Raw genomic sequence first — 67,793 nt, forward strand, 5'->3', positions numbered from 1 at the left:
GCAATATCGGCAAGGTTAGGTTCAAATTCGGATTTATTGGATTCATCCAGCAGCAAGGTAATTAAGAGACACTTAGGGGAAGATTTATTAAGGGTCAAATTGAAACTATGGATTTTTTTTAATGGTCAAAACTGTCATTCATTCAAGTTTTTTTTAAAAAAAATTCTAATTTGATTTGAGATTTATACTTTGACCCTTTAAGAATTTGAATTGGACTATTCGCCACCTAAAACTTGCTGAATTACTGTGCAATTCAATGGGAGAAGTCCAGGGATCAATTTGGCGATGTTTGTAGCCTTCTTGACATTAGAGGTTTGTCATAAATGTGATTGCCAGGGTTCTTCTAAACAGTTTATTGTCCAATACACATGGACATGTGGAGACTAGTGATGGACTCATTTATTCTCCAGGCGTGAATTCACAGCGAATTTGCACATTTCGCTGCCGGCGAATAAATTAGAGAATTTGACGAAAATTCACTGGCGACGAAAAATTGCCGGTGACAAAATCTATGTTTTGCAAATTTTTCCGCAAGTTGCGGAAAAGTGAAACAAATTCGCCCATCACAAGTGAAGACCCCAAAATGAAAACCATGCAAATTAATTTGTCTTTTTTTTAATGACCAATTATATTAAAACAGCACACAATTATTTCAAAAGATTTATTGTTAGCAGCTTTATAAACATGTACCTCTCTGATAAAGTCTAGAAACAATCGATCCCGCTTACTACACTTGCTCTAAATAAATTTAACAATAAAAATATCCTTTAAAAAATAGTGACAACATATACATATTCACAAAAAACATACCTTGCATAAAAAAACATTACAAACACACAGCCCAATTCAAAATATTTAGTTTTTCATCAAGAAGAGGTTGAAAGATAAGATGTAAACGCAAAAGAAATTTTCCTAGCTAGCATACTGGGAAAAATCCAGAGGTTAAAAGTTGTCCAGTACAGGCAACCCTACAGAACAGCAGCAGCAATATTTGTTCTTGTATTCCCATCCCATGATTCTGCAATGCTGTTGTCACTTGATCAAACTGAGGCAGTGTTATGGAAACCAACATATAGCCACACATGGAGAGCAAACTTTGTACAAATGATTTTGCCATACAAAGAGGTTTCCTTTATACTGATCTCAGGAGCAGTAGCAGTGATTACACATGGCTCCTTCATTTTCATAGTCCTATTCAGAACTGGCCTTGCTTTTTAAAAGTTAATAATATAATAAAGCGATCTATAGGATCAGGCCAAAGGAGTGCATTGTATAGGGGGAAAATCTTGCAAGAAGGCTACAAAGATAGATTGTACTGTGTGTTCCAGCCACGCATTCATCGTTATTTAAGGCTATTCAGAAATTTGCCATGTTCCTCTCCTCTTGGCAAAAGTGTTTCTCCTCCTAATTTTGGGCCAGTTTTTTCCTATAAAAAGAAAACAGAAAACATGAATTTACCTATTATGCTCTGCATTACTTTGGTATTTGTACCAGAGTACAGGTGATAAAGAAATTCATGTATAAAAAGGTAAAATCCCAAACACACTTATTTACCTGTAGCTGCACAATGTTACCAGGTATAATGTGCACATCCAAGGTTCAAGCTAAACACAAAGTCCATTTAATATCGCTCCTGTGTAATATGAACACTGCCAAATGGTATTTGGAAATATGATTGACAGTCTTGATTCGACTACTCATACAAATATGCCTATGGCATGTGTTTCTTTAATGGTATGCCATCTTGGTTTTCGACTGCAATTGCAGTGGCTTAACCGAAACATATTAAAAACATGACTTGAAAACCATTAAGCCATAAGAGACATGGACTGACATGCTAAGGGTTGTGTTGTGAATGGAACCAAGATAATTAGAATCATTTTTGCAAGCAAAGATGAATGCCAGTAGACAGTTTGCTGATCAGGAACAAACTCGTTAATGGTTAAAATTGGGTAAACGTGGGGAGGTATTCTGCAGATCATACATTACATTTACACCCATATAAAAAAAGCAACAAAGAAACAAAGCAAGGTTCAAGTCATCTGCCTGTGTACAGACACTTACCTTAAGCATACCAACTCTTTCCCACTTAAAGAGGCCACAAGTGCTGTAGAATAGAAAAAAAATATATAAATGAATAGGCTAGAAGAACATAGCATAGACCAGAGATTACTTCATGTGTAGAATCATTTGTTTTGGAATTATGGATTTTTTTATGGAGGCTCATTTACATTTGGTGAAATATTTCCCATCCAAAAATTTGGACATTTTAACTGTTAAAACTAAATTTTATGAAGTGTGACAACCTATGGTAATAGCGAAGGCCCAAGCTTATGTGTCAAATTGCACCTTTCCTGAAATTGTACCCTTTATCTGCAGCCTGACCCCCTTCCACAATACTATGTACATAGTACAGGGGGCAAATTGTGAATCAAATCCAAAATAATTAACCAGAATGGTGCCAATGCCAACCTGTATTAATGCAGGATCCTGCTCTCAAGACAAATGCAGGGTACAAGGTGTAAAGTTTCTTCTTTCTTCAACAACCTCCTTCAAGGCTACAGTTTCTTATACACATGACATCTAGTAGCTTTTCTAACTTTTAACCAAACATTTGTCAGCTAATTTATAAATTTGAAGAATTGATACATGTTTACGGATATTCTCACAGCAGGATAAAGGGGTCAGTCATCATTAGCTCATCCTCCCAACTACTGCATGAAAGATGCCTCTATATTCTGGTAGAATAAAGTCAGGAATGCTACACGAGTATTATACCTGCAATGCTTCTTGGGCAGTCTATCCAAGGATATAGTTCTGTTACCACAGGGACATTTAAAGAACCTTTTCACACCATTGTGCCAATGGAAATCGTGGTTCTCACTAACACAGGTCTCTTTAGGTTTGAAGTGAGTGTACTTGCACTGTGCAGAAAAGAAAAACAAAATCAGAGTTTTGTACATATTGAAAAAGTATATAGTGGTAGAGTATTTCATAAACTGATTTGTATCGCTAGAGTAAGTTCTTCTCTTTGTAAAAATATCTTGTAAACTTGCAGTTTTGCAAATAATATCCCTCGGAGCTAAATGTCAAAAAGTTAGTTGTAAAATCAACCCTATATGAAGGCTCTAAACCTATGGTTGGGATGCAGAACTGGTTCTCCAATGCAGTTTTGGGGTGGGGCTCCGTGATCCCCTTTAGCGCAGACACACACGGGAGATTAGTCACCCGGCGACACGTCTCCTCTTCTTCGTGGGGTCCAAAATATATTCCAGCAGCAATCCGGTTCAGTGAAAAAATAAATTATTTGTGCAACGGAAGCCGTCTTCCCACTGGCTAGAATGAAAATCGCCAGCGGGTTAGCACTCAGATTGAATATTCCGAAGTCACCCGAAGCTGCTTCACAAGGAAACTTCTGAAAACTAAGTACTCAGAGTGCCACCCCACCCGCAATTTTCATTCTAGCCGGCCGGAAGGCAGTTTGGGGAGATTAGTAGTCGCTAAGAAGAGGAGATTTGTTGCCGGGCGACTAATCTCCCCAAATCTGCCTGTGTGTCTCTGCCCTTAAAAGGGTGAAGCTTCATCTTAATAGACAATAGTAATTAAGACATAAATGGTTCTAAGAAATGTTTTGGGTCATGTAGCCAATTTTGCAACTTAATTTGGGTCCTTGAGAAAAATGTTAAACACTAAAATGAAGTTACATCAGTGTCTGCATTATTTAATAAGGGGCAAGAAGCCTGGGAAATAAGTAAACAAGTCAGAAAAGCTGAAACAGAGTTCATCAACACAGAGGAAAAAAAATAAATAAAGTGGTTTGATGGGCAAAGTCATTGGGCTCCGCAAGCCATAAAGCAGGAAAACCCTTCCCTGTGTGCAATGACCTCACCCTGGAAATACATTGCAAACAACCATGCTACAGGGTACAAACTAAAAAGATAGTGACTAAATATTTACACACGCCTTAGTGACATAAGTAAAAGGCTCCAATATGGGGGGGTTTGTGGATGCACACCTAAGGCCAATTTCAAAAAGTATAATTTCAAAAAGTATAAAGCCCTGTCTAAGTAATTCAAGTAAATATGCCAGTGCATTTAATTTTGAAACAGGGTTTTTTTGTTACAAAGTTATGATCATAATATTGATAAGCCACCATACCACGTCAAGGTAAAACCCCACATGGTGGTCCCTAACTTATTTATCTTTAGTCATAGTAAACAAGGTACATTACCTCTCTGTAGTAACAATTCTTTGTATAAACATCTCCTGTGCCTTGGTTTCAACTCTGTGCTAGATCCTCCCCCGCCAACTTGCTGAGCGGCTTTTAAGAGGGAGAGACTGCCTTAACCAACGCCCATTTTAGAAAAGTAGAAATCAGGTGTTGTAATTAAAATCAAGGTAGAGTGATATGTGCAGTTGCACAATAGTGTGTATACATGTGTAAGTGAAAAGTGAAAGTATGTATGGTAGTGGTAAGGGAAAGTGTATGTGTATTTGGGAGTATATGTGTAAGAAAGCATAGAATAAAAGAATGTAAAGAAGAAATAAATGAGAGACATAATAAGTGTATGTGTACATAGAGTAGTGTCTAATGGGACGTTGGTTTTTTCACGGCTAGACCCTCCCATGCCGCCAGCACTTATGGCTTTTAAGAGAGAGCGATTGCACAAACCAAGGCACAACAAGTGAGGGGGACCACCAAAAGTATAAAGGGGGGGTATGAGGGTGCAATAACCACATGAGGGTCTAGCCGTAATAAAACCAACGTCCCATTAGACACTACTCTATGTACACATACACTTATTATGTCTCTCATTTATTTCTTCTTTACATTCTTTTATTCTATGCTTTCTTACACATATACTCCCAAATACACATACACTTTCCCTTACCACTACCATACATACTTTCACTTTTCACTTACACATGTATACACACTATTGTGCAACTGCACATATCACTCTACCTTGATTTTAATTACAACACCTGATTTCTACTTTTCTAAAATGGGCGTTGGTTAAGGCAGTCTCTCCCTCTTAAAAGCCGCTCAGCAAGTTGGCGGGGGAGGATCTAGCACAGAGTTGAAACCAAGGCACAGGAGATGTTTATACAAAGAATTGCTACTACAGAGAGGTAATGTACCTTGTTTACTATGACTAAAGATAAATAAGTTAGGGACCACCATGTGGGGTTTTACCTTGACGTGGTATGGTGGCTTATCAATATTATGATCATAACCTTGTAACAAAAAAACCCTGTTTCAAAATTAAATGCACTGGCATATTTACTTGAATTACTTAGACAGGGCTTTATACTTTTTGAAATTATACTTTTTGAAATTGGCCTTAGGTGTGCATCCACAAACCCCCCCATATAAGTAAAAGGCTGTTATAGGTAACACATGGCTTCATGATTTGTGTATTCTGGTAAGAATTGGATTCCTATTACACTGCACTTACCGTTTTACATGTAACTACACGACACGATTGCTCCCTGATGCTTTGCATTTTCTCTTCTAGTTGCTCTTTTTTAACAAGGGGATCAAAATAACGTTCTTGGATCTCTACTTCAGCCTGAGAAATAGATTTGAAATGTGATTGCAATAAAAATAGCTAGTTTATCTTAGTTCTATCTATGATTATTTCAGCTACCTTGCTACATTAAAGGGTCAGGATCTCACACAAATAAGGTTAAAAAAAAAAGTTTACTTACAAACTTTTTTATTTAAATAATTACACACGATATAGAGATATAGTGCAACCTTAAAGGAAAAGTCCAGTATAAAAATATAAACCGGGTAAATAAGAGGTTGTGCAAAATAAAAAAATATTTCTAATATAATTAGTATATTTTTGGCTAACTATATTAGAAACATTTTTTTTATTTTGCACAGCCTATTTACCAAGTTTTTCCTTTACAATTGGAAGCATTTGCAGGTTTTGCCTTCTTTGTTTAGGAAAGGGTTAAATACAATTCTAAAAAAACATTGTGTTATTGGCCCTTTAAGCATGTAAAACAGATTTTGACACTATGTAAATTAAGGAAATTGAGTGTTAATGTTGCACCATGCAATTACTGTACCCTTTTTCCCCTAACAAGTTTGAAGGACAATAGCACTCAAACGTTTTTTTAGAGAGGGCAAAATCGCTGTGGTGTACAATGTCAAGTAAGAATCGTCTGCCAAGCATTTAACCTGCTATGTTCTTGGCACTCCTTGCTATCAGTAAATGTGCCTTCCTACAGGAGTAAACCACCACAATCTCTCAGATGCCTTTGTGTCAATTTCATCACTTAAGAATGCTTACCCGTATATACTCGAGTATAAGACGAGTTTTTCAGCATCCAAAATGTGCTGAAAAAGTCTACCTCGGCTTATACTCGAGTCAGTGGGCAGTAGCTGAGATTGCAGTCACTTTTAATCATTCCTATACCAACAGTTCGTATATAATAATATCACACAGCGCCCTCTGTTGGTTATATGAAAGAATAACAGTGACGGCAATATCACACAGCGCCCTCTGTTGGTTACATGAAGGATTAACAGTGATGGCAATATCACACAGCGCCCTCTGTTGGTTATACGAAAGATTAACAGTAATGGCAATATCAAACAGCACCCTCTGCACATGGTAGTGGGACACTAGAACAATGCAAACAGTAATCCGTTTGGCAATTCTCTGTCACCATCAACTTTGCAAAGAAGTCCGGTTGATCGCTGGGGGGTTCACTTTGGCGGAATATGCGCTGCTGGGAGACAGGGCTGTAGTTGTGTCTAGGCTTATACTCGAGTCAATAAGTTTTCCCAGTTTTCGTAGGTAAAATTAGGTACCTCGGCTTATACTCGGGTCGGCTTATACGCTCGTCTAGTATATACGGTATGCTTTTAAGGTTTAGAAGCATTTTACTTTCCCACAGAGTGAGTCAACTCATTAGCATTGGTGGGATAAATAAAACTATGTTAAGCCCTACCTCTCTCAGAATTCAGCCTTTCATATTGGTCTAAGCAAGTTTAATGTAGGATGCAGACAAGACAAATTTCATCATCATACTAAACACTACTATATACCTCCTTGAGGATACCAGTGTGTTTGGATTTGGCATTCAAAATCTTCTGAAACTCTTCTGACTCTAGATAGGCCAACTGATCTCTGTGCTTTTTAATGGCGGGCTCATTCTCATCAGGAGCTACACAGGGAAAAAAAGGGAACATTTTAACCGTATAATTTCATTTACTTTTTTGTGGCAATCACTACAAGTTAGAGTTTGCCCTTTATTTTTTCCTTAACACAAAAAACAAAACAGGATGGTACTCTTTACTTTAGGCATTCAAACATACTCTCCCTCTATATTTGCAGTAGTACACTCACATAAAGGAACATTCTAGGTTCACAAAGAATTCCGTACGTTACTGCAGAAACATAGACGAGAATGTTGCAATAAGGTTACAGCTGTATGACAGTAGAATTGGAGGAGATGCTGGCTAGCCCATAATTTTGTGAAGTGGGGACCCAGGCACCAGAATTTACACCTCTGAAGGACTATTTCACACATTTAACCAATATTAAAAAATTTTGACAAAAGACTTACATTTGGGGGATGTTGATGCATGTGACGCCACTCTCTGAGCAACCAGCTCTTCTGATGAACTACCTCGCTTGCGTTTAATGCTGTTTGGATCTGTTTTGGCAAGGGTTTGTCCTTTGGCTTGTAGCTTCTGAATAGCCAATAGCTAGAAAAAACAAAAATAAGTGTTGCAATGCAGAACACATCATACTTTTAACAGCTATCAAATGTCAGCATAGTTATATCTGAATATTACAGGTATGGAGAATGCAAGGGATGCTGGGATTTCACTTAATTTTGAATGCCATAACTAAAATCTACTGAAACACACACAAAATATTATGATAGTGCAGTCAAGGGCAATACATTATTAGTACAAGGGAATACTAAAGAGGAGAGAACTTAAAAAAAAAACCAAAACACCAGAACTTCAAATACCTGTTGTTTTACCCAGAAGTCCAAAGCAAAAAATACAAGTAACATTTTGTATCAGTTTTGTTCACGCATATACCAGTGAGAAAAGGGCAATGGCACAAAAAAAACATCATTTGTTGACTTTTTTTGGAAACGTGACAGACAAAAGCTAAAAATTGCCTCTGATAAAAAGCAGTTTACAGTGGATTGGCTGTGGACACATGCATGTAACAATCGCGTAGTTTATGCACTAGAAGTGCACTTGAACTTATGATCTGTCACTGCCATTGACTTTCTAATTGCTTTTAATAAACAGGCTACGAAGGGTATTTTGACAGAGGTGCTTCACCTCGAGATTAGAGAACTGGTCGAAAATCCTGTGTAGACTACAGCTGAAATTTTCTAAATATGCAAATAAGATAAATCAAGCTAATATTTAAAAAACTTGAGATTTCATAAAGTTTGACAGGTATGAGAAATAACTAGCACAGTTATACTTTTTACTTGATCAAAACAAATACATTGTGTTAGTTGGTGTAGAATGTGGAAAAATATTTTCCTTCTGAAAAGATCTTTAGCTCCCAGTCCAAAGATTGGATGACACAGAGGTGATCCACTGGGCGATGATTGCATTAAAGGTCACCAACAAGATATACATCTGGAAGAGCCCTGTCCATAGATCAGTTGGGTTCACCATTATTTTGGCCCCATAAATAACCTGCAAACTTGGTCCGAAGTGATCAGGTCTACAGGCAATACAGTCCACTGTATGGCCAGCTTAAAAGGAGAAAAAAAACCCTTATTAAAGAAAAATCCTATCCCCCACCCCACCTAACACACTCTCCACCCTCCTCCCCCCCAGCCAAGCAGCTACCCCTGGGAAAATGCCCCTAACTTTTTACTTACCCCTCGGTGCAGATTCAGTGATCGGAATTAACGGCAGCCATCTTCCGTATCTTCTTCCGGCGCTTTGGCAATTTTTGTCCATTTAGGACACCAGTCTCATTCTCAGATTACCGAAGACCCAGAAGATGGCTGCCCTGAACTCCGATACATAAATCTGCACAGAGGGGCAAGTAAAAAGTTAGGGGCATTTGCCCGGGGTAGCAGCTAGGCTCGGGGAGAGGGTCTGTGTGTGGTGGGGGTAGGGATTTTTTAATAAGGGGTTTGTTTCTCCTTTAAAGGACATGTAAAGCCTACATTTTCCTATAATATATATAAGTTAGGCATATCTTCCCCACCCAAGCCACATCATTTGTACTGCATATACCCCCTCCATTTGGCAGCGCCATTACATTTTCTTAAAACAAATAGCTTTCAGCCAGCAGCCATTTTCCCTTTAGACACATCATCAGTAACAGACATCTGCAAACAGGAGACGTATGCCTTAAAGTTCATGCAATGCAGATTTACACAGGCACAACATACTTTGATAAAAGATTGTGCTGGGGTTGAGCACTGTAATGGTTAAGCTGAGCTCAGGAGAGGTGGTTAAGAGAAAGAAATAGGATTAGACAGCTAGTGTTTTCTATGGGAACCAGCAATGCTCTCTTCATTGGCTGTTAGACTGGAGGGTGTGTTTAGTAATCTGACCTGAGAAGAACTGAGAATGCTCATAAGTCAACAGCCAAAGCATATTCCTGAGGGAGGGGGCAGAGTTGGTTAAAGGAGGAGAAGGATTTCTAAGTGATTAAGGGGGATGATGCAGTCTTACTGTTAGCCTTTTAACAACCAGAGTGGCACTTATGTAAACATTTCAAAGAGGCTGTTCACTGATTAAATTTTTGTGGAGGGGGTTTACATGTCCTTTAAAGGGATTCTGTCATGATTTTAATGGTGTAGTTTTTATTTCTAAATTACATTGTTTATAATGCAAATAATTCACTCTACAAAATAAAATTTAATTTCTGAACCAGCAAGTGTATTTTTTTTTTTTTTTTAGTTGTAATATTGGTGTGTAGGCAGCCATCTTAGGACATGTGCTTTCAGAAAGAGACAACACTTTATGATGGAACTTCTTTCCGGCAGGCTATTGTTTCTCCTACTTAATGTAACGAGTCGCAGTGGAAACTGGATTTTTCTATTGAGTGGTCTTAGATTTACCAGGGAGCTGTTATCTGGTTGCCTTCCCACTGTTCTATTGTTAGGCTGCTGGGGGGGGGGATGACATCACTAAAAACTTGCAGTACAACAGTAAAAAAAGTGTCTGAAGTTTATCAGAACACAAGTCCCATGACTGGGGGCAACTGGGAAACTGACAATATGTCTAGCCCCATGTCAAATTTCAAAATGAAATATAAAAAAAAAAATCTGTTTGCTCTTTTGAGAAACGGATTTCAGTGCAGAATTCTGCAGGAGCAGCACTATGAACGGATGCGGTTTGAAAAAAACATTTTTTCCCCCATGACAGTATCCCTTTAAGGATCAGGACTAGTGTCTCAAGCAGGATCAGTTAATACGAGAACACATTTTAGCATTTAATATTGTACCACTTGGACCAATGCAAGTTATAAACTTTGCAAATATATAAAAAATTAAGTAAAAAAAAAATAGTAAAACATTAAACGTTATAAGTTTTGTATATTCATACCTTTTTCGCTTCAGCAGAAGTACTTAATTTGGGAGCCGGAGGAGGAGAAATATCAAAAAAGAGAACATCATCTCCTTCAGCAAAGCCACGGCCTAATTTGGGTGTTGCCATCTTCTGTGCATTTGGAAATTCTGCACCTTGTTTTGGGGACTGAAACACCGAGCACGCAGAAGATGTCAAAGTACTTGATTTCTCGGATTTCTCAGTGCTTTCAAGAAACCTTAGTCAAGAAAATAACCCATGGGTATTATTGGTCATGTGACTTAATATTTTACAATACATAACAACGATCTGTATTTTAAAGGTGCAGTATCAATTTATGTATGTATGTATGTATGTATGTATGTATGTATGTATGTATGTATGTGCAAAAATAAATATGAATTTCAGTTTAAATTGACATTAGGTTGGGGATCAAAAATTCTTATAGCCTGCTGTGTGCTGTGTCTTAGTTATCTGTACCAGTGGCATCACTCAGCTAAAGAAAGACATACATGTAGCAGGGAAAACGTTAAAAAAAATTATTTTTTTTAAATTTGAGAGAAACAAAAGAGAATCAGAAATACAAAGGAAATAAAAAGGTAAAGAGGGAAAAAAGAAAAAATTGTGATACTGTTGATGATCACACTTTAAGGTGATAGTGTGAATAGATCAGCAACAGTTTCTCTTTTTTTCCTCTTTACCTTGTAATTTCTTTGTATTGCTTCTCTCTATTTTTTCCTCTATTCACTATGGTGTTTCAGAGTTAGGCACTTGTACAAGTGACTGACATGGAAAACAAGGTATATGGAGTGGGGTGTAAATTTTAAGAATACCATAATATTTGGTGTTATTGATCGACGTGCAGCAGGGAGGGTGCTGCCCATGCTGTGCTCAGCCAAAAAGGTGAGGCCTGGATCGACTGTACATCCTGTTGACTGCAAAGCTGCAATACAGCCAGGAGTCCCAGTTTTTCCCCATCACATCAGCAAAGAGTTTGCATGATTGCCTGCAACTAGCCACCTTATTTTTGTTTCAGTTGTTTTTTTTACCCTTACTACCGGACAAAATTCAGACCCATAGGCAAGCTGCAGCGTGTGGCTTATGGTTCATTTTACAGACTGCCTTCTCTGCTCACAATTACATACAGTACCTCTCAGTTAAGCTTCTTCATTGAAAGGGTTTTCTTTTTTTCAATTATCTAATGTAAACATCAGCAGGTGAATAGATTCCCATTCTCCTACTGCTCCCCCAGCCTATTAAATGCAGGTTTAGGTCTATGGCACATTGGGCATTTTAACGGTTGCATTGGTCTGTAGTAGAGCCATAACAGTATAAATGCCCGATATTACCTAGTTCTTCTTCTATACATAAATGCTCTGCTTATAGCATAAGCTCAGTTTAGATGCCTTTCATTATTAATGTAAGACACAAGCATTTAGGGATTTTGACTACAGCGATTCTTTGCTCAAGCATTTACAATCACATCATGATGCATTTGTCAGAGGCCTTACTTAGGATGCATCCGTTTTCTAGACCGGCTGACCATAAATGCTCTAATCTTCTACCTTTGAATAATTCCCTTAAAGCTTTGGTACATATAATTATGTTGGCCATATTCCAATAAGAAATAGTTGAGAAAGTAATATATTGTGGTGATAATTTATACAAGGTGGCAAATTAAAGACAATGGCACACAGGAAAAAAAAATGACCATCACCTCTTTTGACTCTCCTCTGCTCTTTTCTTTCTTGCATTCAGCATCTGCTGCTTCTGCTGCTTTAAAAGAGTTGATGCAGATATGGATTGAATAGGCTGGCCTTCTTTTCCACAATTTGCTAAAAAGAAAAAATTAGGACAGAATGAAAGAAAGCTAAACAGTGCAAGTATTGAGCAGTTATCGCTTTGCTCTGTGGTGGTCATATGAGAATAATCTGCAAAATGAAAAAAGGTCTACCTTGAGGAGACACACCAGACAAATGCTTCTTCAAGTTCAGCGCTCCTGGTGTTGGCAAAGTCATCAGCTCTTTGAATTCATCAGTTTGTACCACATTTTTTGCTGCAGCTATTTAAAATGAATACCATAAGAATTCACATACACTTGATGGTGGTGAGGCATAATGAAGGAAAGGGAATAGGAACTACAAGAAAATAATAAAACTGAAAATTTGCATCTTGCTTATTCAGTGCCAGTGTCGTTTCCACTCCAAGAAGCTGCTATCGGACAACTAGAGCGTCATTTATGTAGTAGGATAGTTGACAGCACAAAGTAACCACAAACGCACTGTAGAAATGCAATTAGCAAAGATAACAAATATTTACCAATCTTCTGCCTTGCTTCAAGTGCTATTGCTTCTGCTCCACGGACAACCATGTTAGAAAGAGTTGACTGGACAGTTTTCTTGGGAGCAGTAGTGGATCCTCTATAAAAATGTACATTAAACAGCTTGATTTCTATATATATACATAGACTTTCATTTAAAGCAATAACTTTTGTTCTGATGTATTCCAATTATAGACTTTACATTTTTACTCACAGTGTTGCAGCATATGCCATAGAAGAAACACCTCCATAATGAAAACCACCTTGACACAGGCGCTCTCTCAGACCATTTGCACCACGTGCCATCTTTTTAGGAACATGACCAGAGTAGCTTGACTGAAGGTCCGCTCGCTTAGAACTCACTTTCTTATACTGTGCTTGGACGTGATACTGGCAATACTCGCAGTCATTCTGGAGAATGAGTCACAAATTTATTAGCATGTTCTGAATGAACTGTAAAAGTGAAAAGACTGCACATTTACTTACTAACACACAACTGGTAAGTGGGACACTATCCCTAAAAAATAAATTCTATATTTATGACTGAAAACATCCGAAGTTTAGTAAAATAGTACCAAAAAGTCACATTTTGGTTCGTATAAGGAAGTGTTAGGATTCCTATAGTTTTACAAAACTATGTCTTCAATATGTAAATACGCACTATGGATCCCTTACGATTCATTTGAATGGGTCATTTGATCTATTAGTATTAATTGCAAACAAGCTGTATGCAAAATGCTCACTTTTCTAGATTTAGATCTTATGGTAGCAAGAGATAAGTAAAGCTCAAAGTCTAGAGGTTTTCTAAGAAAGTGACTTCCAGTTCAACTTTAATTACATTCTATAATTTAAGATGGTATATTTGAGAAAATTATTTTTGCCGTTTGGACCTCTTCTCCTTGGCTAATAAACAATTGTTATAATTGTTTCCAAGAAAATTCTTACTCTAAGACACTTACCAGGTTGACCATTTGTGTACATGGATCTCCATTTTTTTTCCGGGCCTTACAGGTTCCCAAATCCACTGCATCTCCCATGAGCAAGACCTTCTGAGGATTGTCAACAGATAAACACACCTAATGCAGAATATGTTTAAAATGATTAATTTTTATTTTTCAAAACATGTTTCACCGATACTGCAGTTAGACAAAGAAAGAACAGAGATTTGTAGGCAAACAAAGCATTTCACAGAATATAAAAAACTATTTATAAAATGTTCATTTAAACCAGAAGTACAAGCAAGCAGGCTTTACTGGACACCTTAAAACTTAATAAACCATTCTAGGTGTGTACATGCTATTCCTTGTTTTCAAATACTTGAGTACCACATATAGCACACATAAGAACACACTTGTCTTACCTCATCAGTGCCTTCTTTTGGTTTCATTGGGTTAGCATTAAGGAGACCAATAACAGTTCCCTGGTCTGTTTTCCAGTGCTCTTTATGGACATCTCCAAACAAGAACAGGGATATGTATTTATCCAAATCCTTCAAATCATTCAGCCTCCAAATGCTGAATGTCTTACCCTAGATAAGTGTAAATTAATGTAAATGATCAGTTTTAAAGGAGAAGGAAAATCAGAAATACATAAGCACAATGATTGCAGACTGAACCATTATATTTAATTCTTCTAAAGCGTCGTCTTACTTCTTCAGATTGAACCTCTGCTCTTCACCTGCTGCATGTCGCTACTTTGCATGCGCCAACTTTTTTTTTGGTGCCCCTGTGGGTCATGTTAAAGAATTTATGTGTTATGAAACTGTTTTAAGTTGGTTTAAGTTGGTTCTGTGTGCAAAGCTGCACAATGATTACAAATTTCTAAATAGAGCAAATGCAGCTTTATAAGACTTTGTGTAGAAGGCTGTCATGCCAATCTGAGGGGTACAATCCGGTTGGACTTTAGACCTTGAAGGCAGGGCATATCCTAGCATAGAATAGAATAAAATCGCCCCAGCCATCACTTTTAGAAGAGCAGCAGAAGCAGAGTTCACTGAATACATGTAAGCCGACTGTACTATAGTACTTAGCTGTTTAGCAGGCAAACTAAGGAGCGCAGAACAGTGCTGTGGGAAAATGTTAGTCTTTATGTAAAGGCTGTAATATACAACCAATATTGTCAAGAGACTTTCCTTCTCCTTTAAAGGACATGTAAACCCTACATTCTCCTAACATGTATATAAGTTGGACACATCTCCTTCACCCATAACTGAATTGTTATACTACATCTGTTCACATTTTCCTAAAACAAACAGCTTTCATCTAGTTGCCCATTTTCCCTCGGACCCATCATCAGTAACATTTACATCTGCAAAGAGCAAAAGAGTTTCTATGGGAATCAGAAATGTTCTCTTCATTGGCTGTTAGACTGGAGGGTGTGTTTAGTGATACGAGTTGAGAAGAATTGAGCATGCCCAGTAGCCAACAGCCAAAGTAAATTCCCAAGGAAGGGACCGAGTTGGTTAGAGAAGTAGAAGGAATCCTTAGTGATAAAGTGGATGCTGCAGCCTTTACATGTCCTTTAACATATACATGATGTGCAGGTCAGAATACAACTTAGGCATTTGTGCTGTTGAATTTTAATAATGAAATAATACAAAGAACGAAAAAATTTGGTATAGTAGATCTGAAACATTCTGTATATGTTAAGGTTTTTAAAAGAATTTGATTCTGAAATGTATCTATTTTACAGTAGCCAAACTTACATTGTTTGAACTTTGTGGGGTAATTTTCTTTACAATTACACCAAATGTAACCCAATCTTCCTCCTCCAGTTTCTCAGTTGCAATTTTGTTCTGCAGCTGAGCCAATCTGATCAATTTCCGCCCATTCATTTTCCGTTCCATTTCTGAAGAGGACACTCGTGGTTTCCTATGAAAATATATTTATAAACAAGATGATTTAATTTCATTCAGATAATAGATATTCTACACAGCATTGCACAAATTGGAACAATAAATTCTTTATATAAATTAGCAAGTTTGCTGAAACTCGAAAAAAAATGAGATACTTTTCATAACCCAAATGAGTTTGGTTTATTTAAAGTGGTTGTTCACCTTCCAAACATTTTTTTTTTCAATTCAGTTGTTCTTAGATTGTTCCCCAAAAATAAAGACTTTTTTCAATTACTTTCCATTATGTATTTTTTACTGTTTATCCAAAATCTAAGTTTAAAGTTGAATGTTCCTGTCTCTGGTGTTTGAGTCTGGCTTCTCGGTAATTCAGGTGCAGACTCTACACTGTTACAATTTTGCAATATTTAGTGGATACATTTCTCAGAAGCATCTCTGTAGTATTAGCAACTTTTGTATCAATTCTAGCATCTGCCTTTAATGAAACCCAGAGATTCGGCTCAGCAGGGACAAAGATAAGAAATGTATCAACTAAATGTATCAATTTAAAAAAGTTGCTTCAGAAGGTGAAAAATGACACTTCAATATTAGAAAAACAATCAAACATTGAAAATAGAAAGTCATTAGAAAAAGTCATTATGTCTGGTGATCTATATGAAAACAACTAGTTGTTTGAAGGTGAACCACCCCTTTAATGTTTAATTTTTTTTAGCAGAACTCTGGTATGGTGATCCAAACATGGTCAAAATCAATTTTCGTGAAAACCCCAGGTCCCCAAAATTCCAGATAGATCTCATACTTGTATAACCTTCACAAGTGTAAATAAAAGGGGTGTCTCTGTTCACTTATATTAGATATAAAGATTTGCCTATCAATAGAAAAAAAAAACAGGGAAAACAAAGCCTACGAACATTACCTTATTCTTAGTCCAGAAAATTTCTCTACATGATATTGCTGACCTACAGGGAATTTTAATGTGTTTGTTATAGGCTGTGTCGCTGTTGATTGGCCAGGTCTGGCAGAGGATTTTTCAGGTGGAGATAAGAAACTAGCCATTTTCTTTTGAACTGGGCTCTTATCTACAAGAAAGAAAATTAACCATGTATGAATAAATGTTCTACAAGTGCTTTTCTCTGATAGCAAATACCTAGAAAAACACTAATAACCCAAACATTTTCCTAATTTAAACATCTCATCCATGCAGTTTGTCAGTGGTGCATTGCTCCACTGTAGGGATAGGCGTCGTTTCTGTGGCGAAACTTGGTGAAAAATCTCATCCCTACTCCACCGTTATCCTGGAATTAGCCAGTTGGAGTAGCCAATTAGAGTAGTTGAGTTATTCACAGCATGACTGTGTTAATTGCAGATAGAAAAATATTTTGGTTTAGGAATTCACAAATAAATCAATCTTGCCAAATTGATGTTTTTGCAATAGCAACTGTTCAGCTTTACTAACCGAATATGGATATTATTTTGCAAGAAATTATACAAACAAGACTTATCCTGTCTGAAAATAAGTTATAGGTCATACAACTTATACCTGAAAGATTTGGTTTTCTTTTGGGAGCATCTGGTAATTTCGCCTTCGGGACAGTTGGACTTGTAAGTTGAGGAGCAACAGTGTTGGAATCTGTTTTCTTTCTTTCAATCAAAGGGCTTGTCCGAGATGTTTTACCTGAAACCGCAAGAGAGTCAGAGTGGGTCCTTTACTCTTGCAATGCAACAGCCTGATAATTTGTTTATACAAGAAGAGGGGGTTAGAAAAGAAACAAAATTTTATGGCCAGGTGATTAATAGCTTTGAATTACTCCACATTGGTTTGAATGGCATTTGGCTGGAAATTTATTTGAACTCAATTCCAGTTATTTGTTGACCTTTGTTGCATTTTTTGACCACTGTGAAACTATTACTTGCCTGGGAAATAAAGTACTTAGAATGTCTGTGTGTGCTTATGTGTATATTGAGTAAAAGTCCATATTGAAGCACACAAATAGTTGTTTCTATTTACCAGTGTATGCTTCATTTGATTTAGGTGCAGTATTTTGCCTCTTTGCAATCTTTTATAATTTAGATGATGGCTGCTGGTCTTTCCTGATTGATTTTGTGTCATAGACAGGCTACATCTGATGCATGAAAATAAAAAAAAAATTAAAAAACTAAAAACCTTTGTTATAATGTTCAAGGTTACCTGTACATTGCAATTTCTATGTATAAATACCAAATAAAGACTCAAAAAATACCCAAAAGTGTGTTCACTGTGAGTCTTGATTACCTGACTGTATCATTTTATTTTCTGGTGATTTCTTAGGATTACCAGGGCTTGATGTTTTTGCAAGTGCTGTTTGTTGCAACTGTTCCTGCAATTTCTTCATCTGCGCCTGCATCTTTCTTAGTTCATCTGAAGATACAAAATGCATACTATATGTTGATATTGGCAGATACATACATACTGCTATAACAGTAGTAAATACAGATTTTAAAGAGGTAGTTCACATCTCATTCACTTTTTTTTCAGGTAAACGGTTATCAAATAACACAACAACAATAGTGATGATTTTAACCAATTTATTTATATCTCCATGTATGACATAGCCCTTGGACTCGTATTTAAAGTCTCATTGTTAACTATCTCATGTTTGAGGAGCAGCTCAGTAAGGGACGTCATCCACTTTCTAACCTGTTAAAATTTGGTTAGTTCATACATAGGGCGTTTTTACATTGCATTTTTAAAACCGTGCATCCTAGCTTAAATACGCACAAAATTAAGCATAACTGGAAATAATTAAACATGTACTGTAGCAATGCCCACTGGGTGCTTACTAGTCAGCATCCACCATACAACACCAATATTTGCGTTTTTTCAGCAGAACTGCCAAGGAAACGCCAAATTATGGGACCCATAGGTTTTTAAATACAATTTCTGAAATACTCTGAATATTGTGGCCTAACTCGTGAGACGGATTGAGTATACACGTATTTGATGCGTATATGCTGGTGATGTAAGTACGTTACATATTGACGATCAGTCTGGCTACTTTTTGCATGTAAATTGCTTTTCTGCTTGGTTCTATTTACAAAGGTTTACTAAAATTCTTCAGAACGGAAATTTGGGGAACGAGAAAAAAAAAACAGAAATGCATGTTGGGCTACAGGCTGAAAATGTATATTATCATGTGTGTAGTTTCAATGGAGTATTTATGCTCAACTGTGCATTTTTTAAAGCCAACATAAAAAAAGCCCTGTGTGACCTCACTGCTAAACAGCAGCCTCAGCCCCAAATGAACATGATCCAAGCTTTTCTAAAGTTTATTGTTGCATTCTTCTCATAAGAAACGTATCAACTAATGAAGTAAATTGTAACAAACTAAAAAGTAATTTCTGGCATCATGTTAAAAACTGAACAGATATTTTGTTTCCAGACCTCTGAACTGGTACGTATCAAATCACATTTAGTTTTGCCACATGCTGGATGATAAAAGGGATCCTGTCATCGGAAAACATGTTTTCAAAATGCATCAGTTAATAGTACTACTCCAGCAGAATTCTGCACTGAAATCCATTTCTCAAAAGAGCAAACAGATTTTTTTTATATTCAATTTTGAAATCTGACACGGGGCTAGACATTTTGTCAATTTCCCAGCTGCCCCTGGTCATGTGACTTGTGCCTGCACTTTAGGAGAGAAATGCTTTCTGCCAGGCTGCTGTTTTTCCTTCTCAATGTAACTGAATTTGTCTCAGTGAGACATGGGTTTTTACTATTGAGTGTTGTTCTAAAGGTGGCCATAGACTTAAAGATCCGCTCGTTTGGTGACATCGCCAAACGAGCGGATCTTTCCCCGATATGCCACTAAACTGCGTGGCTATATCGGGGGTAATTCGAGCGTTCGGCCGTATGGCTGAACGATCGAATTACGATGCGCCAAGCGGCTCCGACGGGTCGGTCGGGTAAAAATCCAACCTTCCCGATCGATATCGTGGCCAGATATCGATCGGGATGACCCGTCGGAAGCCCCCATACACGGGCAGATAAGCTGTCAAATAGGTCCAAACGACCGATATCGGCAGCTTTATCTGCCCGTGTATGGCCACCTTTAGATCTACCAGGCAGCTGTTATCTTGTGTTAGGGAGCGGTTATCTGGTTACCTTCCCATTGTTCTTTTGTTTGGCTACTGGGGGGGGGGGAGGAGGGGGTGATATCACTCCAACTTGCAGTACAGCAGTAAAGAGTGATTGAAGTTTATCAGAGCACAAGTCACATGAGTTGGGGCAGCTGGGGAATTGACAATATGTCTAGCCCCATGTCAGATTTCAAAATTGAATATAAAAAAAATTTGTTTGCTCTTTTGAGAAATGGATTTGAGGGCAGAATTGTGCTGGAGCAGCACTATTCACTGATTCATTTTGAAAAAATTTTTTTTCCTATGACAGTATCCCTTTAAGTTTACTTTGAACATTTGAATATAAATATTTTGAAGTACATTAGGAAGTGAGGGCAGGCAATTGGTACATACTAATCAAGATATCAATTAATGCAGGTTATACCCCCGTTTACCACCTTAACTCTCATTGTGTAACCCTATTACAGGAAGCAAACCATTAGTTTATAGATGTATACTGTACCTATACCAAGTGCGTGTTATTTTGAATGCTACGAAAACTGGGAACATGTTAAACATAGTTTAACTTTTTGCTACATTGGATTTTATTAATCACTGGTGGTGCCAATTTGTTAAGCAACCCCAGTCTCTCCTGAAGTAACATTCCTGTCCCAGGGATCCCTTGCAGCTACCCTAGGCTGTGCAAATATGCAGTAAAATTAGACAAGACAACATTTGCTTAATGCAGGCATGTCCAAGTCAGGCCCGGGGCCAAATGCGGCCCATTTTCAAATTTACACCGGCCCTCAGCCTCCATCATGAAATTAATAATAATGCGGACCGCCAGCATAGAGCAATAAGGAATCACCAAGGCGTAGCACGTACTGGCACATAGTGACGCGCCACTTCACATACTTCTTTAGGGCTGTAGGTGTCAATAGACGTACTGACGTGCCAGTACTGTAAACTAAAGAAGTATGCGAGAGCAGCACTCCATTATGTACGTGTCTATGGCCAACACCTTCAGCACACAGGCAGCAGTATAGACCAAATAGCAGATCATTTCGCTAATGTGCCCAAATATTACGTGATTCCTTGTTTAAATTAGTTAAATGAGGTTAATGGTTCAAAGAATGTTAGGCTGAATGGTCGGCCCCCACGAGGGCCATCAAATCTGGCCCTCGTTGCAAAAAGTTTGGACACCCCTGCCTTAATGCCTTAAAGATACTAAGGAAAGAAAGAAAAATGGTGGGGTGTCTCTTACAAGACATGCTAGTATGTTTTCTATTAATTTTTTGCATGGGAGGGGGGGGGGGGGAGTTTATTTCTATATACTTGAAATGGCAAAAATACCTTCTAATTCATCTTTTGATTTTTCCTGGCAAACTGAAGAAGATTGCTTCTTGGTATCAGATGCAGCTGCTTCCTCTTCTTTAATATCATCAATGTCACCAAATAGTGTGGTAAAGTCTTCTTCTACTCCACCTATGGTTTGCTCCTCAGTCCCATTATCACTTCCATGATAAGATCCATCTTCATCGCCATCAAAGAGTTCGTCAAATTCATCAAGCTCACTTGAGGCTTCATGGCTCACAACACCATTCCTCTCAGCAGCCTCATTTTCTTCTAACAAAGAGGTTAGCAGCTCGAGGTCAGCGTCAACTGCAGAGATGAAAATTATTTTTTTCTGAGCATCAAAGAAAAATAGCCAACAATTTAAGGTTGTTAAAAGGGAAGCAAAACTCTGGTTTCAAGGAGTGCAATAAAAAGGACATGTGCTGAAAATACTTTTTTTATTGTTTTAATCATAAAATGTATACCAAACAGGAAAACCAAAGTTATGTCCATGTTTGGCCTTTGTGAGGTAGCTATAGACTCCCAGTGCGCATATAATTAGGGATGCACCAAATCCACTATTTTGGATTTGGCTGAACCCCAGAATCTTTCGTGAAAGCTTTGCCGAATATCAAACTGATATTGAATCGGTATGAAGGGGGAAACATTTTTGAATTCCTTGTTTTGTGAAAAAAGTCACACGATTCCCTCCCCAATTTACATATGTAAATTAGGATTCAGGTCAGCCAGGCAGAAGGATTCGCCGAATCCTGCTGAAAAAGGCCGAATCCCAAACCAAATCCTAGATTCGGTGCATCCTTAAAGGGATACGGTCATGGGAAATTTTTTTTTTTTTTCCAAAATGAATCAGTTAATAGTGCTGCTCCAGCAGAATTCTGCACTGAAATCCATTTCTCAAAAGAGCAAACAGATTTGTCTATATTCAATTTTGAAATCTGACATGGGGCTCGACATTTTGTCAATTTCCCAGCTGCCTTAAGTCATGTGACTTGTGCTCTGATAAACTTCAATCACTCTTTACTGCTGTACTGCAAGTTGGAGTGATATCACCCCCTCCCTTCCCCCCCCCCCAGCAGCCAAACAAAAGAACAATGGGAAGGTAACCAGATAACAGCTGCCTGGTAGATCTAAGAACACTCAATAGTAAAAACCCATGTCCCACTGAGACACATTCAGTTACATTGAGAAGGAAAAATAGCAGCCTGCCAGAAAGCATTTCTCTCCTAAAGTGCAGGCACAAGTCACATGACCAGGGGCAAATGGGAAATTGACAAAATGTCTGGCCCCATGTCAGATTTCAAAATTGAATATAAATAAATCTGTTTGCTCTTTTGAGAAATGGATTTCAGTGCAGAATTCTGCTGGAGTAGCACTATTAACTGATGCGTTTTGAAAAAAACAAAAACATCTTTTCAATGACAGGATCCCTTTACATATAATCCTCCACATAATGCACTCCTGCTAATAAAACAGTCACATCAAACAGGATAGAGGAGGGCGTTGTATACTGATAATCTAATTATCAACCTCACAAGGACCAAACATGGAGCAGATTTTCCCATTTACCCTGTTTTTCTCAAGAAATAAAAGCCACAAACTTGTGTTAAAAATAAAAAAGGTAAACAATATTTTCAACACAAGCCCTATTTATTGAAATAATGTTTAACATGGAGGTATACTGCCCCTTTAAACCAAGCCATGACAGATTCAGGGTTATACTAAACAAAAAATGACAGGGACTGGCAGTGGTCAATACATTAATCATGATTACTCACCTTCCATGTCTATTCAGCAAGCAGTCTGTTGACAAGCTTCAAACTGGAAAGTCAAACAAAAACAATATATCAATGTTTTCAGACACCAGTGACCAACTATACATTTTGTAGCTATTTTACAAAAGAGCGAGGCCTTGCTGTTGACTATATAAGTAAAATGTAAGGTTTTGTTGCAAAAATCCTTGATATAAGATATAACGCTGGCTGTACAATCGCTTTTATTAAGGGTTTTCAGCATTTTTACAAACTAGTTTACTGCTTGAGTGATCAGGATACCACTACCAGCTCAGTACTGCTTCTCTTTCACTTTAGCGAAGAAACCAATGGGTTTTCTGACACCAACAAGTGGTTCTAAAAAATTCACTCTGGGGTATTTTCATATGTGAAATGCAACCCAAGGCGATTACCACCCAAGTGAATAAAAGGGACACCAGGTGCACAAGTAGCCGTTATGAAAATTCTCAAAATACCTGAAAATACCTTTTACATTGAAGCACACTGGAAGGAATCGCTGTATTTCACTCCTGATACACACATGTTAAAGTTCACACTGACATTATTGTTTTGCTGAGAAAATTCTGTGCAGGTGACAAAGCACCCTGTGTGCCATTACCTTTAAACTAATTGAGAAAGCTATAATTAGGGATGCACCGAATCCAGGATTCGGTTCGGGATTCGGCCGAATCCTTTGGCCGGCTGAACCAAATCCGACCCCTAATTAACATATGCAAATTAGGGGCAGGGAGGGAAATCGTGTGACTTTTTGTCACAAAACAAGGAAGTAAAAATGTTTTCCCCTTCCCAACCCTAATTTACATATGCAAATTAGGGTTCGGATTCGGTTCGGTATTCGGCTGAATCCTTCGCCAAGGATTCGGCCGAATCTAAAATAGTGGATTCGGTGCATCCCTAGCTATAATCATACAAAGGTTCAAGGCTACAGGGTAAGAGTCCACCGAAGTCCTGCTGACTAGCATTCTTGTATTTAAGATGACTAAAAAGACCTCATACAAGTTTTTCTAGTTTAGGAATTTTCTTGTGTGAATCCTAAATCCTCTGCAAAATATGTTCATGCAAATAACCACATGCTAACAACAACACTGTGAAGATGACTATGAGCCTTATAACCCAGCAGATCCAATCTGCAAAACTCTGACACCCCTTCCCTTCCCCCAATCTCCCGCCAAGAAAGGGTCAGCATTCCCATTCCAATACTATCCCACAGTCAGGTACGACAACCCCCCACGTCATCAGGATAATAGCGATATAGTCCGGTATTTATAAATAAATCTGTGGACTCTATTTCACAGTACCGTGGGCTTGACTGAGAACGATCTCCAGCTGGAGCACAGAAGCTTGTCCTCAACTCTTTCTAGCGCCAAACTTCAACTTCAGGCCCGCCCCTTTGCTCACGTAGTACTGAGCTTCCTACTGGCACAGAGAACACGGAAGGGAGAAGCGCAGGCGCAAAAACAAAGCGTCTGGCGGCCATTTTTGAGGGTGGCAAGGAAATGTATTTACTGATCTGCATTATGTAGTTTAGTTCTGTCGAAGTCTTCATGTTTCATTCTATTTATTTTTTTAAAAAAAAATGATCCCCTAATTGTAAATCGTAGAGCATATATTGTATTAACCGCGTAAACTGAAGAGCCGTAAACAAAAGATTTCGTGCCGATTGCCCTCTCCTGATGCGTAGTACGGCGGCCATCTTTTGGTTGGTAAACTGGGCACTTCGTTCAGGTCTGTGATTGTCGGGTTTTGAGTTGGTTCATTTGTTTTCTTCTTTTGGTTAAGACAGAGGCTAATAACATCGAACTGTCATGACATATTAAAACCAGAAAAACTGCAATATGTCATCGTTTGATCCAACTATTCTTATAACAATGCATTGCAAATATATTAGTGTATCAGTTGTATGTACAGTATGTTTGTAGTTATTTAAGAATTAGTTTATAATTATTTTCACTAATCGCACTTATGTCCCAGTGTACACTCCTTTTGCTACTTTCAGCTTTATTTCATGCACCGGTTTCAGTTCAGGGCATAGGAATTTGCACTAAGGCTTATAGTTATCATTTGGATTTGGCCAGATTCATTTGCCAGATTTTCCCCAGTACATTTAACCGAATATTATTTTGCAGCTCAGTCCCAAAATGCATATAAAATTGATTGTAGATTGGTGTGCTTTAGGGCATTTAGGGCTATGACATGGTGCTACTTGTAGGTAGGGTTGCCACCTGGCTGGTAAAAATGATGGCTGATCCCAATGTTTTTAATAGGAAAAAAGACAAATATATAGGAAGGCCGGTATTTTTTTCCAGAAATGTGGCAACCCTACTTGTAGGGGCTACACAATGCCAGATAATACCCTGCCTACGACAATACTGAGAATTGTCTCTGCTAAAACGCATGTAGTGTCTTAGCAGAGGCAATTATCAATATTTTTTAGCTGCAACAAGTAGCTCTGTGTGTCATTGCAATTAAAGGAAACCTATTGGGCCACATTCAGTTCAGTGAGAAAAATGGACAAGATTACATTTTTAGATGCAGTTCAATTCAGAAAACTTATCTCACAGTTATCACATGAAACTCTACTGAAGACTATGAGGAAAAAAACTGGAACCGAATTTGTAGAACAATTTTCTCTCCTCGAATTGAATCTTGTCCATGAGTCTTCGTGGATAAACCATGAGATTTTTTCTCACTGAATTGAATCTGGCCCATTGTATGAAACCCAAGAATGTGCCAGTGCATTATACTCTTTCAAATATAGAAGAAATGTGCTTAAAAAGTATTTTTCTGGGCTGATTTACTGGAAATTTCAGCAAAGCTCTACTAGCCCGCCCTCCGTTCCACTACCTGCCAGCTGAATTCTCTGGATGTGGATGGGGCCAGCAGCACTCAGCTCATTGCTGTGTAGGTAGAAACCAACCAGTAGATATGCGGACCTGATAGGGAACTGAATCCTGTGTTTGCCTGTGTGACTGCATGGCTGTGATTGGCTGTCACCCTCCTACTGTGCTTCTGGCAAGGACTGTTAGGACACACCCACCCCCAACATGGACAGGGACCATAGCAGATCTACAGGGAGCTTTATTAAAGGGGACATTTTTGATGATAATTTTTAGCTCAGTGTAAAACCAGCACCACATATTCTTTATGGCCCACAATATTAGGGGTTTTTCACTTATTCTATATGTCTCCTTTAAAAAGGATCTCCTTAAATGCAGCATACCCCCATTTTCCAGTTTAGTTCATTGAATAGGGCTTGTACAGAACACACTTTTTGCCCAGTGTTTTAATTAAGAAATGTATAAATGTTGCTCCTCATCTAAAGAACTAGGGCTTCAGCTTGGGAAAAGGAGGGTTTTATTTATAGAGGGCTGCTCGGTGGATTGGTGATTTGTTTTGATTGTGCTTGCACAAATAGGAAATATAATGTATATTTGATACAAGGTGTACTCATTAAACGATTTAAAAAGGAGGTATAATGCCCATTTAATGGTAACTTCCAGTAGATTCAGATCAGCAGTTTTGCAGAATTTGCTACAGACAGAGTTGTGAATCTCTATCCACGTTTGCACTATTCAGAAAAACAAAAGCAGAATAAATATTTTTCTTCTTGTATAGTTTTTATGATCATGCACATGGCCTCTAATATCTAATTAGATAGATTATTTATACCATTGGGCAAAATGTGGTATATTTATGGTGTTTTGACATGCTGTTTTAGCAGTTCTGGTTTTCCTTTTAATTAGTAATCTTACCTTAATATTTGTAAATAGGTGGGGAAAACAATGCCTGTGTCCTGTGCTGCGTCTGGCTGTAAATCAAGATATACAATGGATGCCAGAGAGAAGGGGATAACATTTCACAGGTAAACTTGCCAGTGGCAAACAAGCATACAAATGTTATGGATGAAATTAATCCCTATAATGTAATGTAGGCATAAAGGCGAGCTATTTAAGAATTCATTGTATCACTTGTAATAATTTAAAGGGACATTATACTGACTAGTTATGAACCTGAGAAAATTAATGTTAAGAGGCTGTTCAGTTCCAGATAATTTAGGCAAGGGATCTGCTATTTATGGCTGATTATTTGTTGAAAACTTATTACATTTTAAATATCAGTTGTTTTGCCTGTATGTTAAGGATGTAGAATATGGGGGAATCTGCGCTCAGCCCAACAATGGTTATGCAGTGAATGCCTCAATCCTCTTGTATGGATGTACCGTGCATCCAAAGGTATCAATCTTAGTAGAAAGTAGTAAAAGGAGAGCACTCAAAATTGCAGATTTAACTGCTTTTGCTTATTTACACTTGAGAAAGGGCTTTCTTGGGCCCGAAACATGTTGTGTTTCACAGAATGTTAAGGATGTATTTAGGATTCATCTGCATCCCAGCACTTTTTTCAGTGTTCATCTAAATCCTTATTGTTTGCCTAGTCGAATACAAAGAAAATGTAAACCTTCAAAATCAATGTAAAGTTGCCCTGAGCATACTTCTAATAACATTGCAATTTACATTGCATTATCTCTAGTTTATTGTCAGCTAATATAAGTTTCAAACAACAGCATCATCACCTGCTGTACATTTTCTCTGACTGACTGCAGTCAGCTGAAAATGAATTTATTTAAAGAGCAGTAAACCCAAACATAACATTATGCATTTCTGAAGCAAATTTATTTCTAGTAAGGATGCACCAAACGTATTTGATTTGGCCAAGTACTGAACAGAATCTGAACTAGTGTTTGCTTATATAAATTTGAGGGAAAATATTGTATATCTATAAATAGTGATTGGCATCCAGGGCCATGCGGACTGCAAACCGAGTTGTGGTCCTGGGCCAATGTGTAAGTTACAGCTCACTAATCACTGACATGGAGCCTGGGATTGGAAGTAACTTAACCAAACATGGTGACCACAGGTACTTGGAAACTGTTTTAGGCAGTGGAGTTGATATGGTTAAGAAGGGGATAAAAGTGCCACACACAAATTGGAATCAGATGGACATTGGTTCTAAAACACTTGCTCTGTTTAAAACAATGTTGTATATGTTGCATCTTCTACATCTTTTAAAGATATTGTTATTTTAGGTTTCCACGGTCGAACCCTACCTTATTAGAGAAATGGAGGTTGGCAATGAGAAGGTCAACAAGAAATGGGGAACTGTGGATGCCATCACGGTATCAGCGATTGTGCAGTCTGCATTTTAAACAGTGCTGCTTTGACACAACTGGACAGACTAAGAGACTGAGAGAAGATGTTATACCAACTATCTTTGATTTTCCAGAGGAAACACATGTAATTTTTCCTTTGTTATACAGTTGTGCTTTTTAGCTCTATGTAAATATGAGTTTTGTTTGTCTACTTAATGGTTTAGTGTCACTGTGGGGACTCTTGTGATTAATGCCCCATGGGCTGTTTTATTACACTGCACTCTGTGTATGCACATACTGTCCATTGATATCAATGGAACAGTTCAGCGTAAAAATAAAAACTGGATAAATAGGCTGTGAAAAATAAAAAATGTTTCTAATATAGTTACGAGTGACTGGATGTCTAACATAATAGACAGAACACTACTTCCTGCTTTGCAGCTCTCCTGGTTTCCACTGAATGCTTACCAGGCATAACTGTTCAGTGAGTTTGCAATTGATCCTTAGCATGCAGGTCAGATTCAAAAGCAAACAGTTACACACTTCCTTTTATGTATTTTATCTAGGTTAGACTAGAAGCAAAGGACATTGAATTGCTGTGTTTTCAGTCTTCAGTGTATACCTGTTCCTGTCCCTTCCTATGTGCAGTTAACCACCCCAATCAAAACATGGCAACCATAATTACTATTTTTGATTATGCAGTTTACATAAACAATTGGAAATTCTGCTTTCTTCATCCAGACATCCAGATAGGAGATCTAGATATCCTTGACTTAATTTTAGCAGGTTCCTTTTGTGCTGAATATTCAAATAGTTAAGTAAATTAATTAAGTTAAGTAAATCTAAAATCTTCCTTAGGCTCCTGACATATGGAACATTTTGACCACCACAGTGAAGAACAAAATGGCCCTCTACATCTTTCGATGCTCTAAAAACTTCCAAATATAATACCCTCATTCCCTCACCCTCACCCTGCATTCCAAACAATATTTGCAACTGGTAATCATTCCCTCCAAAGTACATTTCCGTGAACTTAATACTGCCATAAAACGCCCTCCAAATCATTTTGGAGGTGCTTAAAAAAATCTTGGTGCTTTCTCTTGTCTGCTGCGCCAAGCCTTTGCTCCCTGATCAGTTAATATAGGTGAGGTACACAAGCAGAAGTCATATGTAGCAGTGACTGGTTAGGAGATGAGTTTTGCTGAGGTGTAACAAGGGCTGTATAAGGTGGAAAGCTGGATGCAGCAATTACAGGGAAATCTTAGGACATTAGCTATGCTGGTCTATTGTGAGCAGCTGGACGTGAGGTGCTGCTAAACATCAGTAGATAATGTCACTTGTCACATTTTCTCTGTTAGTTTTAAAAAATTGTGGAATACGAATCTGCTACAAGTGAGTATTTTAGATTAATGTTACCTCTGCCAAATTTCCTTGTGCTGGTGGAGAAACATGAGACATTAAACAAAGCTGTACTTGTACAGTAAAGAAGGTTAATGGGAAAGATAGTCTGTGCCATTCTAGTACAGAAGCTGGTGGAGGCAGTTGCAGAAGGAAACAAAGAGAATCAGGAAAGAGCAAGACCTTGGCAATCCTTTACAGGGGCTACAATGAGACCAAGGATGTATGTATATATTTACTAATATAGCACTACTGCATGTGCAGTGCTGTACATTTTTACAATACAATTTTGGAGAAACTGCAATAAAAAATGCACACAAATAAATATAACAAAAAATTAAGTGGCACGTTTTAGGAGAAATAGAAGGAAAGTGGTACCCATCCATATATTACTTACAATTTAATTGGGTAAATTAATTAAAGTAGGAGGTTAAAAATTGCGGTTATTCATAATGGCTGGAGCATTGGTCCATAAATGCCAAGATTGCTCCAGAAACAATGCTAATACTAGGATTGGTAGTGTGGATTTTGAACTTTTGATATTTATTGGTGGAAAAGGGGGGCTGTACTGATGAATGTCAGGTGTGTGACAGGGTAGGTGGTAAAGGTACATTCAGGGAGAAAAATTACATTGGAAACTGGAGGTAAAAAGCTGTGTAGAACTATTTTAGGGCCTTCTGTGAAAGAGAAACAATTCAGACTAATAAATTATACTACCTTTAGTTGTTAGCAATTTGGTGTCCCTAGACAGTAAGACATTGAACTCCTTTTGACTGAATATTGAATATTTTGCTGAATTGGGATCTTTCCAGAAGTGCTAAGATCCCAAACCATATACTGTATTCAGTGCATCAATATAAATAAACCTTCCCAGATCTATCCTCCCTTGAGATTAACCAGTAGCCAGGCAGCATGACTTGAATGAATTGTCTATGCTATGTTTCAAATTCACATGCTTTAAGAGGGTCACAGTTGGCTAATATATTAAAAACAGAATTGCATCCTGAAAGGCTGTAATCTGTATTGTAATACTTTATTTTTACCAGAAGGCGGATGCATTTGAAATCAGACCTGAAGACATGGCTGTACCATCCACCAGCTGCTCACACCCAAAGCCCGAAACAGAAAAGGTTGAGCCTACATTACAACTTGTACCTACTAATAACATGGCAGAAGCTGCAGTAGATGTTGTACCTGATAAGGTGCCAGGGCCTGCAGCAGAAGTTGTACCTGCTAATAAGAAAGCAAGGCATGCAGAAGAAGTACCTGCTAAAAATGATGTTACAAATACATTTTGTAACATCATACAAGTGCCACTTCAGGTAAATATTTTTCTCTGTTTCTCTTGCAAAAATGCAAACTTTTTAAAAGCCAACACTTTTCATTCTCACATTTTAAAAGACTTGTTAATGTTCATCCAGCACCTACAAATTAAAGTATTTCTTGACCACAAATGCCCTGTTTTAAATTAGAGGTTTTCGTTTTGTAGAAAACAATGATGGATATTTGACCCCTATTTAAACTACAATAGCATTCTACATACATCTGTTTGTGCCTTACGGTAATGACACTCTGGGTAGTTTCTAGCATTTTGTCATCCCAGAATATTCATGGCTCTGTGGAAATGCTAAAAATCTAACCCACTTAAAGTGGATGTGAATTATCACTATGCACTGGGTACTTGCCAAGTTACTTGAAAATGAAGGCCCTTTTGTGTCACTAGGCAGGACCCAGTGCATTGACATCGCAGAGTGAGAAAGTGCTGGTGTGACAAAACATTAAAGAACATGTTAAACACTAAAGAACAATGTTCTTTCAAACCTTTACACAGTAACGCCTTGGGGTATTCACACTGTGGAAAATATATCTCCCTAATGACCCGCTTTTGTATAGGTAGCTGTAGAGGAAATCGCACACCCACGACACCCGTCCAATATGGTAGTACCTGGTGCCCGGTGATGGAGGAATCGGCAAACCTCTCAAGTAGATACGAAAAAGCACACCGGCACACAGGATTTGAAGCTGCAGGGCGAGCCCTTGCAATTTTTTAATGCAGTGCAGGTGCAACGTTTCGGGGTCACGCCCCTTTGTCAAGCCCCTTTGTCAAGCATTGCATTGCTTGACAAAGGGGCGTGACCCCGAAACGTTGCACCTGCACTGCATTAAAAAATTGCAAGGGCTCGCCCTGCAGCTTCAAATCCTGTGTGCCGGTGTGCTTTTTCGGAACCGCTTTTGTATAGGATGTCTAAAATAATAGGGAGCACACTTCTACAGAGTCTTCCGACTTTATAGCCTCTGCATTAATGTAATTTGGCCACCCAGATGGCCAGATGAACCATTTTAGGATCAAGAAATCATTTTGTGGCAGTACCTGCGTTAATAAAATTGTGCCTATGATAGTCTTGTGATAAACCTCAAGACTCTGCCTTTCATGTGAAACACAGAGTAACTATAGGGGTTAATTAAAACTGCAAGTGCAATTCTGAAGCTACTGCCATGTTTTTTACCCAGAATGCAGCATTTGCCCCGCAATTCTCAATCCATTACATCTTTGAGGGCTGTTGTTTCTAAACCAATTGCACCTGATGCATCAAAAATTGTGTCATTTAAAGTTCTCAAAATGATGCTTGCACCTGATTATTTAAGTGCAAATCTACTGACATAGCCTGCAATGGGAACCCTGATATTTCTGCCAGTTTTAAGGTAGTTGTAGCTCCACGGTGCCCCTGCATCAATAGGTGCACTTGCATGCAATTGGGAACAGGAGGCAGGACAGATGCACTGGTGCTGAGAGCAACTTTAGGAAAGTGCATATAGCATCTTTGGATGTAAGTATCTTAAATGAATGGAGTTGGTACATCCATTTATTGCATCTATTTTTGTGCTACCATAACTACTGTTGTAAATGATTACTTATGGCTTCTTGTCTTGGATTCCTATCAGGTGCATGTGAGGTGTAATTCAATGCAGGTGAATGTTTTCCATAACTTTTGTTAATTCTTCTGTGGGCTCCTCTACTTCCACAGCTTTAAAGACATATAATCTGATGTTCTTTTATAGGACCACCTTTATTTCATTCCTGATATTGAAACTTTGAAAAAGAAGTTGCGAGCTACAGAAGACATAAGGGCCCGTAAAGAAAGACAATTGAGAAATGTAAAAGACAAAGAAAAGCGCAAGCGAGAAGCTTATCGAAGTATTTATGAGGAGCTTGGAAAAAGAATACTAAAAGACCCTCCGCTTTATGAAAGGTTAAAACCATATGGAGGTAACAGATAGGGAGCAATATTCATACCTTCGAGGTTAGGGTCAAAACTATTTGGTAGCAAAAAGCTGAAATGTTAAAATTAATTTGTTTTAAGGTACAGGTATGGGATCAATTATCTGGAAACCCATTATCCAAACAGCTCTATCTGCCATAGACTCCATTTTAATCAAATAATTACATTTTAAAAAAAATATTTACTTTTCTCTGTAATAATTAAACAGTACCTTGTACTTGATCCCAACTAAGATATAATTAATTCTTATTGGAGACATAAAAGTATGTATCTGGAAAACCCCGATCATTCTGGATTACAGGTCCCATATCTGTATTTACTGTCAAGTACCATTGTAGTTTCTAAAGAAAACAGAATTCTCTTGTTATAAAGGTGGCAGTTGTTTCCACTATACTGTATTATTAGAGACTCCTCCATAAGAGTATCATTTCTGGATTACTGTTTATTAAGTATATGTTCCTGTACTGATAATACTAGTCCAGCACAAGCAACAAACGTTTTTGATTTTTTTTAGATATCCCTTTGGAACTATATAGGAAACCTAAATCTCAATACTCTGCTCAGCAGAGGCTATTTTGTCTGACTTTACATCTGCACGATCAATTATTGTACAAATACCTGAAGAATGAAATTAGGCTACCTATACCAGAGCCCAGACAACTGCGCAAGTAAGTAAAATTTAGTTAAGCTTTTTCATGCTTTCTTGCAACATTGAATACTTTCTGTGTAGCAGTCATAAATTCTGATAGACCCTGCTTTTTAAAATGTTAATGTTTGGCTGAATCCAAAATAGTGGATTCGGTGCATCCTTAGCCATTTTTCTGCACTTTTGTAATAACTTGTCACATGTTTGATTTATTTATTAACAAGGACTTGCATAGTTTTTTCCTTAAAACTTTTTACAGTTGGTAATGTCTTGATTATATCTAAACATGATTTACTGGATGTGAACTCTTTCTTAAGTAAACATAGAGTATATTGATCAGCCCTTGAAGGAGAATTCAACCCCCAAATTCTAAAAAGCCCCTACCTAGTAAGCAATACAGTCCTCCCTCCCTGCTTCCCCTCGCAGAGTTCAATAGGTCTGAAAACTTTTCCCACCTAACAGTGCAGAGTAAGCGCAACGGAGCTTGTGTGTGCCATCTTCCGGTTCGCGCGTCTTCATCTGTAACAGAGCGCCATACTGGTGCATGCACAGTTGAAGCAGTCTTCCAGAGTGTACCAACTGCGCATGCGCCAAAAGAGCCGGAAATTACCGAAGAAGACACGAAAATCCAAAGAATCAGAAGATGACGCCCACAGGCTCGACTGCACTCACTCTGCACCGTTAGGTGGGAACATTTTACGACATTTTCAGACCTATTGAACTCTGTGTGGGGAAGCAGGGAGAGGGGACTATCTTGCTTACTAGGTAGGGGCTTTTTATAATTCCAGGGTTGAGTTCTCCTTTGTCGTTTTAAATCTGATGTTATAAAAACATTTTCATAAATTAAAAAAGATTCCACACATTTAAAATTGTGGAGGACCACATTATTTTGCAATTATAGCTTTAAGTAGCTCTTGGGTAGGTGTGTACTAGCTTTGCCCACTGCAGTGGAAATTGTGCACGTGTGAGCCATGTGACATAATGCAGATCACATTTCTGTCTTTAGCGTTTGTTTGCCGATCCTGTAATGTTAGAAACCATAACAATCATATAACCAATGAAAAAGAGCTGCTATAAAGGAGAAATAAACCCTTAATTAAAAAAACCTACCCCCCCTGCCCTACATAGACCCTCCTCCCCCCAGCCTACTTGCCCCCCGGGCAAATGCCCCTAAATCTTTACTTACCCCTCAGTGCAGATTCTGTCCAGTGGAGTTCACGGCAGCCATCTTCTTCTCTTTGGTGATCTTCGGAATGAGACTGGCGAAGCGGCGCACGCACAGTTGTAGACATTTTCTGTTCTGCGACAACTGCGCATGTGCCGAATCTCACGAAAATTGCAGAAGCGCCGATTACCGAAGCAGCTGAAGATGGCGCCTGAAGCTGAAGCTGGACAGAATCTGCACAGAGGGGTAAGTGAAGAGTTAGGGGCATTTGCCCGGAGGGCAGCTAGGCTGTTTCTCCTTTAACCACACAGGTATGTGACCCATCTAGCTGGTGAAATAGAGCTCCACCACATTCCTTCTCTGTGTTTCCATGGCGGGAAAAGAGCAATGACAAACTTAATTAATAAGCTGTCATAACTCTTCTCTAATAAATTATCCCGTCTAAGGTAACAACATTTTTTTTGGGGGGGCAAGTTTTGTAAATGAAAATATAACGGAGAACAAAATGCTACCTTAGGATTTGTCTTCTAGTATAAAATAGAGAATTGGGCAGTGGTCTGAATACATTTGCATGGTGCGGAACCACTTATAGAGAGGCCTTATGCTTTGTAGAAATTCCTTTTAGCTTTATTCAGATTAATGCTCATCCCTCCCCTGAGGGTTAGAGTTTCCAAATATAGGAGCTTTCCATACCATACCTTAAGTTTACTAAACCTCATTTAAACAGGAAATAAACCAGTAAGATCATTAAGTTTGATGCTTTCTCTGGGATAGTTGTTTGATGCTTTCTAAATTATATAATTTCTTTCCCTAAGTGCATTCTTTTTCTAGACATACACAAGAAGATCTGATCGTATATATATATATATATATATATATATATATATATATATATATATATATATATATATATTTTTATTTTTATTTATTTATATAAATATATAATTTATTTATTTTTTAATTAGATGGCTGAAAACAGATGATCATAATGCAGGAATCAACTCTTCAGTTCTTGAAACGTTATTAAAAAAGAGGGAAGAGCAACCAAAAATGTATACAAGAGCATGTCTAATAGTTGACACCGTGCCCATCTGCCAACACGTCTCTTATGATTCTAAAAATAATGAACTGATTGGTTTTGTGAATTTTGGAAAAGGGGCCAATGGAAGTATAAGCCAAGAGGTGGCTGATGACACTGTAATATTTATGCTTGTTGGCATGGATAGCCACTGGAATGCCCTTGTTGCTTATTTTTTCATTAAAACTCTAACTGCAGGAGCACAACATCAGCTTCTTTTGGGTGTAATGCATGAACTTTCTGACAATGGTTTTGAAATTGAATGTGTCGCAATGGAAAGACATGAGAGGAATGAAGAAATGTGTGCTCTACTTGGCTGTACATTTGACAATCCCAAGAACCTAAGAACAGGGTTTTCACTGCCAGATAGTCAATACAAACATTATATTATGTTTGATGTGAAGAAGGAGCAGCAGATTGTATCTGCTATGCTAGAGGAGGCTGGTACTATTTTAAGTCCTGAAGGGCCAATTATTTGGCAGCATATCGCAGATATAGTAAGCTTGGACAAAATGTCATTAAAGCACACTGGTATTGATCAGTTCTCTGTGGATGCAAAACATCAACTGATGAAAATTAAGTTAATGGTGAACAAGATAGACGACAATGTTGCAAATTCCTTAAATATGCTGCAAGATTTAAATCTCAAAAAGTTCATGGGATCCTCTGCTACTGTATCTTTTATAAAGGTAGGTTCTTGCCCTATATTATGGTTTCTCTGAAATATAGTATACGCTATGATTATGACATTGATATAATATTGTTAACCAAGACACTACATTATTCTTGGAAGAAATCATGCTGAATATGTGTGTCGTTGACCAGATAGATTTAGGTCTGGGTATTGATGTTGGTTAAGTACAGCACTTTGTCTGAACTAACTTCGGTAATACTCAATCTATTTAAAGATGCAACACATTGAATATATAGATGCATGATCCACTGGTTTTCTCCAAACTTTGAAGAAATAATGGCAACACTATACTTATACGTTCTCAACAATGTAATTTTTATTAAAGAAGATTTCTTTTTTTCAATTTTAAGAATCAGACCACTAGTTCTGTGATCCACAGTTGCGCTGATCCTCTATTAGGAGGGCATTTTTGTCATTGCAGAGTTTTCTAGTGTCAGAAGGTTATGCAGTGACATAACGCCTAAGGATCAGAGCTCCTTGCTTAACATAGAAAGTATCATTAGTGTATACTATGGTGACTTGATTTTCTCTATATTAGAGGAGCCAGCACACATTTTTCTAGACATCCCCTTTTAACCTAAGGCTTTACTATTTGTTTTTTCTTTCAGATTTTGGATCGATTATTCAGCCTTTTAAGTAGCAGAAACCCATGGGTACAGGGTGAGAAAGGACCTATTAATCACAGTAATCTGCTACAAAAAATGAGTGTCTTGCAGGAGACAGAAGAATACTTATTAAAACTAGCAACATGTGACGATACTTTTGTTCATCAAGGCGAAAGGTAAAGGTCATTTAAACTCCTACCCCCAATAAAAGACACACTAAGTTTGCCCAGGAGCAGTAAGTCATAGCAACAAATAAGATGTTTGCTTTTCAACAGGTGACCAGTAAATGCTGCCTGCTAATTGGTTGCTATGGGTTACTACTCGTGGACAAACTTAGTGTCTTTTATTACATAACCCCACTAGATTTTTAACTTGGCAGTTTTCCAGACAAATATTGCTGAGATACATGAGCATTTCCTGGCACTTATTTATGTTAAGTTATTCCTTCCTTAACCCAGAAAATTATTTTATGAGGTACTTTTTCCCAACACTGATAATTTATTATTCAGGTTCCACATGGAATGGCAGGAAGCCTCACTACAGAAAGAAAAACATACAAAAAAACATAATAAAAAACCATACAAAACGTTTATTGATACATTAGACAACAATAAGCGACAATCATTCTTATGGTGCTTCCAATATACCACTTACTACAAACAAGGTTACGATTGAACGATCCCCTTGTTTCTTTATAGCAGGTGTCTTCACCAGTACTTTACATATGAAAAGTTTGGATCTGTGATATATGAAATTGTCTACGAAACTGCCTGTCTTTGCCATTTGCATGAGATGATGTGTCTGCAATTCGCAATTTCCATGCACCTTTTTGTTACTACTTGCTGTTAAGACAGTTTTAACAGTTTGTTTTAAAGCATAACTAAAATAAAAAAGGCAGCTGTTATAATTGCTACAATAGTTGCTAATATAGCACAAAGAAATGTATCAACTAATGTAGCAAATTGTAACAGTTCAGAATCTGCATCTGGAGTACTGAGCTGCCAGACTGGAAACCTTAGAGACAGCCAAAACTAAAAATAGACAGCAATTCTGGTTTCAATCTAAAACCAACTGAAAAAGGGTTTGGTAGGTGAATTACCAGTTTGTGAACTACCAGCCGTAATAGCAAAATGGCTTCCCTTCAGCATACATTTTGCGTATGTTGTTTGATGAACCCAGTTATTTAAAAAGCTGTTACACCTATAGGACACCATTGGTTTTTTTTTAAATCTTTTATTTTTCAAAAGCATATGCATGAACAAATAATAAAGCAATCATTTATAGGACACCATTGTTATTTAAATATGTGCTGTAAACATATAATTCTTGTTTTAATTATTAAATAAACTCTAAAGAGCAGATTTTGACACTTGTTTGGACATTTCTGAACTCATGTTACTTTACTGTAATCAATTATACTAAGTTGCTGCAAAATGGCATTTTTTCCACAAACAGGTTTTTGTCAAAATTAAAATGCTTAACACATCAAACCAATTTTATTAGCAGTTGTTGCCTGAACATGTACATGGAGAGATTGATAAATCTGCCCCTTATTGATTTTGTGGGTTTGCTACCCATCGGTGACAAAATTTTCCAGATGCTCCCGTATTGATATGAACAGCAATCAATATTATTGTTAATAATAATCTCCTGAGTGGCTAAACAGAGTCATTATATGTTGCTTTTATGCATTCTACAAGGATGTTTTTATTACACGTAATTTTATCCTGTATTTTATGTACGTGTATTGTATGTATTAAATACATACGTTAAATCTAAATCAAATAACATTTCATTATTATTAAAATTAATTTGTAAAGTACCAGCAAATTAAACAGCATACATTGCATAACAGACAAATAATATCCAAATGCTGATCGATACAGGACTGTACTCATTCATTGCCAATTTAAAAACATTAACAATTAACAATGTGAACAATCAGAATATTTATTGAATTACAGATGTTGCAACTTACATAATATGCATGAAAACAGAAAAAGGGGCAGATTTATCAAGGGTCGAAGTGAGAATTCGAATTTTCGTGTTTATTATGGCCAAAACTGTCAAATCAGACAAGGGAATTGTTAAATTTGACTTGATTTTTTTTTAAAAAAAATTTGAATTCGATTTTCAAGATTTATCATACACTGGCCCTTTAAGAACTCTTATTCGACTATTCATCACCTAAAATCTGCCCAATTACTGTTTTAGTCAATGGAAGACATCCTGGGATCTATTTGGAAATGTTTGAAGCCTTCCTGACACTCAAGGTTTTTTTTTCAGAGAAAAAACTCGAATCGAGTTTTCAAAACTTTATTCAAATTAGATTTGAGTTTTCGGGTCGATCCTATTCACCCGAGTTTTGAAAATGATTTTTTTAAATAAATTTCGATTGGTCGAATTTCGAGTTCATGGTAGTTTTTAAAAACTCACATGAACCCAAAATTCGACCCTTGATAAATGTGCCCATAAGTGTAACTGTAATTACTTTTTTAAACTTTATTTTAGGAAACGTTATCTCCTTGGGCTTCTTGTCAATATCACCTCACTCCAGGCGCTTCTAGTGGATTTGCTACATAAGCAGAAGTATATTTTGACAAACACATTCAGCACAGATCACATAAAGAAGGTTTTCAACTCTGTCAGAAATGCAGGTATGTTTTAAACAGTTGTCCACGTTTTTTCTTAAATAAAAAATGTTTTATTGCTCTTCTGCTATGCTTATCCTAAAACTTATTTCCAACTTGAAATTCAGAGGATTTTTGGCCAGACACCTGCCACTCTTCCCCATTCCCCCGTACCCCCCCCCCCCCCGTGCCCAAGATCTGTGCCATACTTTTCATGCTGTGAATCCAGACTGGCTTTAAAAAAAATAAGGCTTGAAGGCTTGCTGTTAACGTTTGAAACTTTTTATACTGTATAGGACGAGGCTTCTCTGTACAAGAGGGCTATCTGCATTGTTTGTTTTCATCATATGAAAAAAATATATAAAGGTCCTTTGTGTAAATATTTTAGTTATTCTGAAAAACTCTAGCTGGACATGTCAGGGATGATTTGGTCTGCCAAACATTTGGTTTGCTTAAAAGGGCAGTATACCGCTTTCTTAACATGAGTTTATTAAATAGGACTTGTGCCAAAAATACTGTTTGCTATGGTTTTAATCAGGAAAAAACTATGGGTTTTTGTTATTTCTTGAGCTAAACAGAAAAAACATTGAAACTCTTCATGGTTGGTTCTTGTAGATAAACTATTATTAGTATAAAAACACACTCAGTATTATTTTGATTTGTATATGTGGAGAGGAAGGACGTAAGTTGGAAGCTATACTCTGCAGTATCACATAAGATATCAACCAAATTATGGCATTTATATATAATTGTCCTCTTTCCATTTTACTTTGTCTTGCCAAAATAACGTACTATTCTTTTTGTCTGTACCTTGTGCTAGGTGAGTGGCATAAAAAACCCACAGCTATCCAAATAAAACATGCTATAGATCACCTACAGTCTGGGTGTGCTTTGATGAACAAATATGAGTCCAGCTGGGCACTGAAGAATGAACTGTGCTGTCCTGTTTCAATTGTGGACCCTATACCCTGCAGCTATGAGCACCCAGTGTCTGCTTTTCTGGAGGATTGCGTCATGCTACCCGACCATGTGTATTCATCGAATGTACTGGATGAGATGGTTCAAAATTCAGGAATGTATATTGCAGGCTGGATTGTGAGGAAAGCTTTTATTCAGCTTACCTGTAACCAGTGCAGGATGGCTCTTGTGACCGAAGGGATGCCACAAGACTTTAGAAATGCTTATCATTTACTGCAGATCAAGCACTGTAGATCTTATTTTGTACCGTCAGATGGTATCATCAAAGTAATTCTTATGGCTGAAAAAAGACTCAACCTTATGCTTAAAGATGGCAACTTTAAGCCTAAATATGCATGTCATTTGTTGGAGTATCATGTGCTTTCATTGCTTGGTTCAGTAGATGTATTTCAACTAAATGAACACACTGCACAGACAGCGCAGGGCATTGACAACCATTACTTTGATCTTTTGCGCTTGATAACATTGCATTATTATACATTCCGAGAACTAAATATCAACAGAATAACACAGGCAGTTCAATACAAAGAGCACATCAAACAAATTCTTACCAAACCCAGATGTTCTTTTTCTAAGGATATTTAACAGTTTTCTTTGAAGAGTCTTACTTGCAACACCCAGTGCAAAGATTTAAGCCAAAGTGATGCAGAAAAGCATCTTGAAGTCATTCTGATTAATAGTATCTGAAAATTAATATGCCAAGGTCCGAGTAAGTTCACAATCCTTGTCCGGCTCAACTTGTATCCCTTCAAGCCTGATTCACAACACCTGCAATAGGAGCCAGTTCCAAAGGCCCAGGAAACAAACAGAAAATATAGTGTGATATTGTTTCGTGTATGCAGGGCAGCCATCAGGGGGGAGAGTTGTAGGGGGCCCCGAGGGTAAGGGGGCCCGGCCAAGCCGTACTTTCTTGATTATCCGGACCCCCCTGCTTTCTGAGAGTTGCTGACTTCGGGAAGGCAGGACGGGAGCACAAGGGGAGGTATCTTCTGTCCATTACTTCCCCTTATTGGTTACTGAGTTTAAGTCCAGGTTGAGCTGCTTAGGGATTAGATAGCTGAGGTTTGAACTTCTCCTCCAGCTCATCCAATCACCATGCAGCTTTACCAGGAATTGAAATTCTGTGACCAATAAGGGAAGAAAATGCTGTCATTGGAAGAAGATGCAGCCACCTGTGCTCCCCTCCTCCCTTCTGTAGTTGGCAGCTCATTGACAGCAGGTGGGTCACACTAATGAAGTAAGTGTAACATGGCAGAGCCCCCCTAAAGGTAACCCTTTGTGGTCCCTGTTGTGTGGTGGGGCCCTGGGCACCAAATTTTTTTTAAACTTCTGGGGGGGGGGGCAAGTTTTTTTACATGGACGTTTAAGGGGGGCCCTGGCCACCAATTTTCTTATAACATGGGGGGGTCCCCATGTGGGGTCCTAGCCACCAATATGGGGGGCCCTGACCACAAATGTTTTTTTTATTGGGGGGCCCTGACCACAAATGTTTTTTTCAATGGGGGGGGCCCTGACCACCAATATTTTTTTATTAACACGTGGGAACCATAGCCACCAATGTTTTTTTTTTGTTTTTTAGTGTGTGGTGGGGGGTGGACCTGTGGGGTCGGGATGGCGGACCTGTAGGTGGGGCTTGTGGTGGGCGCAGCCCAGGGGGCCCAGGAATTTTTTTCGTATGGGGCCCTGCGATTTCTGATGGCGGCCCTGGGTGTATGACACCTCTTATTGTGCTCTGTGGGAATTATATGTGGTGCATTCAATAATTCCCACTGAGCACAATAAGAGGTGTCATACACCAAACAATATCACACTAATTTATTTTTTTCCTGGGCCTTTGGAATTGGCTCCTATTGCAGGTCTTGTCATTCTGATGAATATTAAGGGAATTTGCATACAGGCACTGCATTTCCTAATCTAAATATTAAGGAGCAATGAATTATCAATTAATAATACTTTGTGTTAGGCAAGAAATCTGTAACCCACAGTATGAGTCTTCTGTACCTGACTAGTTTTTATGACTGTCTTGTATTAATTACATAAAATATACTTCTTGCATTTTTTTTAACCAAAGGAAAAACAGGAAATTTTATTTAATGCAAGAAACACAATATTTAAATAAAATGTATATAATTATATAAATACAGGTATGGGACCTGTTATCTAGAATGCTTGAGACTTGGGGTTTTCTGGATAATGGATCTTTCTGCAAGTTGGATCTTTATACCTTGTCTACTAGAAAATCATGTAAATATTAAATAAACCCAATGGGCTGGTTTAATTATTAATTAAATCTTAGTTTGGATCAAGTACAAGATATTTTATTATTACAGAGAAAAAGGGAAAATGTAAAAATTTGGATTATCTGGATAAAATGGAGTCTATGGGAGACAGCCTTTCCAGATTATCTTTCTAATTTACGGGTTTCCGGATAACGAATCCCATACCTGTACAACCATACTGATTGTGAATATGAGTAAAATTCCCCCCCCCACTCTGGCTCTCCAATAACAGACCTCAGTCAGACATAGTGTACATCCAGCATAAGCCTTTCCTCCCCTTTTTGCATAACTGTGTCTTGTAAGCAGAGCGGGGGAGCTTGGAGTGGCATTTGCTTCTTGTTACCATGTTTGATTTTTCGAACAAACGAGGAAAGGCTCAGGCTGCGTGTAAAGTCTGTTATCAGTAAAGCATTTATTTATGAAGGGAGTTGGTGGTGGGTGGGGAGCCACAGGGGAAAACATATTTAGTAAAGAAAGGCTGTATTCTGTATTTAAACTTTAAGACCAACGATTTGGAAAACACAGTGGGGTCACTGCCTACAGTCAGTACAGAGCACATACGTTGGGCCAGGGATAGATAAACGGGTGTGTGATGTAGCAGCTCTTAAATATGTTGCACACTAACTCAGTGATTTTTAGACATACTCGAGATGTGGGCAGAACTTCTAAAAGGCACAGGGAGAACATCTAAGGGTAGGGACACACTGGGCGATTTGGGGAGATTTAGTCGCCTGGCGACTAATCGCAGCGACTTTTCTCCCCGAATGCCTCCCCTCACTCTGCGCCTGGATAAAATGAAAAGTCGCCGGCGCTAATCACACACGGCGATTCGTTTTCCGAAGTTGCCTCACGAGGAAACTTTGGGCGACTTCGGAAAAAGAATCGCCGCGTGTGATTAGCGCAGGCGATTTTTCATTTTAGCCAGGCGCAGAGCGAGGGGAGGCATTCGGGGAAGATTGGTCGTGGAAAGTCGCGGCGATTAGTCGCCAGGCGACTAAATCTCCCCAAATCGCCCAGTGTGTCCCAGCCCTAAGACAGCGTTTCACAAGAGAGAGCTATTACCAACATTATGTTGTAATTGTGGCATTGTTTTATTTTAAATACTCTGCTATGTAAACAGTTTGATGTAATACACGTGATACACAGATCTATGATAAGCCTCTACTAATTGTTAGTAATTCATCCATTTCTGAGGTAGCTTAAAGCAACAGTAACACCAAAAACTGAAAGTGTTTTAAAATAATGACAATATACTGTGTTGCAATGCACTAGTAAAACTGGTGTGCTTGCTTCAGAAACGCTACTATAATTTATACAAACAAGCTGCTGTGTAGCCATGAGGGCAGCCATTCAAAGCTGAGGAAGGCAGAAGGCACAGGATGCACATCAGATAACCAATAAGCTCAGTAATATGCAATGGGATTCTTCAAAATGTATCAACTGTGTATCCTGTACTTGAACACTGGCCTCATGGCTACATAGCAGCTTGTTTAGCAACACTTACATTTTTTGGTGTTTTTGTTCCTTTAATGTGTGGCTGCAGAGATTTCAGCAAATCCTTCTGCCCGTCTTTATACACTGAACTGTACAAAGCTGAAAACATCACAATTGGTTGTGGCAGCAAAATGATAAATAACCTTATCATAAGCTATTTTCTCGTTGAATAGAAATGATGCTGAGATTTGAAAGTCTCTCTTTTTCCATATATGAATATAAAGACGTTATGAGCTGATTTACAGGATGTTCTGGCATTCATTTTTAGTTTCCTATTTTGGGGCTTTTTCCACATACATCTGCAGCATGAAGATCATATTTCATCAGTATTTATACTTTACATTTTTCCTCAGGCCAGTGGTAATTTATGAAACACCAAGGATGGATATTATTTTGGCTTACAAGGCTTATTTAACACTTTTATTTCAAACAAAGTGCAGAGAAAATCATAGTCTATGTGAAAGATAAGAGATTGTTCTGCAGACAAAGCGAGTTTGACGAATTCTCTCTAATATCTGATAATGCATCCCATGCATTGATAATGTCTGTTTAGAATGCTTTCACAGCTCTTGCCCTTGATGACCCCCCAGGCTAACTACCCCCCCCCCTGGGAAATGCCCCATACTCCATACTTATCCCTAGCCGCAGATTCTTCCAGCGGAGTTGCACGCATCCATCTTCCGTGTCCTGTGTAAGTTGACTTCAAACGTGTGTCGTTTTTCTTTTAGATTTAGTTACACGACTGAGTAAAGCCGTGTACCTACATCTAAAAGAAAAAGGATACAAGTTTGAAGACTGCCAAGTTCAGCTGTTCCTTCTGCGCAGCCGCGCAAAGAAGAGGAATACAGAAAAGGAACGCTGCATGGTGCTCACTGGAATTACCCTGGGCCGGTTCAGTTTTCTGCTGATAGGAGCACCGGCTCTGGGTTTCAGGTAAGTCAATACAATTATTTGGGGGTGCCTAACATTTGGCACCCCCAAGTGCATGAAGCCTTACCTTCTCCTTTAAGAGCCCAAAGATTTTAGTTAAACTAGTCATTCCACTGCTGAAAAGTTTTTAAAAAAAATGTAATATAAAAATAGTGAAAGCAAAGTAAAATTGTATGTATAGGTGCACACTTGGAAAGTATGTGTATATATATAAATATATATATATATGTGTGGGTATGGGTGTGAGTATAGGTAAGAATAGGTGTGAGCTAAAGTAAGTAAAAAAAAAAAGACAAAATAAATTAGGTGTAGAAAGGGTAAATAGGTGCAAACGTGTTAATAGATGCAGTCAAAAACATAGAGCCACCATTAGTTGAACAGGGTAGGTATGGCGGGTGCTACAAACCACGTGAATCTCAGCCACAGCTTCAGGCTACATTTCAATACAAAAGGGGGGTTGTGGCACTCATAAGGCTAAGTAAAAATGTATTCAAGTATAATGGAAGTGCTACTGACTTGGCACTAAGTAATTCAGTATATATGCAAGTGCAGTATACAGTGCAGTTCATATAAATAATGAAATTCATTCATTTAAAGGAAAAGTTCAGTGTAAAAACAAAAATTGGGTAAATAGATAGGCTGTGCAAAATAAATGTTTCTAATATGGTTAGTTAGCCAAAAATGTAATGTATAAAGGCTGGAGTGAGCGCATGTGTAACATAATAGCCAGAACACCACTTCCTGCTTTTCAGCTCTATAACTCTGAGTTAGTCAGTGACTTTAAGGGGGGCTACATGGGACATTTCTGTTCAGTGAGTTTGCAATTGATCCGTAGCATGGAGCCCCCCCTTAAGTTACTGCCTCGTAACCAATCAGTGGAAACTGGAAGCAGGAAGTAGTGTTCTGTTAGACATCCAGTCACTCCAGCCTGTATACATTACATTTTTGCTAACTATATTAAAAAAAATATTTTGCACAGCCTATTTGCCCAATTATTATTTTTACACTGAACAATTTCTTAAAAATTCATTGGAGTTTCATACCTCCCAACTGTCCCTTTTTCAGAGGGACAGTCCCTCTTTTGACAGCTCAACCCGCAGTCCCTCTTTTGTACTGGAAAGTCCCTCTTTTCTCTGCACTGAACAGCCAGAAAAAGAAACAAAGTTTCTCACTTAATTGGCTTTTAGCAGAGAGCCCAGAACAGCTAACAGGTGCAAATAAGATACTTTGTAACAATTTTGAGACACAAAAACACAGTTTAGATAAGGAGAAATATTTTCAAACTTTCATAACCTGCCAAATTTTGTAAAACAAACATGGTAATTAGGGGGTGTGGCCACAGAAAGGGATGTGGTCAAAAAATCGCTGCGCTACGTGTGGAAAAAAATTTTTTGTCCCTCTTTTTACTTCCAAAATGTTGGGAGGTATGGACTTTGGCTTATGTTTAAACCCTACCTATCTACCTGCCCGTCCCATTGTTCTGCTTTGTCATTGCTAGATATCCATTCTTTGAAAGTAACCTAAGTTTTGCATAACTTATCTAACTTGCTTTAGGTTAGGGGAACAATGATTTTGCTATGGGGCCCAATAACTAGTTAGAAGTAGATCAAATGAATAGTAAAAATGATTTAATAATGTGCTAAAGCCAGTCAGTTAATTGGGGCCAGTAAAATGTTTTAATTCATTGGGGAGGTCAGGTGAGTTAGCCCTAAGTTACACCTACACACCTGGCTGTCTGCCTATGGCACTGCTCTGGGCTGTCATTGTTAGACACATAAGTTATACATACACGTTACTTATTAAAAGTAAAGTCATTTACATAAGTTAGTCTAGAGCAATTTTTATCTGGAGGGGTAGGACTAAAACATTGTCCGGAAAGGGTGGGTTAAAGATAGTGTTGCGGCTTCCATTTGTAATTAAGACATTGCTTAGTAGCTGACACTTCCGGGAGCGCTCTGTACTATCGGCTGCTTCCGGGTCCTAAGAGAGAGTACTCCGCTCCGGTAGAGGGAGCTGAAGACTGAATGCACCGTCTCCTGATGGGGTTCCTCTGATTGGTGCATTTTTTTTTTTTTTCATTCTGCCAGACTCCACGATGGCGGCTATCGGTGTGCATTTGGGTTGCACATGTGCCTGTGTGGCAGTGTATAAGGTAAAGAGTAGGGGAGTGTGAGAGGAGTTAAACATGTTCTCGCTGACATTTATGATGCAAGTGCAGGATTCTTTACGCCTCCCCGGAATGTCTGTTTTTGGTTTCCCAAATTATGTTATTTTTCCGAACCTGACTGTAATACTTGTTATATTTTGATTGATTCTATTAGGCAGTTATTTAAGCTTCGTGCCTGGCATAGTTATCAGCATCCCTATAGAAGTCATTAAGCACCTTCCTGTGTGTGTTGTACAGGGTATTGTAGGAGAGCAGTGTCAGAGCCAGGAGACTTTCACACTCTTATGATACTCACTGCTAACTCCTACGTCTGGCTCACCCAGTCTGTATTTTCTACTTGTGCCTTGGGCAGGTATTATTCTTCAGTTGACTCGACATATTTTCTTTGTTGTATTTTTAGGGATTTGTGCTTGTAGGGATGATCTCTTTGTTGTGTTTGGTGTCTGAAAGCCGTTTATAAATGATTTCTTTAGAGAATTCCATTCTGAATGACTTTGTATGGGACAAAATCACAGAAAATCACATTACTCTTTTCCCCCTAAGCTGTTTACTGGCAATGGGCTTACAATGGACTACTTTTCTCTAGTGCTTGATCTGTAACCTTTTTTATCCCATGAACCACTTTCAAATATAAAAAAAAATAGTTGGAGAGCAACACAAGCATGAAAGCCCCTGGAAATGCTAAATAAGAGCTGTGTTTGGGTATTTGGTTGCCCCTGTGTGGACTGATGTGTTTGGCAATACACCTGGTTTTCAGAGCGGGTGTAAAAAACAGCCCAGGCAAGCGCAGGTGCACGCTCACACACACACACACACACACACCCTGTACCTGTCACAGACATACAGAGACGCACACACTGTACCTGTCACAGACATACAGACACACACACACTGTACCTGTCACAGACATACAGAGACGCACACACTGTACCTGACAGACACACACACACTGTACCTGTCACAGACATACAGAGATGCACACACTGTACCTGACAGACACACACACACACACTGTACCTGTCACAGACATACAGAGACACACACACTGTACCTGACAGAGACACACACAGAGACACACACTGTACCTGTCACAGACACACAGACATACAGAGACACACACTGTACCTGACAGAGACACACACTGTACCTGTCACAGACACACAGACATACAGAGACACACACTGTACCTGTCACAGACATACAGAGACACACACACTGTACCAGTCACAGAGACACAGACATACAGAGACACACACACTGTACCTGTCACAGAGACACAGACATACAGAGACACACACACTGTACCTGTCACAGACATACAGAGACACACACACTGTACCTGTCACAGAGACACAGACATACAGAGACACACACACTGTACCTGTCACAGACATACAGAGACACACACACTGTACCTGTCACAGACATACAGAGACACACACACTGTACCTGTTTCAGAGACACAGACATACAGAGACACACACACTGTACCTGTCACAGAGACACAGACATACAGAGACACACACACTGTACCTGTCACAGACATACAGAGACACACACACTGTACCTGTCACAGACATACAGAGACACACACACTGTACCTGTCACAGAGACACAGACATACAGAGACACACACACTGTACCTGTCACAGAGACACAGACATACAGAGACACACACACTGTACCTGTCACAGAGCAATGGGAGCAACATCCAAGGGGTTGGTGAGCAACATGTTGCTTACAAGCGACTAGTTGGGTGTCATTGCTCTAGTGCATGTTAACCAATTTTATCTCATCACAATTTTGCCTTCATTGAACTTAAGCATTACTTTGTGGAAACACCAGTGCTGCCAGGTGCCTAGCATATACTGCATATTATGTGGCATTGCGTACCTCGGTGTTCATTTTCATGATCTTACACCATATTGCCCATAATTTGTGGGACTATATTTCCTAAGGATTGATAAAAAGGGCATGGTTGGAAATGAAGGTGCAGAGAAGGGAAAAACAAAATGGATGGCTGGAACAATAATTTAAGTGAAGGTTTTGAAAGTAAAATCATTTAATAAAGGTTGGAAGGAATATGAAAAGTGTTTGAAGAGGAAGGGCTAAGATGAGTTATGAGAGGTAAGAAACTGCCATCTCTGGCAGCAGCTTCTATACATTTATTTACAAGCAGGGTTGGCTTTACATAGTGGGCACCCCTAGGCCTGCTCCCTTTTCTTCATCTTTTTCATCATCGGGACCAGAGCAATGGGGATTGGCTCACAGGAAATGTAAAATACGATTGTTTCTCCTTCACATCCCCACAGTTACTGAACCAATGTGGGTGTAGTTGGGCAGCATGCCGCCCCTTAAAATCCTACCACCCTAGGCCTGGGCCTTGGTGGCATTTCCACTTTCCCCAAGCCTGTTTACAAGTAATCATACATCACATTACACATGGTGGGAACTGTCTATTCAGTCATGTTTACATTATTTTTATTTCCTCTTTGTGTTCAGGATGGACGTGCTGATGTGGTGGCCAATGATGCTGGTGACAGAGTCACCCCAGCCGTTGTTGGATTTTTGGAAAAAGAAGTGGTAATTTATCATAAAAATTATTTAATCACTTTCACATTGCTTGACAATAAAAATAAATATTAATATATTATTATTTCCATATTTGTAAAGTGTTTGCATTGTTTAGCAGTAAGGTGTATACTGGCTTTTTCATGAAGTGGCTTAAGGCCATGAAATGCATCAAGCGTGTGGTAATTCATCTACGAGTTTCTACACATACTGATTTTAATGGATGCAAATAAATTGTGATTTTATTAAGAAGACACAGTCGCCTAGAACTCTGTGAAGTGATTCAGGTTGGCAGCAGAAAGATGTATACATGGAATATACAAATTCCATACAAATATGTTTTGTTTCAAGGGCAGCTATCATAAAAACCTAAATTAAATTAACCTTCATCCCATACAAATAAGAATATTTCTAAATATAATCGAACAATCTGTACTGTTAATTCAATAATCAAGTTACTCTTCCCTATTCCTTCTCTCAGCAATGTGTCTCTCTACATTCAGTTTTGTGTCAGTTGGCTAGCTCTAATACCTTTACATGATCTAGGGGAAACAAGCAAACAACCATGATAGTTACTGTCAGTCAGAACCTAACCGACTGCATAACGAGAGACATTGTACCAAGCGAGATAGGGAAGAATAACTTGATTATTTCAGAAAATGAAAAGAATGTTTGATTTATAGAAAGACTTGTATTCCCATGAGATAAAGCTTCTTTTACATTTTCATTATTTTCTGCTGTGACCTTTTTACTGCCAGAAGAATTTTGCACTTCCTGCCAGATATGTTTTGAACATTTTATGCTCTTTCAGTTTAGGGGTATTTCCTAGATAAATGAAATACCCCTTTTCACTAAAACCTAGGATATTCGAATATGCTGAAATGTAATCCCACTTTTGTTAAAAAAAAACATATAGGCTTCTAAATACATAAAAAAATATGTACAATAGCATGTATAGGCCTCCCTAGATACATAGTCTTGTGCAGCTAGGAGTATGTGGGTGATACAAGGAGGCTGTATTGAAACAGCACAAACTCTCTGACAAAAACCGCTGGTGCAAGGAGAAACTTATCTCTTATATTCTACATAACAGAGAGCAAAATATCCATATCAGATTTTATATTAAGGGAAATTTATATTTAGTGAAGTCAAGGGGCTAAAAATTTTAAAATTCAATGTGTAATTTTTTAAAGTTAGGTTTTCGTTTCTATTTTGGCTCTGCATTATGCAGTTTAAATTGATCTATTTTACTGATCCAAGCAAACAAAAAGTAGTTTAAAAAGTGAGTTAAGATTGCTGTTTTTCAGTATGGGATCTTTATTCGAAAAGCTTGCGCCCCATGGGTTTCCGGATTTTTTTCTGTAACATGGAATATTACTTGTCAATTAAAAATATTTTAATATTACATTTACCCAATAGGATTGTTTTGCCATTAAAATGGATTCAAGGAGCTTAATTAGCATCAAGTACAAGATACTGTTTTATTATTACATAGAAAAAGAAAATAATTCTAAACAAGTACAAATATTTTCTGGATTTTTTTTTGCTTAGGATCTCTCTAATCCTCTTCCGTTCCGTTATCCATGCCACTGCCTGTCCCTAGTGGCAGCGGCATTGGCAGTCTGATGAGATTAGCTATAAAAATTGCAAATCACCAAATATTCTAATGTTAGAGACTACTGACTATATAATATGTTTAAAGATTATTTTTAATTTGCTTATTTCTTACTATGTAGGCCAAAGGTTAAAGGGATACTGTCATGGGGGGAAAAAATTTTTTTCAAAATGAATCAGTTAATAGTGCTGCTCTAGCAGAATTCTACACTGACATCCATTTTTCTCAAAAGAACATATATTTATATTCAATTTTTAAATCTGACATGGGGCTAGACATATTGTCAATTTCCCAGCTGCCCCAAGTCATGTGACTTGTGCTCTGATAAACTTCAATCACTCTTTACTGCTGTACTGCAAGTTGGAGTGATATCACCCCCCTCCCTTTTTCCCCCCAGCAGCCAAACAAAAGAACAATGGGAAGGTAACCAGATAACAGCTCCCTAACACAAGATAACAGCTGCCTGATAGATCTAAGAACAACACTCAATAGTAAAAACCCATGTCCCACTGAGACACATTCAGTTACATTGAGAAGGAAAAACAGCAGGCTAAAGTCACATGACCAGGGGCAGCTGGGAAATTGACAAAATGTCTAGCCCCATGTCAGATTTCAAAATTGAATATAAAAAAAATCTGTTTGCTCTTTTGAGAAATGTATTTCAGTGCAGAATTCTGCTGGAGTAGCACTATTAACTGATGCGTTTTTTTAAAAAAAAAAAACGTTTTCCGGTGACAGGATCCCTTTAATTAGTTTTTTGCTTGTTTATGGGTGATATTGAAAAAGCAGGTCTTAAAGGTTCTCAATGCACAATTAAGATTCACAATGCAATAAAAGCCTAATCAAGAATATTCCATTGTAACATGCAAGTATTTATTCGCAAATTTGTCGTCTTTGCAAATTTAATTACATTTCCCCCAAAATGTTTACACCAGTTCTAAAAACCCATAACAACCAATCAAATGCATGCTTTTAAACTGACAACAAGTAAACTATATGTGCTGATGCTAGCTGAAGAGTTACTGAAACTGTTGCAAAGTTTTCAATTTTACATTACATATACATTTATTTTTAACCAGTCTTTAACAGTTTAAAGATTTTGATCACTTTTGCTTTCTAGATTGTTGGCCTGGCCGCAAAACAAAGCAGAGTTCGAAATGCAGCTAACACTATTGTTAAAGTAAAGCAGATTCTGGGAAGAAGGTAATGAATGTTTCGGACTGTCTAGAGAATTTACAGCTATACTATATGAACCACCCCTTTAATCTTGTTAAAACTGGATATGTATCATTTTTTTTTCTACAAAGAACTGCCCAATGCTATTTACAGATTTATAAAGTGAATAATAAATATTTTATAAAATGGGAAATTTTTATTAATGATATTTCTTTTTTTGTGCAAGGGTCCTTTGCCCATCATAATGCCACAAACAAACAGTATGGCATACATGTTAAGGGATTCCAGAACTACAGTATTTAAGGTGTCAGCTCAGTGGTACTTTTCTGTGCAACACTTAGTTATTCAATTTAAGCAACTGAAGCTCTAGACTGTGTAATGTTGTTAATATGTATGATTTGATATACTTTATTTTCAGCTATGCTGATCCCCACGCTCAGAAGCACATCTCAGAAAATAAATGCATAGTAAGTAAACAAATGAATATTATTGTGAGTTGTGCATTGAACATAGTAAGATGCTTAATTAAGATGCTTAATTTTTTTTAAAACATCATTGATTCTTCAAACCAGATTCAGTTCAGGAAATTGCAGGACAGAAAAATGTAGGTGGTGCTTGATCTTAAAGGAGAACTAACCCCTAAAAATGAATGTGGCTAAAAATGCCATCTACTGAACTTATTGTACCAACCTAAGATTTCAGCTTCTCAATAGCAGCAATGATCCAGGACTTCAAACTTGTCACAGGGGGTATCAACAACACTCACATGCTCAGTGGACTCTGAGCAGCTGTTGAGAAGCTAAGCTTTGGGGTCCTCGCAAAATTATCAAGCAGAATATGAGATTGGCGGGTAATATAAGCTGATGCTACAAGGCTGATTATTAAATTCTGATGCCAGTTGCACAGGTTTCTTTGCTGCCATGTAGTAATTATCTGTATTAATTACTCAACCTTATAGTGTGACATTTATATTCTATGTGTACTGTATATGTTGAGTGGGTCTCTAAACTCAGTAAGTGACAGCAGCACAGAGCATGTGCAGTGAATCGACAGAAAAGAAGATGGAGAGGAGCTACTGGGGCATCTTTGGAGGCACAGATCTTCCTTGCTAAAGGGTTGTGGTGGCCTTGGGATTGTATATAAGCCCAAAACATAATGTACCACATTTATAGCCTACTTCTTTATTCTTTAGTGTTATCACATAATTAGCTTCTTTTTAAAAATAAAACTGTGGTTGGTTTAAGGGAGGGATTTTTTTTTTTTACAGAACTGTAATTACAGCTGGAGAGAGTGAGGAAATACAAGTAAAATGAATGATCTGTTAGTGCTTTCTAATTAAAAATTACAAAAATGTGGATTTTTTTGTTTAAAAGAATAGACAGCACATTTTCAACCAAGTCCTGGTTCCGTGTTCATGGTTAAAAGCTGATAACCTTTAACCAAGGTTGACCCACCTATAGTGTGCAGAGGTAATTTTATCCTTCAGTGGTTCCCCAGGCTCATTATTTGAGTGTGACAGAGTAAAGCCTATGAATGCCTTATAAGGCATGAAACGTGTAAGACTTTGAGTAATTGATCTTTAAATTTACTTCTTAACTGCATCCACTTCTCTTGAGATGGTTTGGTTTTTGTGCCAGCCTGTGAATAAAGATAAGTGTTACAGAAGAAAGTCAGGAATCCTGTCCAGGAAACTTTATGGATGCATCATCATGTAATATGCAATGTAGTTTGATACAGCTTGCAACTGGGTTTTTTAATATCATACAGCTTTATAAAGTCTGTTAAAGAAAGGCAAAAAAATGTAGAAGGGCAGGAATACTATTTAGCATTGTTTCATATGATTGATTTTGCACGCTTTAGTTCAAAAGTCCTAAAAGAGTCACTATAACTGGGAACCAAGATTTAGCAAAATGTATTATTGTCTTTTTCTACACTAAAACTTAATGAAACCATAATTTGTGTTACAAGATGTTATCGGATTTAACTCACACTTCTAATTTTAAAGTGTAGCTTTTACTTCTGTATTTTTCCAGGTTGTGGAGAAAGGAGGAAAACCCAAGTATGAAATTGATACAGGAGAAATCCAGAAACTTGTTTCATCAGAGGATGTTGCGAAGTTAATATTCAGCAAAATGAAAGGTTACTATTATTTGCAATAGTCACAAATATTGATAGTTAATTTGTGTAATAATGACTCCATTTGTTTTATATTCTTTTTGGTGCAGAAACGGCACAGTCAGCATTGGGATCAGATGTAAATGATGTGGTCATTACTGTCCCATTTGATTTTGGAGAGAGCCAAAAAAAGGCTCTTGGGTAAGTGCTGGTCATTTGGTTATTGTGCAGTACTGGCATGTGTTTTTAACTCCTTGTGGATAGTCATTTTCAATGTAGCGATATGTTTAATATGTTGTATATAGTGCAATAGAATAAAACTATTTAGCCTATGTGTGTTGAAAATAAATTGGTATGCAATTGTCTGTATATGAGGGGGCATTCAGGAAAATATGTTAAGTCACTATCTCACAGTGAAGTTTCTTAAAAAGGAATATCTTGGAAGCAATGCTGATCACTTTACACTTTAACATGACATGCATTTTAGTTTTTATGCTGCTATTGTTGAAAGCCATTGCTGCAGTGTTGTCTTAGCACAGTAAAAGAGAGAGCGTGGCTTGATACCAGTTGATTTGTATTGTGCATGAGAAAAAAAATATTGTCTGGTTTCTGGAATCACTGACCCTAACAACCAGAAATCAACCAGTCAAGATTTTAGATGCTTTTAATATTATCTTCTAATAATTATATTCCAATATAACACTTAATAAAGGGCATATAGCCTGAAACTTGTGTGACTAAACACTGATTTGCAGCAAGTTATCCTCTGTGACTTTCTCTCAATAATTATAGGTTCATATATTGCAATATAAATATAGTATACATATATCTATTTATAGATTGAAAGCTCATTGGGGCAGGGGCTTTATTTCAATTGACTTTAAAATTCCCTATGCACTTTACAATTCACATTGGTTAGTTAATTTAAAATGATGAAATCTGGCATTTCCGTAGTGGGTAGTGCATAGATTCTCTAGAAAGCAGAGAAGTATTTGAAGTCCCAGCATCACAAAGATCGATTATTATGTTTTCCTTTCAATCCATATCTGTGACATTCAGTCAAGTATGTATGTCTGTGTTAAAAGGGGGGACACTATTTTTGGAAGCTGAGATATTGTTTATGCCCTATATTTTACATTTTAATATAGTTTCCCAAAACGAAACCTGCAGGCAGAATCAGTATTTATTTCACAAAACTTTGGGGGGAAAAAACAACTGAAACTGCTTTATTTAAATATATCCTGTTAACATTTTTATTATTTACAGATATATATTATAATGCTGCCTGACTGTATAGTTTTGATTTTAATAAGATTTTTTCTTGATGCAGAGAAGCAGCATTGGCTGCTGGATTTAACATACTGCGCATGATTCACGAGCCATCTGCTGCTTTGTTGGCTTATGGAATTGGTCAGGAATCTCCTACTGGTAAAAGGTAAACATCTTTAATTTCCCTTTTTACTATTGAGATTATACATACACAATCTATCATTAAATCAATCACCATTTTTACAAACTAGTTTTGCACCTTACAAATCTGTAACCAGTACACTTTTATGTACCTTAACTTTAACCTGCCACATTTATCTAGGAAATCTACAGGTGACAATCATGACACTCAAGATGTTTGCCAATCACCAATTCTAAATCCTCTGCCATACAATTAATATGTTCAGAGCTACTCTTCCTGAAAGGTGTTACCAGTCTTCCAAACATAAACTGCCCATAAAAAACTTAGATGGAACCATAACCCCACACATCTTACAGTAGCTAGTACACCTATCTTTGTGATGTTGAGTTGTGTGGAGAGTTGGGTCTTTAAAATAGGATTCGTTATCCAGAAAGTCCCTAATTCCCGGAAAGTCTTTCTCCCTTTGACTCCGTTATAATTAAATAATCCAAATTTTTTTTAAAAAAAATTCTATGTAATAAAAAAATAGTACCTTGTACTTGATCCAAACAAAGATACAGTTTATCCTTATTGGAAGCAAAACCAGCTTATTGGGTTTATTTAATGTTTACATGATTTTCTTGTAGACTTAAGGTATGAAAATCTAAATTAGACAAAGATCAATAATCCAAACAGCACCAGGTACCTAGCATTCTGCATAACACGTCCCATATCTGTACTGCATTGCTGTCATGCAATAGTAATAACTCTCTTGCTGAAGGAACAACTTATTTTGGATTTGCCACCATACTGCATTGAATGAAGTAGCGTAGGATTCTAAACCACATTATAATGTGTGCATAGTTGTTCTAGCCATTAAAACCCTGATTTGGTATTCCTTTGGGATGTAATCTCTTGCAAGCAGGCCTCTAATCATACTTTTTCATTTTGTAACCCCTAATTGTTATAATATTTTGGTAAAGTGCACAAACATAGTGTTTTTGGCCATCAAAGGGAAACTAAAACTGCGCACACTATTTACCAGCTGTATTTACACTTCCACCAGTGCTGCACAATATGTTGGAGCTTTATAAATACATGTTAATAATAATGCAGTTCCTTAAATGTACCCAGAAACCGTCTGCTTCTCTCCACCTGGCTGCACTGGTTACTTGATTTTGTTAAGCGAGCTCTTTACTCAATGAAAAAACACTCAACAGTCTATCTATGGCTTATGTTTCTAAACAAGTGATTTTTTTTATTTTCTTTCCAGCAATGTTTTGGTGTACAAATTAGGTGGAACATCACTGTCTGTCACTATGATAGAAGTTAACAGTGGCATATATCGTGTCCTTGCTACAAGCACTTATGATGGTATTGGAGGTGTATGTTTTACAGAGGCTCTGGCACAACATTTAGCATCTGAATTTCAAAGGTAATGTTTTATCTCCACATTAAGGGTCAGGGCACACAGGCAGATTCGGGGAGATTAGTCGCCCTGCCTTCCCGCCGGCTAAAATGTAAATCACCGGTGGCATGGCATTCGGAGTGATTCATTTTCCGAGGCCGCCCGAAGTTGCCTCATGAGGCCTCAGAGCTACTAGTAGCAGCTACTTTTTAGGGTTGGGGCAGCCATAAGGGTTGGGGCAGACGGGCAGATTCGGGGAGACTTAGTCGCCTGGCAACTAATCGCCTCTTCTGCCCTCCCCGAACTGCCTTCCGCCTGCTTGAATGAAGAATCGCCTGCACTAATCCACTCGCGGTGCTTCGATTTTCAAAGTCACCCGAAGTTTCCTCGTGAGGCAACTTTGGAAATGTAAGCGCCGCAAATGCATTTCGAAATTCAAATTTTCAATTCGACCCTTGATAAATGTGCCCCGTTTTTTACATTTATTTGATATATTTCCCTTATGGCTACAAAATACTTTGCCACAAACAATACTGAGAATTGCATCTGCTAAAACACTTGTGTCTTAGTAAAGCCAATTATCACTATTGTCTATTTTATAGCCATGACAAATAGCTGTTACTAGTAGCTTTGTGTGTCATCATCCTAAGAGTTATTTAATACTCCTAACCCTTTGATTCATCTTATTATATTTTGTCTTTTGTAATGTTCTTTCTTTTGTAATCTCTAATGTTGGGATAAGCTGAATCTCCTGTTATTTATTACCGATGATATCTAAGACAGGGAATACTCAAATAGGAATGTATGGAAATGTATCACTGCACTCCAGAACAAAGGCTGATGTTACTGTGAATACTTTTTAATTTTTTTTGCTTTATATATGATGGATCTTGTCTCTTTTTCCTGTCTGTTAGGACCTACAAACAAGACATCAGAGGCAATGCCCGCGCCATGATGAAGCTGATGAATAGTGCTGATGTCGCAAAGCATGCCCTGTCCACTTTGGGAAGCGCAAACTGTTTTGTGGATTCACTTTATGATGGCATTGACTTTGACTGCAGTGTTTCTAGGCAAGCAGGACTTACATTTTATTTAACTTTACAGTTAATTTTATATGAATTTGTACATAGATGTCAATAAGGTGAGACGGATTTAATGTCCAGTTCCTATCTCCTTGCAGGGCTCGGTTTGAACTAATTTGCTCTTCACTGTTTAACCAGTGCATTGATCCAATCGAAAAACTACTGGAGCAAGTTGGATGCAAAGCTACTGATGTGAATCAAGTGAGTATATGTGTTGTTTTTTCTTTTTAATTCATTTTATTGTGGAGAGTATTCTTAAAGGGGTTGTTGGACTTAATAAAGGATTATTAAAGGATTCTGTCATGATTTTTATGGTGTAGTTTTTAGTTATAAATTAAATTCACTCTACCATGTAACATTTCATTTCTAACCCAACAAGTGTGTTTTTTTATTTTAGTTGAAATATTGGTTTGTAAGCAGCCATCTCATGTGATTTTTGCCTGGTCATGTGCTTTCAGAAAAAAAACAACAGTGTTGCACCATGGAACTGCTTTCTGACAGGCTATTGTTTCTCTTACTCAATGTAACTGAAGGAGTTGCAGTGGGACATAGATTTTTACTTTTGAGTGCTGTTCTTATATCTACCAGGGAGCTGTTATCCATTTACCTTCTCATTGTTCTGCTAAATTCCCATAAACTCTCATGAACTCAAAATTCAATCAATCAAAGATTATTATAAAAATCTAATTTTTTAAACTCTGGTGAATAGGATTGACCCGAAAAATCGAATTCAATTCAAATTTTAAAAACTCCCCAAATGATCCCAGGATGTCTTCTATTGACTTAAACAGCAATTCGGCAGGTTTTAGGTGGTGAATAGTCAAGTTTGAGTTCTTAAAGGGCCAGAGTATAATAAATCGCGAAAATGGAATTAGAATTTTTTAAAAAATCTTGAGTCGAATTTGAATAGCGCCCTAGAATTTGACCGTTTTGACCATAAAAAAAACCTCAAAATTCGGATTTCGAATTCAAATTTTCTATTCGACCCTTGATAAATGTGCCCCGTTTTTTACATTTATTTGATATTTCTCAGCAGCATCTGTGAAACATTAGCAACTAGTGTATCAATCTAACAGTTGCTTTTAATGAAACATGAGAATCAATAGGAAATGTATCAATTTAGAATAGTTACAACCCCCCGAGCTGCTGAAGGTGAAAAATTAAACTTTAAATTTCATATTAGAAAAACCGTCAGCAGATGACATTTTCGAACAAACTGACATAGCAAAAGATAGCAATCAATATCTTCCAGTCAGATTATACCTTAACAAAATCTCCCAAAAAAACCTAGTCCCTATGCAAAACCTATAAACTGAAAAAGAATCTCTTCTTTGTATTTTAATGTAAAGCAAATATTTAATTTTGTTTTCCTTTTTTACCATAAAACTGTAAATTGAATAAAGATAAGTTAAAGGAAAATTATACCCCCCCCCCTTCCAAACAATGTAGGTCTCTGTAAAAAGATATTGCATAAAACAGCTCATATGTAAAACCCTGTTTCATGTAAATAAACCCGTTTCATAGTAATATACTTTTTAAGTAGTATGTGCCATTGGATAATCATAAATAGAAAATTGCCATTTTAAAAAATAAGGGCGACCCCCTGGGATTGTACGATTCACTGTGCACACAAACAAACCAACAAACTATACTTGTTAGGTCACATGAGCCAATTCTGTCTTTTGTTTCAACACTTATTCCTGTTACAGTTAGAGTTGTAGTATTTCTGGTCAGGGGATCTCTGAGGCAGCACAGAGACCATCATGATATGGGGGTTCAAGTTAAGAGATGTAAAAGGGCAATATTTACATAAATATATATTCCAGTTTGTTAAAGGAGAAGGAAAGCCAACAGATTAGCCACAATAATGGAAGCTAGAATGCTATATTTATTCTACAGAATGCTTTACCATACCTGAGTAAACAGCTCTAGACACTGTCTCTGTTTGTTTAGGATAGAAGCTGCCATATAAACTTGGTGTGACATCACTTCCTGCCTGAGTCTCTCCCTGCTCACTTACAGCTCTGAGCTCAGATTACAGCAGGGATGGGAGGAGGGAGGGGGGAGGAGTAAACTGAGCATGCTCAAGCCCTGCCCTGGAGGTTTAAGATGAAAATAGGAAGTCTGATACAGAAGCCCATGTGTGCACAATAAAAGGAAAGAAATGTGGTGTTTCTTTTGACAGAGGACTCAGAGCAGCATTACTTTGACGGGTATATTTATATAGACCTTTCTGATAAAGCGTGATTCATTTTAGCCTTTCCTTCTCCTTTAAGATTCTTTAATATGCCACTTAATATGATATAAACTATCTGTTGCTTAAGTATTCATTCTGGGAGTATAGTTTTCCTTTAATAATAACAATCTCCGAATTATATATTGTTTCATGTTCTCTTTCTGTACCAATTCCCTGTTATTGAAACAGATCCAATCTTCTCAGCCCAGTTTTTTTTTTTCCCCGATTTTTGAATTCACATTATCCCCACTACCACTCCAGTTAAAAGTTATTCACCATATTTTCTAAAACTCACGGGGACCATAGTCAAACTGACTGTCCATCATAGACAATAGCTAATGGTATTATTGAGCTTAAAAATGTTATTGTAAGGTCCGTACTTACATGTATTTTGCTTGCTTGCAGGTAGTATTGTGTGGAGGATCGGCACGCATACCAAAATTACAACTACTAATTAAAGACCTTTTTCCAGAGGTGGAAATGCTTAGCAGTATACCTCCTGATGAAGTCATTCCTGTTGGAGCTGCCATACAAGCTGGCATTCTGTTAGGCAAAGAGAATTTATCCACAGATTTGGACACCATCACAATAGAATGCTTAGCCAGTGATATATTAGTGAAGGTTTGTAACTTCTATATAGAATACCTTTATAACACTGTAGCTTGGCTTTACACAAAAACACACAAATATTTGTAGTTCACCACTCCAAAGGGGATGTGTGTGTAGATGGTAATGAATTGTCCATTAGTGATTTCAAACCGTATTTTTTCTTACTGCATACCAAACTCCAACTTGTATTCTGTGACAATAGAATGGCTTCAATTGTGGATCATAATGTGGTGTATTTGCTGAAAGTAGACCTCCATACTGGTATTCTCTTTCCCTCTCTGCCATGTATCATTCAGTCCTTATCCCTGGCTGAGATAGTGGTTTCTTCTACAGTGACTCTTCATAGTTAGAGGATAGTTTATTATTTTACTTTGTTTTCCTCTTAACATTGTAGGAAACAGATGAATCTGGTAATAACAAATTCACAGTCTTGTTACCATCCGGCACCCCATTGCCTGCTCGAAGGCAGCATGTGCTTCAGGCCCCCGGCAACATTTCTTCTGTGTGTCTGGAGTTATATGAATCTGTTGGAAAATCTACTGTATCTGAAGAATGCAAATTTGCACAGGTAAATTACAAATTACAAATATTGAGCACAAATTGTTAAATGTGCAAAAAAAAAAATGACTAATAAAGAATGGAAGACATCAGTAACATTAAAAAATTAGTGTTTTAAAGTAATACAAATATAGAGTGCAGTGGTAAAACTGATGTGTTTGCTTCAGAAACACTATTGTTTATATGAATAAGCTGTGTAGCAATTGGGGCAGCCATTCAAAGGAGAAAAGACTCTGGTTACACAGCAAATAAGCTCTGTAGAACATAGTGGTGTTATCTGTAGGGATGCACTGAATCCAGGATTCGGTTTGGGATTTGGCCAGGATTCGGCCTTTTTCAGAAGGATTCAGATTCGGCCGAATCCTTCTGCCCGGCCGAACTGAATCCTAATTTGCAGATGCAAATTAGGGGCGGGAGGGAAATAGCGTGACTTTATGTCACAAAACAAGGAAGTAAAAAATGTTTTCCCCTTCCCACCCCTAATTTGCATATGCAAATTAGGATTCAGTTCGGTATTCGGCCCAATCTTTAATGAAGGATTCCGGGGTTCAGCCGAATCCATAAAAGGGGATTCGGTGCATCCCTAGTTATCTGTTATCCACTATTTAACCTGTGCCATATAGCCTATTTTCAGTTTCCGCCATTGCTACACAGCAGCTTGTTTATATGAACTATACTAGTGTTTCTGAAGCAAACACATCAGTGTTACCAGTGCAGGGCCACAGTAAACTATATTTTCATTACGTTAAAACACTTTAATTTTTTGTTGTTATGTTCCTTTAAATATATCGCACCTTCAGATCATTGATCATAATACCAGTTCCAGTTTTTTTACAGGCACATAAATGCAATTAACAGCAATGCAAAACCAAAAACACAAAAAAAAAAAAAGTGAACCAACGCAATATTTTCAAAAGATCTGTAAAAAGAAATATACCGTTTCATTTAAGAAAATGTTTTTCTACCCAGACCAACCAATACTGGATAGTTGCATTGCAAGGTTTCTGAAGAAGTGGTAGAAGTGTTAAAATGTGTATACACACATTATGGGCCCTATTTATCATGCTGTGTAAAACAGTGGAGACAAATTACCAGTGATATTGCCCATAACAACCAATCATATATTTGCCTTTGTTTTCTAACTTGTAGGTGACTGTTGAAATTGAATTGCTCATTGGTTGCTATTGGCAATATCACTAGTGAGGTTTTTCTCCAGTGTTTTACACAGCATGATAAATAGGCCCCTATTTGTGTGTGCTGGAAGTGTGCAAAAGCCCACCCTGAAAAAAGCAAGTGAAAATAAATGTGTTTGTCTGTATGTGTGTGCATGTGTCTCGTACCTAGGGGCAGCGGGACGGCCACAGGATTCAGTGTAGTGCTGCCATGTGGACCATGTTAGCTGGGGAGGGCTCAAGAAGTAGAAACCAGGGCTGGATTGGGGGTAAAAAGCAGCCCGGGCAAAAAAAAATCAAAGCAGCCCACATGTAAAGACGCAATGGTCTGACTTGTACACATCCACTCATAAATTGGTAAAACTGAAAAAATGTATGCGCATAAAGAGCTGCCTTAGGGGTTGTTCACCTTCAATTAAATTTTTAGTATGATGTAGAGAGGGACATTCTGAGACCATTTGCAATTGGTTTTCATTTTTTATTAATTGTGGTTTTTGACTTATTAAGCTTTTTATTCAGCAGCTCTCCAGTTTGTAATTAAAGCCGTCTGGTTCCTAGGGACAGAGTGACTGAGAGAAACAGAGAGAGGGACAGAATCACAGAGAGTGCAGAGAGAGGGGAAGAGAGAGGGGCAGAGTGAGACACAGTGAGAGGGAGAGGGGAAGAGAGAGGGACAGAGTGACCGAGAGAGACAGAGTGACAGGGAGAGGGTAAAATAGAGGTACAGAGTGACAGAGAGAGACAGAGTGACAGAGAGAGGGGAAGAGAGAGGGACAGAGAGACAGAGTGACAGAGAGAGAGAGTGACAGACAGTGCAGAAGGAGACAGAGAGAGAGTGACAGACAGTGCAGAAGGAGACAGAGAGGGACAGGGACAGAGAGTGACAGGGACAGAGAGTGACAAAGACTCACAGAAACAAAGTGCAGAGAGAGATCCGGTCTTCAGCGATGTTCACGATCTTAAGGGGGGCCAGCTAATCCTGAAAGAGCAGCACAGCCGGCCCCCCTTTAAATCTAAATCTTGCTGGGCCTGGGACTGTAGCCTCCTGATAGCGCGCGGGCCTGCATAGAGCACGGCAGCACCAGAACAGAGGAGTGAGAGGGGCAGAGCAACAGTGGGAGAGAGGATGCAAGAGCGGTCCTAGAGCCCGTCTGATGCATTGAAAGGCAGTGGCACTTTCTAATAAGGTGTAGAGATCAGGATCGGCCCACTTAAAGAAAAAATAGAGCAGCCTCTCGGGCAAATGCCCGAACAGACAGATTGTCAGGCGGGCCTGGTAAAAACAATATAAATATGAAAGTGTAAATGCATCTAATCAAGTTATTCTGTATTATATTCACATGTGCATTGTCACTGTTGTTTCATTTACAGATTGTTCTCAAGGATTTACAAAAGAAAGCTAGTGGTGTTCATGACATATTAACAGTGCTGACAATGAAGAGGTACAGTCTGTTTGGATCTGTGGTGAATGTACCATACACTTTGCTTATAGCTTTACTATTAATTATAGCTTACTCTACTTTCAAATGTGTTATTCCAAGACTGCACTTTGTCCAACTGGGCCCAGTTTTTGTATTTTGCCAAATCTATCCAGGGTGGTACACCTGGCTACCATATGTATTCTAGGAAGCTTGCATTGATCTATAATTTGAATTTAATTTCAATGTTATTTGGATGTTTAAGAAATGCTGTCCAAGGCTGAAACTCTCACCATCTGCCCAAAGTATATTGTATAGCGTTTTTGGTCTCTCAAAATACAATAGAGAAGGATTTTCAAGTTAAACATTTCTGTGAATTTAATTATTCATACAGTATTAGATTTTTTTTCCCAAAGTCTAATTCGGGTACAAATGAGAATTCAACTGTTGATAAATCAGCCCCTTAGTCACCTTTGTGTATCAAAATGAATTTGGTAGATCCCTTATAATAATCACAGAGGCAATATCATTCATGTGACCATAATTTATTCTTCCAAGCTGGAAATTTCTTTCCGGTACTCCACTCCAGTCCCCCGATTTGCATAGTCTTTCCGAAAAGCCAAAAGACTGCCCTGCTTTTCCTTTTGTGGAGTAAATATGGCCTCAAGGACTGATTCTCTTGTTGTCTGGCCCAAACAAACATATATGTTTTTTGTTTCAATTTTATCTGCCTATGCTCTCTCTGCACTGGCCGATACTGTTGGTGCATCACACATTTTCAAACCTTCCATACTAACATATTGATATCCAGTGGTTCAGTCAGCATACATGTACTATACTTGTTTCATATAGTTCTAGATGTTTATGCGCAGCTTAAGAGGGACACATAGGCATATCAATATCAATTACGTTAAAGGACAAGGAAAGGCAAAAAAAATAAAATCCCATTTTTACTTTCTTTAATGAAAAAGAAACCTATCTCCAATATACTTTAGTTAAAAAATGTGTACCGTTTTTATAAGAAACCTGACTGTATGCAGTAAAATTCTCCCTTCATTTACTGCTGTGGATAGGAATTGTCAGATGGTCCCTAACTGCTGAGCAGCGAAACAATCATACTTATGAACAGCAGGGGGGAGCCCCCACCTTACTTACCAGCCATGCAGAATTCAAGCATCTTTGTTTATGACGTTCCCTAAGCAGCCCAGACCACACTGAGCATGTGCAGGGTCAGGGTCAGGCAAAGATGTTTAACAAAGTTACAAGATGACAGCCCCCTGTGGCCAACTTTGAAAGCATAAATCATTTGTTTGATTAGGCTTTGTGGTGCAGTAAGTTCATACTTATGTTTAGTATACAAAATACTGCATTTCTAGCCTTATTCTATTTTAGATTTTAATTGCTGATTGGTTGCTATTGGCAACATCACCGGTGATTTGTCTCCAGAGTTAAAATGCCCCCTCACATGTTATGTCCCCTTATCCCAGATGAAAACATAGACCTCTCCATTTTACCTTTCCTTCCAGTAGGCAGTCTACAGAAGCCAGTTGGGCACACATTTCAGTTCCAGGATTAATTCAAACTATTATGTTTGTGCTGCTTTGAGAAGTGAATGCTAATAATTTGAATATACTGTACTAGCCTATCCATAGAGGATCATGGACAAACAATATCTGATCTTAATTACTCTTATCTTTTTAATGGTATGTAATGTATCATTTTGGTTGCATAGACCTATTATATTAGTTAGTACATTTTAGTAGTAATTCATTTTTTAAGTCTATATTGTAAATCTTAACATGCTGTCATTTAAGTGGCAGTGTATAATCCCTTGTATTTTGCAGAAAGATCATTTTGATTTCTATCTATTTCAGAGATGGATCATTGCACATAACTTGTACTGACAAAGACTCTGGCAAGTCAGAAATGATAACCGTTGAGACTTCTTAGGAGTTTAAGTGACTGTTTACTCACCATGGCCAGTTTCAGCCGTCCTCTTACCAGAGGCTATCAAAATCATTTTTTTTTTGTCTTTAGTGCCACCGTGTAGGATAAAATGAACAGAATCTTTTGTATTCAAGGACATACTTTTTAGACGTTATGAGTACCACTTACAATGATTTCCTTTGTCAGGAATTGTTTTGTTTTTGCCAACAGTAAATCAAATCAACAAATTACATTTCAGAAAACTGCCTCTCTAATATTTGGATTTATATTGCTGCTATGAGATGTTCAAACAACATGTTATTTGCTATTCTAGTAGAAATGATGTCAAATGCTTGAAATGGATTTTTATCAGAACAACTACCCAAAAGTAACTTGTGTGATTCTTGTACTTAAACATTGTCATGTTTGCTGCCAGTAGTCTGCGTGTGCTATTAAATGCATGTATTTTCTAAAACCTTCCAAACTGTTAAAATAAGTGTGAAACATACCTCAAGTGCAAATCAACCTATTTAACTACATATCATTACCACTAGTATAAAAAAAAAGCTGTATCTCTGCCCAAAGTCTATGAATTAACAGACTTCTTTACTACAGACTGTGTCATATCACCAGTATTGTTATACTCTATTTTCTATCATAGCAATTGAATAGTTTTTCTCTATGCAGAGGTCTTCACAGGCTACTGTATTTATCGCTATTTTGGAAATAACCCTTATTCTCAAATGCAGTGCATGGCGTGCAAAGACAATTCTGGATTTCCTTCTTTATGCCAAGAGTTTGGGTAAGGCCATCAAAGCAAGGCCCATACAAGATTACTTTGCCTAGATGGTAATGGAAAAACCTTTCTAGCCTCAACACTGAACTGGATTTCTCAATGTGACTAAGGCCTGATGGCTCCACATCAGTGCCCACCTTCACTGTTGCTGAAGGGAAACTGAAATGTAAAACCACTAGGGTGAGATCTAACACCCCTAAATCTAAGTGCTTACATTCTTGCCAGGGCAGTGCTCCCTCCAATAGAAAACGGGTTTCTCTGTGGAG

General features: G+C 37.9%; 2 protein-coding genes across 5 annotated transcripts; one reads left to right on the forward strand and one right to left on the reverse strand.

The window, feature by feature from the left end:
• Window positions 1-599: 599 nt before the first annotated feature.
• Window positions 600-24,396, reverse strand: mcm10.L (minichromosome maintenance 10 replication initiation factor L homeolog). 4 transcript variants are annotated; one of them, NM_001088578.1, is given in 20 exon segments: window positions 600-1,426; window positions 2,065-2,107; window positions 2,779-2,924; window positions 5,460-5,573; window positions 7,067-7,185; window positions 7,588-7,729; window positions 10,568-10,787; window positions 12,267-12,384; window positions 12,504-12,611; window positions 12,869-12,969; window positions 13,084-13,280; window positions 13,829-13,945; window positions 14,230-14,397; window positions 15,574-15,739; window positions 16,637-16,799; window positions 17,261-17,395; window positions 17,993-18,118; window positions 21,172-21,480; window positions 22,950-22,992; window positions 24,263-24,364. In NM_001088578.1, coding segments are annotated over 19 exon segments (2,583 nt in total). In that variant the 5' UTR covers window positions 22,957-22,992; window positions 24,263-24,364; the 3' UTR covers window positions 600-1,342.
• Window positions 24,397-47,378: 22,982 nt separating this feature from the next.
• hspa14.L (heat shock protein family A (Hsp70) member 14 L homeolog) lies at window positions 47,379-66,989 on the forward strand. Its single transcript, NM_001098698.1, is given in 14 exon segments — window positions 47,379-47,440; window positions 49,958-50,038; window positions 52,762-52,844; window positions 53,236-53,284; window positions 54,851-54,956; window positions 55,043-55,133; window positions 56,263-56,367; window positions 57,596-57,757; window positions 58,645-58,800; window positions 58,911-59,013; window positions 61,454-61,669; window positions 62,052-62,225; window positions 64,759-64,829; window positions 66,680-66,989. Coding segments are annotated over 14 exon segments (1,530 nt in total). The 5' UTR covers window positions 47,379-47,383; the 3' UTR covers window positions 66,756-66,989.
• The last annotated feature ends 804 nt before the right edge of the window (window positions 66,990-67,793 follow it).

The sequence above is a fragment of the Xenopus laevis genome, chromosome 3L (genome assembly GCF_017654675.1).
Source record: "Xenopus laevis strain J_2021 chromosome 3L, Xenopus_laevis_v10.1, whole genome shotgun sequence".
Lineage (NCBI taxonomy): Eukaryota > Metazoa > Chordata > Amphibia > Anura > Pipidae > Xenopus > Xenopus laevis.

Bases quoted from the DNA above. Each gene is read 5' to 3' on its own strand.
- mcm10.L (XM_018250811.2), bottom strand. The intron at 12,612-12,868 runs GTAAATATTTGT...CATTTTAAATAG, and splicing joins TGAAGCAAGGCAGAAGATTG to CTGCAGCAAAAAATGTGGTA. The intron at 2,108-2,778 runs GTATAATACTCG...TCTATTCTACAG, and splicing joins CTGCCCAAGAAGCATTGCAG to CACTTGTGGCCTCTTTAAGT.